This window comes from Arvicanthis niloticus, chromosome 30 (assembly GCF_011762505.2).
Source record: "Arvicanthis niloticus isolate mArvNil1 chromosome 30, mArvNil1.pat.X, whole genome shotgun sequence".
NCBI classification, from domain to species: domain Eukaryota; kingdom Metazoa; phylum Chordata; class Mammalia; order Rodentia; family Muridae; genus Arvicanthis; species Arvicanthis niloticus.
The window spans coordinates 3,590,655-3,660,284 of NC_133438.1; the positions used below are offsets into that span (position 1 = coordinate 3,590,655).

Here is a 69,630-nt window from a genome sequence, read left to right on the forward strand (position 1 = left end):
GGGTTATAACCCACTCAGTAGAAACTTTGGTTTGAATAATATTTTTTATCATGAAAAAAAAAATTCCAAAAGAGCTAAGTTTAATATTTATAGTAGAAAGAGAACACCATAAGAGTGACTATACCTAGTAACAAACTAACATAATTGTTAACTTTAGGAATGACTTTTAACATTCTTAGCATGGCTGTCTTCAAAGAGACCCAACAAGCTGCTGACTGAGAAAGAAGCAGATACTTACACCCAACCAATGAACTGAAGTTGGGGACCACTGTGGTTGAATTAAGGAAAGTCTGAAAGAAGTTGAGGAGAAGGGAGACCTCATAGGAAGACCAGCAATCTCAACTGACCTAGACCCTTGAGATTCCCTCAGACACTGAGACACCAACCAAACAACATACACTGGCTGGTATGAGGCTCCAGACATGTAAACAGCAGAGGACTGCCTGGTCTGGCTTCAGTTAGAGAAGATGCACCTAACCCTTGAGACTTGAGTCCCCAGAGAGTGGGGTGAAATAGAATGGAGGCTGTGGGGGAAGATGTGTGGAATGAGGTGTGGGGTAAGGTTGTGTTGAGTGGAGTGGGTGGGCAGGGTGGTGGGTACATCCTCTTGGAGACAGGGGGAGGAGAAGTGGATTGAAGAACTGTTGAAGTATGGACCAGGAGGAGAATAGTAACTGAACTGTAAAATAAAAAAAATATAAAGATAAATATTTTTTTTAAAAAAATACCTCCTTTGATGTTCTCTTCTTCTCTGAGGACCACCACCACTGAATAATCATTAAGGAAGTTTGTCTTTAAGGAAGCCTTTTCTACATTTACATGGGAGATTGAATGAGCTTTCTTGACATATACACGAATGCTGTATTTCTTTTAAAAACATATAGTTTAGAAATGAAATTGCAGACTCCTTTATTATTTACTCTGACCATTTTGGGTGATTGTGTTGCTCTTGGCAGATGTGGAATAGCGTGTCTAATATGGCTTGTAATTGAACAGTCTCACCTCTGCAGTGGGAAATGACTATCATTTTCCCTGCAAGTTCGTTGACAGCATCTGTATGGAGATCGGCGTTTGTCTGCAGAGGAGGCTGTGCACTGTGTGAGTCCCCAAGTACTACTGAAAATGGTCAGTATTTTTTCCACCCAGGAGAGACAGAACTGATGGCCTGCGATAGTGATGGAGAATATGCTACAGGAATTTGAGCACAGCCCTCTTAGGTAGTTTTAATTACCTTGGTATTTGGGGCTTCAAGTTAATCTTGAGAAAACCAAGAACATGGTGTCTTAGTTTAGCTTCACAGGTTTGTGCCATGTCTGTCACTCCTCTCTTATTTTGTGGCTAGAAAAACCTTATGGACTCGGGGAGACTTCCAAGATATCTATATATCATAGATATGGTTGGATCTGTTTTCAGAATGATAACTTTAGGACATCACGGAATGCCATATTGAGAGAACAGAGCATTGTTAAATGGATTGTGGAAGACCTTACAGGTGAGGATTCTAGAGATGGTTTGTGAGAAACTGAGATAGAACCCTGAGAAGACCTTGGGTGCTAGCTCTGCACCCAGTCCCACAACACCCAGAGCAAGTTCAACTCCCAGGTGCTCTAGCATGCCCAGAATCATAGGTGAGGAGACCACAACATCTGCCCAAACACCAGGAGTAACTGTGACAAGTGGAATCCAGGGACACAGAAACCCCCACCTTGCCAGGGGCACAGGTTTCTTCCAGTCTGAGCCTGTGCCCTGAGCAGACTTTGGGTGCTAGCTCTGTACCCAGTCCCATAATACCCAGAAGAAGCTCAACTCCCAGGATCACAGGAGCTCAGGAGCTTGGTCACACCAGGATTTCAGGATCCCAGAGGCAGCTTGTCTCCCAGGAGCTCTGATACACCCAGGATCTCAGGATCATGGAATCCCAGAATCACAGGATAACAGAGACAGCTGGACTCTGAGGAGTTCTGACACAACCAGTATCACAGGGGGGACAGGATCCAGTCAGAGACAACCCAAAATTGCTCCTGTCTAAAAAAAAAATATGGAGACAACATGTGGAGCAGAGACTAAAGGAAAGGTCACCCAAAGACTGCCCCACCGGGGGATCTATCCCACATACAGTCACCAAATCTAGACACTATTGTGGATGCCAAGAAGTAAATACTGACAGGAGCCTGATATAGCTGTCTGCTGAGAGGCTCTGCCAGAGCCTGACAAATACAGAAGTGGATGCTCACAGCCAACCATTGGACTGAGCACAGGGTCCTCAATGGAGGAGTTAGAGAAAGGACTAAAGGAGCTAAAGGGGTTTGCAACCCCATAGTAAGAACAACAATATCAACCAATCTGACACCCCAGAGCTCCCAGGGATTAAACCACCAACCAAAGAGTACACATGAGGGGACCCATGGCTCCAGCTGCATATGTTGCAGAGGATGGCCTTGTTGGGCATCAATGGGAGGAGAGGCCCTTGGTCCTATGAAGTCTCGATGTCCTAGTGTAGGAGAATGCCAGGGCAGAGAGGTATGAGTTGGTGGGTGAGTGGGGGAACACCCTCATAGAAGCAGGGGGAGGAGGATGAGATAGGAGGTTTTAGGGGGGAAACCAAGAAGGTAATAACATTTGAAATGTAAATAAATAAAATATCAAATTTTAAAAGACATATATATAGTTATGATGATGAAGTACTATTAGATTATAACAAAATGGGCAAAATAAATATACATAATAATATACCTATAGATAAAAATCATTACATAAATAAACTGTTGGGGAAAATAATGAAATATCTCATGACACCTAATCTAATGCTAAGGAGTTGAGGCATAAATATGTTCATTTGTTTTATGTTGTAAAATTCTTCTCCACAATGTTTATGTCATTTTTCACTTCCTCTTGCAGATGCAAGGATGCTGTTTCCTAAAGGCTCTGCCAGTATTATTCATTTCATTGTAAAACTGGAGATTGGGAACACAGTAGGCAACACTGGTTTCACTAATTTTAGAGCAGAGGACTAGTATTTTTTAGTTTATTTTTCATTTATGTGCATAGGTAATTTTTGTGCATGAGTCTATGCACCAAATGGATGTAGTATATATGGAGACCACAAGTGGGATTGGATAAATTCTGAGCTGCCATGAGGTGTTGGTAATCTAACCTGGATCCTCCAGAAATTCAAGCAATGCTCTTGACTTATGAGCCATCTCTCCAGCCCCATAAGTATCTATTAGTGAATTAGGATGCCACATAGATAACTTCTTTCAAATGTCAAAGATTAAAATTTTACAATGATATGCTGTCCATAAATTTAAGTGAATATGTTTCTATATGCATTTTATACTATACAACTTTGAAACAAGTTTCTTGGTGTCATTTTCTATGTTACTACTCATACATCCCTATGTACAATTAAAATTTCTAATGATGTTTAAAGTAAGATAAGAGTTTAGTTTGTTTTCCACTGTTAATCTTAATTGCATGACTCTTCATCCCATTTTTACAGTATATGATACATGTCAGGAATTCTTTTCAATGAGAGTATAACAGGAACAATTTAAACTGTGGAGATCTTATTGCTTCCATTACCTAAACTTAACTCTCTTAACATATCTTAAAACCATTCATAGACTATATGTGTGCCCACAGGTATGAGCTGTTGTAGAAGTTTCAAAAGCTAGAAAGCAGGATTTGTTTCTTTTTTTCTGTAGGTTATCTTTTTCCTTAATTATTTAATCATTTTATCTCATAAAACAAGAATACTTTAACTAATTAAAGTCTCATACTGACAAGTGCAGAAGATATTATTATGTGGTTTAAAACACAGTATTTATTTTTAAATATTTATTGATAAACTGTGATTACAGGGAATAGTCTGAGTTCAAGAAAAGGAGAATTCAAAATTACTTTATTAGGTACTAATACAAGTACAATAACACCTCCTAATGTTTGTATATTGAGAACTTGACAAAACAATTTGCATAAGATAATTGCTTTAAGACTGACTGCTTTAGTTCTGATAAAGTAACAGTGCTTGAAGGAGATTATTTTGGCTACCCACAGCCCAATATCATTCTGCAAAAATGTCGACTGAGCTTGGAAATGTATGACTTAAAGCATTCAGAAAACCATTCTGTAATTTTAAGTCTTTAGATTTAGAAACAAATTATCTTCATCTCATCAGAATGCAAGATTTAATATTTACTGAGACTTACCTTTCTGAAGTCATGTAATTTTCATGTGTGATCGTTGAATTCTTCAAAAGCTTGTCCAAGTCTAAAACATTATATCTTGGTTTCATTAACATGTATGTAAACATAGAGCAGAGCAGTACTGCAAAGTTCTGCAATATCTTTCTCACTAAATGTTCCAGATATTCAGTATCATAATTTCTTGGAATATTTATACCCCCAATTATTTCATATTTATATTAATCAATTTTCCAAAACGCAAACCATAAGCATTTAATTAATACATTTTCAAATTTTAATACATTTTCTTAGAAAATATTTTAATTAGAAATATTCTTACAAAAGAGTATCAAGAATTTATAATGCTGCATCTAAGCCTGTCTTTAAATGGGTTTGGGATGGTTTTATAACATTCATATTAAAGACTCAGAACCTGAAAAATATTTAGAAAAAGAAAAAACAGAGATAGAAAATAACAATGGTTACATGAGATGGGTATTTTAAATTATGGTTAGAATTATGGTTGAGGAAACATATAAATGTAAGTGAATAAGATTATACTCAAATTATAAGATTATTACCAGTTTGATAGAATGAAGAAGAATATTAGAAGAGAAGAGGAACAAATGAATGAAAGAATGAATGAATGAAAACACAGTTCTCAATACAGGTTCTCCAACACCAGATTCACTAGACACGGTGCATCATGCCTCACAAGACTTTAGGGATTTGGATTCAGTTAGGAAATAACAGATACTGGTGCCAACACAGTGCCATAGAAAATCTGGCAGTCTACAGCCTTCTGAATTCTAGGCACAAGATAGCATCTTCCCTTCAAGGGCCAGTCACAGAAGATTCTTTTGATTACCTGATTAGTGGAACTGAAGACATTATTATTGAATTCTTCCTGGCACAGTTGATCTCATCACTCCCATAGCATCTTTGTCTTCAAAGACCACAGACAAACAACCTATTATATGGACAATGGTATTAGCCTAGTTGACTTCTCAGAAGATAGTAATTGAAGTGCATTCTCTTAAACTCTTCTGTGACTATTATTAGACATGTATTGTAGAATGCCTGGACTGCTCAGATCTTAAAAAGAGAACCTACTCCTGTAGTTATGTAACAGTTTCCTCTGTGATTAAAACCTTCCATTCTCCAGGGAAGCTCCTTAAAGTGTGTGTTAGGATTATTTAGAGTTTCTACTGCTATGAGGACATACCATAAAAATGGCAACAATTTTAAAAGAAAACATTTATTTGGTGCTGGCTTACAGATTCAGAGATTTGTTCCATTTTCTTAAGGGCAAGAAGTATGCTGGCACACAGGCAGCATCATGCTAGAGAAGGAGCCAAGTCTTCTACATACAAGTTGGCAGGGAGCAGAAATAGAAAAGCACTGTGACCTCAGTTGAGCATCTGAAACCTCAAATTCACCCATCATCATCATCATCATCATCATCATCATCATCATCGTCATCATCATTATTATTATCGTTATTATTATTATTATTTTAAACTTTGTTTACATTCCAGACTTTATCCCCCTCCAGGTCCACCCTCTGACTGTTCCACATCCCCATGTCTACAAGAGGACGTCCCCACCCCTCCACCACCACCCCAACAGATCTCCCCACTTCCTGAGGCCTCCAGTCTCTTGAGGGTTAGCTGCATCATCTCTGACTGAGTCCAGACCCAGCAGTCTTCTGTTATATATGTGTTGGAGGTCATAGAACAGCTGGTGTGTGCTGCCTCTTTGGTGGCTCAGTGTCTGAGATATCAAGGGTCCAGCTTAGTTGAGACTGCTGGTCTTCCTATAGGGTCACCCTCATCATCATCTTCTTCCAGCCTTTCTCTAATTCAACCACAGAGGTCACCAGCTTCTGTCCATTTTGGGGAGTGTAAATATCTGCATCTGACCTTCAGCCGCTTGTTGGGTCTTTCAGAGGGCAGACATGACAGGCCCCCGTTTGTGAGCACACAATAGCTTCAGTAATAGTGTGAGGCCTTGGGACCTTCCTTTGAGCTGGTTCCCGATATTGACCTGTCACTGGACATCCTTTTCCTCAGGCTTTTCTCCATTTTTGTCCCTGCAGTTCTTTCAGAAAGGAACAATTCTGAATCAGAGATTTTGACTGGGTGATGACAATCCTATTCTTCCAATGGATGCCCTGTCTTTCTACTGGAGGTGGGCTGCTCTACAAGTTCCCTCTCCCCACTGTAGGACATTTCATCTAAGGTCCCTCCCTCTGAGTCCCAAGAGTCTCTCACCTCCCAGGTCTCTGGTACATTCTAGAGCCCCCCCCCCCAACCTCTTACCACCCAAGGTTGCCTGTTTCCATTCTTTCTGCTGGCCCTTGGGGCTTCAGTCCTGTTCCTCGCACCCAATACCTAATCATGTTCCTCTTTTCCCCTCCCTACCCCTTTTTCCACTCAGTTCTCTTGCTCCCTCACCCCTCCTGTGATTGCTTTCTTCTCCCTCCAAAGTGGAATTGAGGCATTCTCAATTGGACTCTTCTGATTCTTAGCTTTCATGAGTTGTATAAACTGTATCCTGGGTACTCTGTACTGTTTTGGCTAATATCCACTTATTAGTGAATACATACCATGCATGTCTTTTGGGGTCTGAGTTACCTCACTCAGGATGATATTTTCTAGCTCCATCCATTTGCCTGCAAAACAAATGAATGTCTTGGTTCTCAATAGCTGATACTCCATTGTGTAAATGAACCACATTTTCTACATCTATTCTTCTGTCATGGAACATCTGGTTTTTTTATTGTTAAGATTTCAAAGAACTGCTGGGGGAATCGCCATCCCTGACTCCAAGATATATACTACAAAGCAATAGTGATTAAAAAAAAACTGCATGGTATTTGTACAGAGACAGACATGTTGATCAATGAAATAGAATTGAAGACCCAGAAGTAAAACTACACACTTACGGACACTTGATTTTTGACAAAGAAGCCAAAAATATACAATGGAAAAGAGAAACCATCTTTAATAAATGGTGCTGCTCTAACTGGCAGTCTGTATGTAGAAAAGTGAAAATAGATCCATATTTGTCACCTTGCACAAAGCTCAAGTCCAAGTGGATCAAGGACCGCAACATAAAACCAGATACACTGAATCTAATTGAAAAGAAAGTGAGAAAGAGCCTTGAACTCATTGGCATGGGGAGAGGAGAATTCCTAAACAAAACTCCAATGGCTCATGCTCTGAGGTCAAGCATTGATAAGTGGGACCTCATGAAACTGGAAAGCATCTGTAAGGCAAAGGACATAGTTAAGACATATCAGCAACCTACAGATTGGGGGGAAAAATCTTCACTAACCCCACATTTGATAGAGAGCTAATATCCAAAGTATATAAAGAACTCAAAAAGCTAATCACCAAAAACCAAACAACCCAATCAAAATATGGGGTATGTGCACATGGGCGTGAGCCCTGTGGGTTGAATTGTGGGTCCCGTGTCTGCCCCCTCCAAGGAACCAGAGCCCAGGCTCAGAGAGGCAGAGGTGCAGGAATTAGACTGTGTTCACTCCATGCTGTGCCAGGTGGACATCAGGCTGTAAGAAGCCAAAGAACTCCATTCTGTGGGTGGAGGGAACACAGTCTGAAGTCAGACTGTGAACGGGGCCAGAGCTCTTGAGTTGAGGGTCCCCAGGTCAGGAGGTGGCCAGGAACGGACTGGTCTCTGGCCCTTGGGCTCTCAGGCACCACTAAGAGGCTGCAGAAGAGTTGAGACTGGGAGGGGGTGTGGGCTGGATAGACCTGGAGCTGAAGGCGGGAGGGGGACAAGCTCCGGCTGGACCCCACGGGGAGGAGACTCTTGGTCATGGTGACTCGCTTGGCTGGGTCGTGGCTGGCTCAGCTCGCTTGCTTGAGTTGGTGGCCTCCATGGTTAGAAGCATAGAGAGATCATCGGCAGGAGGTTAGAAGGCAGCTCTGTAGTTGAAAACCTTCTCTGCAGTTCCTCACAGCGGGCCCCAAAGAAGAGAGGTAGTGCATGGTCTTAAGATATGGTCTTAAGATATTTATTGTCATGGTGGAAAATGGATGAAGCTGTACCCCATATTCTCAGGGCAGGCCTGAAGTTAAATACCTTTCACAAGGAGGAGGGTATGGAAAGGAATGCTCAATTGGCTATGCCCTCTGGCCTTTAGGTATCTCATGAATATGGAGATCCATCTTGAGGCTCTGCGGCCTGTAGTCACACACTCTACCTGTGCTACTACCTGTGCTACATGACCTATGACCACAAACCTCTCTTTGGGAGGGGCTGTAGAGGGGTATAGCTATGTAGTCATTTGCAGGCAAATGGAACTAGAAAATATAATCCTGAGTGAGGTAACTCAGACCCAAAAGTACATGCATGGTATGTACTCATTAATAAGTGGATATTAGCCCTCCTACAAAAAAGGAGTAGGAATCAGGCATTAGGTAGAAGACACTTGGACTAGAGAACTTGGAAGAACTAGGTAGTAGGCAGTAGGCACTTAGCACTTGGAGAAAGAACTTGGAACTTGGAGGCACTAGGGACTAGGAACTAGGAACTAGGGACTAGAAACTCAAGACTTGGGACTTGGACTGGGAAGAGAGCCTGAAGAATAAATGGGATTGAATCACACTCTGTCTGGTCTCCGTTCTACGAGTCCATCCTCACTCTCTCTCTTGCTGAACCCTGACCCGAGGACTGAAGCAGCTTGGGGCAGTGCAAGCTCTAACAATTTAGCCCCCAAGGCTTTTGGCAGTGCGGGTTCCAACATTGATAGAGCGGTCCAAGACATTTTGGCCCCCAAACATGGGGCAGCTCAGGCTGCAACAACATTGGACATAAAAAGAGAGGATGGCTACTTGAATAGAGAGGCCTATAAATGAGGGTGATGGAGAATCAAGAACCAGGAAAACACAGAGCTACGTGTGTATGAAATTGCTACAATGAATCCCGTTAAACTGTATTCTACAGAAGAATGACACCTTAATTTTGATGAACAATTTTAATACTGTATTCCATGCACAATGTAGAGCACCGGAAATCTTAAATGCAATCTTTCAAGAGGAGGGTTTTTGTTGTTGTTGCTGTTGTTGTTGTTGGTTTTTTTTTTTTTTTGTTTTGTTTTCTTTTTTTTTTTTTTTTTTTGCTGTCTGTGAATGATTACTCTGGTTATAGCCTATATATCCCTGAATTAAACTAAGAAGTGCAGTTCATCACAGAATCAGTGGTCATGCTACATTTTTATTTTTAAATGATCACCAAGAATCAGAGAATAATACCAACTCTGTGTGGCTCACATCATATGCTAAAGAACATCTACTGGCCTCCACACAAAAGAATTGGCCTGGAGGTGCTGGTTAGTCAACAAAAGGATGGACTGGGTATTAGGACTATCTTGTACCTCACTGGTACAAATCGGCATAATTATGCTCTAATTGTATTTTGAGAGAAAAGTTTTACTTTAACAGGAAGAGTGATATGTAGGAGGAGCTAAGTGGGAAGGAGTACTGAGAGGAAGAGATGGAGTAAGGAGAGAAGATGAAGGAGAGGAGAAGCTAGGTGATGAGAGAGAGAAAGAGAGAGGGGGCATGGAGGCAGATGTTTACGTGTCTCCACCAGTCAAAGATACTTTTTATATCTAGGTTGGGTATTGGGTTATGCTTCTGATTGAGCATTACCAAACTTATAAATCCTTTGATTAACATTTTTAAAAATTGTGTAAAAGCAAAAAGGAAAGGGGGGGCATGGGACAGGGGTTTTCTAGGGAGGGGAAATGGGGAAAGGGGATGGCATCTTAAATGTAAATAAAATATAAAATAAAATTTTAAAAAAGAATTGGCCTGTATCTACCTTAAACTCTACATAGGCAGACACATCTAAGGAGGTTCTTATGCCCACACTCATCTGTACAATTTTCCACTATAAAGGCATGTTCTAAAATGAACTTAAGAGACTAACCACAGAACAGGCCTGCCAAGATACGATGTAATGTGATGGCAAATCTTCACTTCTTTTTTTGTTCTACCACTCCAAATCACCTAGGCCCTGCAAGTGAACATCTGCTGCAGCCTTCTATGACATTTGACCAGGACACAGAAGAGCATATCAGAGAATCAGACACTTCAGAGAGACACTAGGAACAGAGAATCAAGCAACAGATTATTAGGCACTTGGAAGTACAACTTGGAACTAGGAATTAGGTTACAGTACAACTTGGAGTAGGAATTAGGCATTGAGGAAGAAGACACTTGGACTAGAGAACTTGGAGGAAGAACAGATTATTAGGCATTAGGCACTTGAACCTGAGAGTAGAAACTTGGAACTTGAAGGCACTAGGGACTAGGAACTCAAGACTTGGGACTTGGAGAAGAAGAGAGACTGAAGAATAGACTTGATTGAATCACACTCTGTCTGGTCTCCATTCCTCGAGTCCGTCCTCACTCTCTCTCTTGCTGAACCCCAACCCGCAGACCTGAGCAGCTTGGGGTAGTGTGGGCTAACAAGTTAGTCCCCAAAGCTTTTGGCAGTGTGGGTTCCAACACTGACAGAATGGTCCGAGACACTTGGGCCCCCAAACATCGGGCAGCTTGGGTCGCAACAACTCAGATTCTGAATTTCCTGAAGATTTTACTACACTATGTTTCTAAATAATGATTTATCTATTAGTGGTGGTGGTGGTGATGGTGGTGGTGGTGGTGGTGGTGGTGGTGGTGGTGGTGGTGGTGGTGGCGGTGGTGGTGGTGATGGTGGTGGTGATGGTGGTGGTGGTATGGTGGTGGTATGGTGGTGGTTTTCGTAACAGGGTTTCTCTCTGTAGCCTCTGGCTGTCCTGGAACTCTCTTGTAGACCAGTCTGGCCTCAAACTCAAAGATCTTCCTGCCTCTGCCTCCTGAGTACTGGGATTCAGGATATTCGCCACCACAACCCAGCTATGATTATTATTTTTGTCATTAATATTTTATTTTTATTATTTTGGTGTTTTGAGACAAGGTCTTTATATATTCCTGGCTGGCCTGGAACTCACTATGTAGTCTAGGCTGTCCTCAAACTCCGCTTGCCTCTGTCTCCCCTGAGTGCTGGAATTAAAGACCTGTGCCACTACACCAAGCTTTATGACTTGTGGAAGGATATTTGATCATGTTATGAACCCCCAAGATTGTGTTATTTACTGGAAAAATACTGTTTTCAGCTGTGGTGTGGCTCACACTTAGCACATAGCACATTCAAGAGCTTTCTGCTTGAATATTGTAGAAAGGATTGAATAATGTCAACCGTAGGTCAAGAGGTGGAGCAAGCAACCCGTTGACAGGAAGTGAACATAGAATTATTATGAAAAAAACATATAGAGTCAAGGGGAGTCAAGAAGATGGATAGAGACACACAGGAAGTAGACGGAAGAAACATTCATTGTAGAGGAAGTTTTTTTTGGAGATGGAATAAGAGAGGAGATTCTGTCTGGGATGTTGGCTGAGGAAGATGGTCAGCTGGATGCCTTCACTGCCTCCCTGAGCTATCAGGCTTTTACCTGAGCAACTGGCTTCTGAATCTTCAAATGTAAAATCAGACAATTGAGATTTTTAAAAAAAAAAAAAAAAATATATCCAACAACAATGATTTATCTCCTGTGCTTCTGTTAAGAAGCAGCAGGCTTCCCACTCATGGCCTCGATGCTTTACTATGCAAATCCCAGTTCATCATCACCCATCATCGCTTCCTCATGGCACGCTGTAGCCTAACAGAAGGGGGGCTGGGTATAAAATGACGACCGATGCAGAAAGGACAATATCAGGGCTTTCTCTAGCATATCACATGGTCAGTAGCAATACTGATTCCCACCTTTTCCAGAATCAACACGCACCATCTAGTTCCAGAGTGTTCCAGAATGGCAGAAATATTTCATTATCTCTTATCTTCTGGAGTCTCCTTAAACAGTGGGGGTTGACTGTTACTCCGTGCTGAGATGAGATTCGAGAGAATCAGAGAAACACTAGTAAAATCAAAGGCAGCAAAAGAGCATATAATGAGGGCTACGCCTGTCTGTCTGTGTGTGTGTGTGCACGTGCTTACATGCCTGTGTGTGTGTGTGTGTGTGTGTGTGTGTGTGTGTGTGTTACCCTGCCATAATGGACACCTATTAGGCCCATGAGAAAAGACAGGAATACAGGTGGGGGTGAGTGGATAGTGGGTCTTGGAGTTGAGCAGATCTGTTTTCAAACTTCAGACTGTTTTCGCATCAGACATGATATTGTCACCACTGGCTTTTAAGCTGAGCTTCCTTCTGCCAAGGGAAATTTGCTAATGCATACTGGAGTCAGACCCATGAATCCACTTTTCTCTATCCTTGATGATCAGGGAGTTGATACATTGGTGCATCTGTAGGCAAGGCAGTGTCTGCAGGAGTCTCTTTAAATCCTTGCATAATGCTTCTCCTGCTTAAATATCTGCAGCACGGGGTGCATGCTGTCTGAACTACATTACCCAGAAGGGACAGCGCAGAAGGGCTTAACCAATGGAAACTGGCGCTTCCGTGGGCTTTAACAGAGAGGAGAAATAAAAGAAAAGGAAGGGAAAAGAAGAAAGGGGTAGGAAAGCGTTGGGTCTTAATGATTGCGTGCAGGTGATTATGTTCCCGGATGCTTGCGTCAGGTCAGAGGAAAATTGGTTTTACAGCTCGCTGTCCAGGAGTAGAAGGCGCGAGAGGAGCTAGGCTTTGTCCTCTAGCAGCGAGACGGGTTTGAAGTCTAGAAGGACCCCGTGTGGTTGGTTGCAGGCCTGGGAAGAATAGCCATGTCCGTGAATGCAACTGCCCAGCAGAATCAGACTGCAGTAGCTGGGCAGGGTGCCCAGGCACAGGTGCGTACCACGTGATCACGCCCGCCATCCTCAGTCCTAGAGTGCAATGCGGGCTGGAATATTAGTTGGAGTTTCTAAATGGTATAGAATACTCATACACGCCCACTAATGACCCTGGGAAGCCCTGAGACTGTGAGACCTGTTCAGGGTCACGGGAGGCTTTGTGTGCCTGCTTTATTCACAGGTTTCAGTAAGTGAAAAGACATCTACTGACTATGGAGAGGTAAATGGACGGTGCCGTTAGAACTCATGTTTCTCAATTCCCACATAAGTGATGTCTGGGATTACAGTGCTTTGGGACTTGTTGCTTGCTATTATTCTCCTGTCTTTCCATCTGATTTCCATAAAAGAATAATTATAGGATATAAGGTCTCTGAGTCCAGAGCAGGAATTATATGGGCAGGTTTTATTTATAGGAAGCCACTTAGGAAGATTCGGAGGTATTAAAGTTCCAGTGACGACTATTAGAAAATGCCTAGAAGTAAGATGGGTTAGGGATGCTCAGGAGCCCTCAGGTGTACTTGAGTTCTGCTGGTGCGGTGGAAGGCAGCAGTTGGGAGGGGTACAGTAGATGAGAAGCTGCAGGCTTGAACACTAAAATGAAAATGGAGGGACATTATGAAGGGTGATATGCATGGTGACAGAAAGTACGAATAGATGTGCTTGTGTCCAAGCTCATGTGACAGAGGCATAGTGGAGAACAGTGGATCAAATCTGGACATAGCTGGTTGGCATGATGTGAAGACACCTATATAAAGAGTCTAGTACAAAGGTGGAACTTTCCATATCAAACGTCAAGACTGGGTACATTTCATTTGTCTGTCTACCTGTTTGTGGGTGGTGCTGAAAACAGTGGTCATTGCAACCATAAGTAGAGACTGGGTGTCAATGAATGAAGAGTCTGGTGCCCTCTGAAGAAGAAATCTAAATAGGAGTGGCTGTCTCTGGGATGTCAAAAGTCCAAGGGAAAGAAACTTCTTGTTAACTCAGTATTCTCTGTTGTGGCAGGGTGATGTGGCCTTTAGTGATGTGGCTATCTACTTCTTGAGGGAGGAATGGAGACTACTTGATGACTCTCAGAGGCGTCTGTACCACCAGGTGATGATGGAGGTCTTCGTTCTCATGTCATCATCAGGTAAGCTCCCACCCCATGCCCATTCTGGAAGAGCATCCTGTCTGGATGGTCTTGGCTTCTTTTCTATAGAGAGATGTCTGCTTCCCAAATTTGGATTATGGACCTTGGTTCTTTCCCCACTGTTGTGGGGTAAGAGGTACAGGTGAGAGACCTGGGCATGATACACTACTATCTTCTCTCTCTTATGAAGCAAAGATACGCAGGAAGCAACCTAAAGTGGGGAATCTTATAGTAGTTTAATAGACTTCACACTATCAGGCTTCTCCATGGCTGGAGACACTGTAAATACTCTGTCATTCCTATGACCCAGGTACTCTTCTCTTCCTGTAGGTGACTTGGGTCAAATTGTGGCACTGATATGGATACTACTTGGTAGGTTTTCTTGCAAAGAGACTTCTCTAAGGGTATCTTAGAGTTTCTATTGCTGTGAAGAGACACTATGGCCGTGGCAACTCTTATACAAGAAAACATTTAATTAGGGACTGGCTTGAAGTTCAGAGGTTTAGTCCATGGTCACGATGGTGGGAAGCATGACAGCATGCAGGCAGACATGATGCTGGAGAAGCAGCTGAGAGTTTTATATCTGAATCTGAAAGCAGCAGGAAGAGTGTGACACTGGGCCTGACTTGAGCATCTGAGACCTCAGATCCCACCACCAGTGACCCACTTCTTCCAAAAAGTCCACACCTATTCCAACAAGGCCATACCTCCACTAATACCACTCCCTACGAGTCGTTGGGGGCCATTCTCATTCAGACCATCATGAGGGGTCTTTGATGTTAATTTTCTTTCCTGTGGATTGCATGAGTTACATCACTCTTAGTGTGGGTCATTCCCTTTTCCTATATTTTCTCTAGGACTTATATCTTCTGGGACTGACATCACTCAGCTGGAGTCTTTAGGAGATGACGTCATCCCTGCCCTGGCATTTTTGACTCCAAGTAAGTGCACAGGTATTTGGAGGGTGGAGGTCACTGATGTATATACTCTAAATGGGCTCATAAGAAGTATTTTTCTATTGGTCCTGATGTTGTGGTGCCGGGCAAAGGATCCTGGTAGACTCTATCTGGCTATGTTTGCCAGTTGTCTACCAATCATTGCTATTATCTCTGATCCAGAACGATCTCTCGCCTATGAGTCTTGTGTGTTTTGCCTGCTCCCCTGTGGCACTGTAGAACATAGGTTTTGCTTAATTGTGTTGTTAGTGTGTACAAGTGCCCTGAGCAGTCCTTAAAAACAGGTTCTTCAGGTATTGTATTGAATGGATTTAGACACAGTCATCTGCACTGTGTTGAACATCTCTGTCTTTGAGTTTTTATTGCTACGATAAATCATGACCAAAGGCAACTTAGGAGGGGAAAGGGTTTATTTTATCTTACATTTCCTAAAAGAAGTCCGTCAATAAGAATAATTCAAGGCAGAAACTTAAGGCAAGAAGTGAAGCAGAGGCCAGGGAGGAACTTAACCTATTGACTTGCTCCTCATGGCATGATCAGCCAAGATCACCCTGGCCAGGGGTGGCACCACTGGAAATGAGGTGGGCTCACCCACACCAATCATTAATCAAGAAAATGGCCCTTGATGATTATTTTATGGAGGCATTTTTTTCCACTGAGGTTCCCTACTCTCAGATGACCCTAATGTGTGTTAAGTAGAGGGGGAAAAACAAAAAATACCCAACCCAATCAGGACAGTGTCCATTGGAAGTGCTTCAGAAAGTCATTTTCTGAGGAAGGGAGTTCAGGTCCTCAACATCCCTCCTTGTGCTGCATGCCATTCCTGTGTTGTTGCCCCCAACATGTTTTCTGGGACAGGGCTCTTCCAGCTTCATCCCTGGAGTAGGCCCTTCTCATCTTGAAGTTTCTGTGAGAAATCTCGGGTGCTGATTACTTGTGTTTATTGCCACTTCAAAGTCTATATGTCCTTTATCATTGTTTCTCCGTTGCTGCAAAGGAGTGGAGCTTGCAAAGATACCTTGTGAGCAGACGCTTTCAACGACAGATGGAGGAGAGCACCAACAGCAGCAGCTGAGCAGTGCTGAGAAACCCTTACTAAGAGCAGAGAGCAGAATTCCAGTTACAAAGAGAAACAGAAGTGACCTATCAGAGAAGACTTTACAAAGCACAGACAATACAATGGACTCCCACAGTCTCTCAGCACGGCTCGGGCGTCACGTGACCCACAGTGCTGGGGAGCGACCCAGGAGCACCAAGAGAGGAAAGGCCACCCACAGTGAGAAGAGGAATTGCAAATGTTGCGACTGTGGAAAGTCCTTCAATTGTAAGTCGCTGCTTATTCGACACCGGAGGATACACACTGGAGAAAAGCCTTTTAAGTGTAGTGAATGTGAGAAGTCCTTCATCCAAAAGGCTGATCTGAATCAACACTTGAAAGTTCACACTGGAGAAAAGCCCTTTAGATGCAGCGAATGTGGAAAAAAATTCAAACACCACCGCTCCCTTGTTGGGCATAAAAGACTTCACACTGGAGAAAAACCTTATAAATGCAAGCAGTGTGGGGAATCGTACATGAACAGGTCCAGCCTCATACATCATTATCTGGTTCATACTGGAGAAAAGCCTTACAAATGCAGCGAATGTGGAAAATTATTTAAAGAGAAATCCAGCCTCGTTTATCATGCCCGAGTGCACACGGGAGAAAGGCCTTTTGGGTGCAGCCAGTGTAAGAAGTGTTTCAAAAAAAACTCGCACCTCGTGAAACACCAAAAAGTTCACAGCAGGGGAAAACCCTTTAAGTGTAATGTGTGTGGGAGATTCTTTACCATGAGGTACAGCCTCGTCAAACATCAGAGATTTCACACTGCAGAAAAGCATCATGAGTGCAAGGAATGTGGAAAAGTGTTTTGCTACAGGACTGGACTTTCTAGACACCGTAAGATTCACACTAAAAAGAGTATTGATTGTAATGAGCGTGAGAAATAGTTCCCATGATCTACCCTATCTACACAAGAGAACGTTCAGTGGACAAAGGTCAAAAGTGCTTCAAATGTGGAGAACCTTCACCCACACTTCCATCCTGTTTAACACTAAGAGGCCAGAGGTCTGGTATACATCGTGAACCCACCGATTCTGGGAAGGCCTTTGAGCAAAGTCTGTTCTTCTTAGCAGCACACACACAACCCAGATAGGTTTGTGAAGGCAGAGCACATAGAGAAAGCTTCAGCCAAGCTTGTTGAATGTGACTTTGAACAGAAGTCCTGAGAGTGGCCTTCGTGGAGGAGCCAAGTCATTGAAAGTTACTCATCAAAGAACACAGAGGCAAGATGAGGACCCTTGCCATCTTCTTATTCCTAAGAAGTTAATGCTTTCTGGGGACTTAGTAAGATGAAGCCGTGTTCTTGACTGCACCTGTTTGGGGTGGAGTCTCCATGTTACTGAATTTGAATGGGGGAGTAAGAGAGTGGCCTCAGTTTAAATAAGACATATTGTTGTTGTTGTTGTTGTTGTTGTTGTTTGTTTGTTTGTTTGTTTGCTTGCTTGCCTGCTTTTTTTTTCCTCACTGAATACTGCAGTCCCTGGGATAAATGATCATTTACTGTAAAGTCTTCATGGTTATTGTGTTCCTAAGTGTCACTAATTTTGTTGGTGCTCTGTATAGCACCTTATGCTCTCTTGTAAGTGTATAGCCCATATGTTTTAAATATTTTCTTAAGTATGTTTTAAGTATTTTAAGTTTTAAGTTGTTTTCTCAAGTGTGAGTATCTTGTCTGTGTATATGTACATACACTGAAAATATGCCTGTATATGTAGCTATGAAGGCTCAAAAAAAGGCATTGGATTCCTGGAACTGGAATTACAGATGGGTATGAACCAGTCTGTTTGCTGGAAATGGAACCCAGGTCCTCTGCAAGGGCAGCACGTGGACTTACATTCTGAGCCCTCCCTCCAGCCCAGGTTTTGAGAAGTTACCAGATTCCATTCTAAGTGGCTGTGTGTTTCAGAAGTTACCAGATTCTATTCTAAGTGGCTGTGTGTTTCAGATTTCCTCCTGCAGCATATGAGATACCAGTTCTTCGCATCCTCCCTGACACTCTGTAAGCCTCGTGGTTTTCATTTGAATCGTTTTAGTAGCCGTGTGGTAGCATGTAACTATAGTTTTAACTTGGCATTATCTTCATGTGTTATTGTAAAGATTTGGTTAAGTGTGTGGGTTTGTGTATGCACGTGACATAGGATCTTGTAGTGTCTGCACAGACTTCTGCACATTCATACTTTCCCAGACTGAATGGCAGGACCTCCTGGAGAGGCCTTTACTGTGGTGTGAGATAGTGGTGGCCTTTTATTTTTGCCTGGTATACAGTGGACTTCAACCTGCAGTTGAGTGCTTCCCAGGGACAGCAAGTGGATCACGTGTTAGCAAATGAAAGTGAGACATTGGTGGGTAAAGCCTAGCCACAAGCAGGCCTCATGATGTATAAAAAAAAATAAAATAAAATAGAACAGAAATAAAGCATACACTAAGGTGTGTTGGTACATTGTAAAGCCAGCACAGAGACTGAAATCTAAAGAGGAATTTATTTGACTTCATCGACAAAATACATGTGTAAACTATTATACTTTAATATTTTAAATACATGGTCAAAAGTCTGCATAAGCTAGATGGTACATGTATCAGTCAGTGGTGTGGCGGGCATGTGCATAGACAGACACAGAGACATGGAATAAAAGCAGTTGGAAGACTCCAGATGGACACTGAACTCCACCTTGGCCTCTGTAAGAACAAAACATACTCTTGGCTGCTGAGCCATCTCTCAAGCTGTGAGACTGTTTTGTAACAGCCCAACATAATGGTGAGGTCAAGACATGAGGGTAGTAAGGTTGTGTTCAATTAGTAGAGGACTTGTATAGCATGCACATGGGCCTGGGTTTGATTCTTAGCTGCATATAATCCAGACGTGATGGCCACACATTCAGGGCAGGGAGGCAGGTGGCTAGGAATCTTCAAAGTTATCCTGAGCTACAAAGATGGAGGCCAGCCTAATCCATAAAAACCTGTCTTTTAAAAAATAAAATGGGACAGCGTCAATGTGAGGTTGTGCAAGCCATTAATCCAATCCCATCACTTGGAAGACAGAGGCAAGTAGATCTTTGTGAGTTATATAGTAATATATGGTCTACATAGTGAGTCCCAAACCAGCCAGCACTGCAGAGTAAGACCCTGTCTCAAAAACAAAAATCCAAACAAAATCCAGGCAAAAAAAAAGAAAAAAAGAAAAAAAACAAAAAAAAACACCTAAAGCAAAAACAAGCATTATTATTACAACCTTAGTGAATTATGAAACATAAGCAAGAGGCCAAACCTATGAATGCCAAGAGTAGAAAGAAGACATGAAATAAAACCTAGGGTAGGCTGGAGAGATGGCTCAACAGTTAAAATAACTCACTGTTCTTGCAGAGGACTTAGATCCACTTTCAGCACCCGACACACTGTGGTGTACCACCACCCAAAAGGCAGTGCACAAGGCACACACACTCATGCAGACAAAACACTCATGTACATAGAATTATCAAATCCTCAAACAAGTTAATAAAAAGAGAAATCTGAAGGACTAGAAAAGCCATTCAATGAAATGGTAGCATATGACTTCACAGAGCTAAGGAAGAAATGGACAGTCAAGCACAGGTGTTAAAAGAACCTTAAGTGCCAAGAGAAGACTCTCTGTGACACACCTTCGTCTCAATGTAGAAATTACAAAGTGAACATCAGTGGTAAAAGCCACTGGTGGCAAGTACCAATTCACCGGGAAAGGGGAGCCTCTCAGAACTTTATCACAGTGCTTAGGAAACCCCTGAAATTCCGGGAAAGCTTGAAATATATGGCTGTCATTGAATAAACATAACTGCTAACCAAGACGACGTGTCCATCCATTTCAACTCTTAAACTTCATGCAGAAACAAAAGCACATCAACATAGGCAGAAACCGAGGCACCTTGTGACCATCAATCCAGCAGGTAGAAGACACTTATAGAACTGGACCCACACTTACAGCTTATTTATCAAGTTTGCAGAGGTAGGGTGGCACATGCAAATCACAGTGTATATGTGGTTGTCAGAGGACTATGGGAGTCAGCTCTCTCCTTCCAGCTTTTGAGTCTTAAGGACTGAACTCAGTTTGTCAAGCTTGGCCAGAAGTACCTTTTCCTGCTGAGCCATCTCAGCTCCTGCAATAGTATATATTTTTGAAGCCTCCTCTCTTTTAGTTCACATTGGAGATGGTCATGAACACATAATCCTCCTTCAAATTCCAAATTCTGGTACTATAGACTTTCATGGATATGCTCTGTTTGAAGAAAGATAGTCTTAATCATGAGGGTATAAGAAAGAATACAGGCCAGGTGGTGGTGGCGCACGCCCTTGATCCCAGCACTTGGAAGGCAGGGGCAGGCTGATCTCTGTGAGTTTGAGGCCACTGGGGTCTACAGAGTGAGTTCCAGGATACCCAGGGCTACACAGAGAAATCCTGTCTTGAAACACCAAATAAGAAAGAGGAGGGGAAAGAGAAAGAAGAGGAGAGAAGAGAAGGAGGAAGAGGAGGAGAAATGACTAAAAAAGAACCAGAAAGGAGTCAATCATGTCCCAATCACTAAACCAGGAAATCCCAAAAAAAGAAATAAGAGGAGAAAAAAAAAAATGAACAATCCAGTCCTTCCGGTCTGGGCTGAGGAACTGAGCAGATCCCAGACAGCAGCTCTGCCCCCAGTCACACAGAACCCAGAGGAAGCAGGGCTCCCAGGAAATCTAACCCGGGCAGTATCTTAGGTAAGCAGACAGCAACGTTCGCCCCAAACAGGGAGTAACTGGGACCCATAAGGACCCAGGAAGTCACTCCAGGCCCAGAGCACTGGTTCCTTCCAGTCTGGGCCAGAGCACTGAGCAGATCTTGGGGAGGGGCAGCTCTGCCCCCCATCTATAAGAACCCAGAGGAAGCGGGGCTCCCAGAGCTCTAACCTAGGAGGTATCCTGTCTGTGCCTGAGCACTGAGCAGATTTTGGGCCCCAGCTCTTACTCCAGTAGTAACACCCACCCCACACAGTTCTGATACAACCAAGATAATAGGAAAGACAGGCTCCAGTCAGAGACAGGGCAGGTAGCACTAAGGAGATACAGATAGCAAAAGGCAAGCGCAAGAACATAAGCATCAGCAACCCAGGGTATTTGGCATCATTAGAACCACACAAGAAAGTCCTGAATTCCCCATATTACTAGGAAAGCAAGATTCAGATTCAAAATCCCTTCTAATGATGATGATAGAGGACTTTAAGAAGGACATAAATAACACTCTCAAAGAATTTGAGGAGAACACAGGTAAACAGGTAGAAACCCTTAAAGTGGAAACACAAAAATCCCTTAAAGAATTAGAAGAGACCACAACCAAACAGGTGAAGGAATTGAACAAAACCATCCAGGACATAAAAATGGAAGTAGAAACAATCAAGAAATCACAAAGGGAGACTACCCTGGAGATAGAAAACCTAGGAAAGAAATCAGGAGTCATAGACACAAGCATCACCAACTGAATACAAGAGATAGAAGAGAGAATCTCAGGTGCAGAAGATACCATAGAAAATACTGACACAACTGTCAAAGAAAATGCAAAATGCAAAAAGTTCTTAACACAAAACATCCAGGAAATCCAGGACACAATGAGGAGATCAAACCTAAGGATAATAGGTATAGATGAGAGTGAAGACTCCTGACTTAAAGGGCCAATAAATATCTTCAACAAAATTATAGAGGAAAACTTCCCTGACCTAAAGAAAGAGATGTCCATAAATATACAAGAAGCCTACAGAACTCCAAATAGTTTAGAGCAGCCCGAGAACACAAAGCACACCCTCATAGTAACTAGAGGGGGGGGTAATGGGTTAGGCATCAGTGGAAGTGGAGGGCCTTGGTGCCTGAAAGTTTGGATTCCCTAGAGCTGGGGAATTTGAGAGCAGGAAGGCAAAAATGGGAGGATGGTGGGAGCACACCCTCATAGAAACTCCCAGAATTATATGGATTAAACATGACAGAGGCAGGCTGCCAGAAGACTAGATTCCAGAATTCAAATGAGCAATTATCTTGATGCTAAAATTTGTTTTGAGAATTGTATATTGCAGAATACATAGCCTTGGTGTATCTACTCATCAAGCAAGCTGAGCAGACCTGCCCAAACCTCTGATGTCCTGGAATTCCATCTGGATGCAATGAAGACACAGTGTCAGAGGCTTATCAATTTACTCTCCCTTCCACCCCTCTTCTAATATCTCAACATCCATAATCAGCTTGAAGAAGTTAATGAAGAGTCGGGGGCCCTATTCCCTGGGCTTGGGGACTGAGGTGGTTAATATTGGGCTGTCTTTCTAGGGAAAAGTAGTGGTTTTGGTGGAACACAGAGGATTAGCTAGGATTTATTGCATAGCCACAACCTACTGGTAGAAATATGTATAATTGTTATTAAGATGAAGTTATAATTTCTTAAATGGTACAAAATTTACTTTGATTGCAGATTTAAGGTTTTCATTAGTACGAGCTTTTTATTAATATAAAAGTGAGATGAATATTGTTACTATCATAGGCATTGCACCTGTATAACACATTTAAAAATACAAGGCTTAGACCCAGTCCTTCTTTAACTTTTTTAACTTATTTGAGATGGTTAGACTGTGAGTTAAGAGCCTATAGCAAATTCATGACTTTGAGTTTATATTTTCTTTAGAAATAGCTGAGAGGAGTTAACAGACAACAGTCCAGATTGCCTTACATAAATAGTTGGTTTTCAAAACATCAGAAATCCACAGAATTGATGTTACAAAAATTTCTGTATTAATGTTCATTTTGATTAGAGACCAGTCTGCTCCTGACAGCTTCCTGTCTTGGAGTCTAAGAAGAAATTGAGCATCTTTGGAGTTACTCCAGTTGTGTGGTGACAGCCACTAGGCAAGAATTGCCTCTTTCCATCTACAGACAAATTACTGTCCAGAAAGGACACACTTGCAGAATAGTCGACTGATTATATCTGCCTAGACAGAGTAATCAGCCCTTAATAATCCTGCATCACTAAGGTCTGTCAGATGACTCTGGGCCAGAAGGCTGAAGATTTGATGCTCCAACGTTCTGTAGTATAGGGACTGTCCAGGTGTTCAGCAGTCTCTATAAATTGGCTATGTTTTAGAAGCTATGCTTTGTGCTTCCCATAATTTCAGTTAACTCAGTCATTCTGGATTTCTGATGGGGTTGAAAACTTACAGTCTCATAGCCAATCCTTGCTATTTACCTTGAGAGAAAAGATTTGAGAGGATGGTTTTCAGCTGACATTCATTCTAAAGCCAAGAAAAAAAAAGCCAGGTTCAGAACTAAGTCTTTTATTTAGGAGAGATGACAGAGGTTCTGGTTAGTCAACAAAATGATGGTCTGGGTATTAGGTCTATCTTGCACCTTACTGACATAAATTGGTATAGTTATGCTCTAACTGTATTTTGAGAGAAAAGTTTTATTTTAACAGGAAGGGTGATATGTAGGAGGAGCTAAAGTGGGAGGAGTATGGAGAGGAAGAGGAAGAGGAAGGAGAGGAGGAGGAGTAAGGAGAGGAGAAGGAGAGGAGGAGCTAGGTGATGAGAGAGAGAAAGAGAGAGGGGGGCCAGATATGGAGGCAGATGTTCACATGTCTCTGCCAGTCAAAGATAGTTGATATATGTAGGTTGGGTATTAGGTTACACTTCTGATTGATATTGAGCATTACCAAACTTATAAAGCCATTGGTTAACATTAAAAAAATGTATAAAAGCAAAAAGGAGAAGGGGGCATGGGATATGGTTTTTCTAGGGAGGGAAAATGTGGAAAGGGAATGGCATCTGAAATGTAAATAAAATATCCAATAAAAAATTTAAAAATTTTAAAAAAATGAACAATCCAACCAAACATAAACCATCAACAAAATTACCAGAATCAACAAGTAGTTCCCGGTAATTAACCTGTCTGCTAATTATTTGAGCTCTCTAGTTATAAGCCAAATGCCAGTTGCTTGGGGTGAAAGTAAGGTTTCATTCATTTTTGTCCTCAAGAAATAAGGTCACTGGCAAAGAGACTAGAAATGAAAAATGTAAGACAATATACAAAGCACATGGAAGACAAAAACTAATCATGAGCAGTTTAGACTTCCTTCTGGCCGGTCGGTGGTGGCACACGTCTTTAATCCCAGCGCTTGGGAGGCAGAGGCAGGAGGATTTCTGAGTTCGAGGCCAGCCTGGTCTACAGAGTGAGTTCTAGGACAGCTTGAATGACACAGAGAAACCCTGTCTCAAAAAACAAAAAACAAACAAACAAACAAACAAACAAAAAAAAAAAAAAACTTCCTTCTGATAAATTACACTTTACCTAAGATTCGATTACATAAAACATATAAAATATGCTACAACATATTAATAAAAGGAACAATCTGTTAAGAATTTGGAGATAGATAGATAGATATCAATTTTTTAAAATAAACATAGCTACACATGAACAGATAAATAAGGTGACTTCAATATCTCATTGTCATCAGAAGAGCAATCACCTAGATTAAAAAAAAAAAAATCAAGTGAAGAATTAGATTGCAAGAGATTTCCAGACTATTATAAATGGGCTGGAGAGACAGGGGTTGGTGCATAGACATATATATAAGACATCTATCCATATTACAATTAAAAATAATAATATTTAAAGCAACAACTATTGAAGACTTTATTCTCAGCAGCCCATGGAGATTTTTCTGACATAGATCACAGTGTAGACTATAAATGATGTCTTTGTTTTGTTTTGTTATGTTTTGTTTTGTTATGTTTTGTTTTGTTTTGTTTTGTTTTGTTTTGTTTTGTTTTGTTTTGTTTAAGACAGGGTTCTCTGTGCAACAGCGCTGGCTGGCCTGGAACTCACATAGCTCTACCTGCCTCTGCTTCTGAAGCCCTGGGGTTAAAGGTGTGCACCACTACTCCCAGCATAAATAGTATCTTCAAAAATACAAAACAATCAAAATTATTATGTGTATCTACTCATATCACAGTCAAATAAAACTAAAATCTACAAAGCATCCAAAGAAAAGAAATCAGGAGGAAAATTTAAAAATTCCTCAAGTCCAACATAAATGATAATACCACATACTGAGGGACAATGTGGCTTAAGCTTTTATCCCCAGTACTTGGGGAGGTAGACGCAGGCAGATCTCTGGGTTCAAGGCCAGCCTGTTGTTTTTCATGTAGTTCCAGTACAGCCAGGGACACATAACAAGACCCTATCAAAAGAAAGAGAGAGAGAGAGAGAGAGAGAGAGAGAGAGAGAGAGAGAGAGAGAGAGAAGGAGGAAGGAGGAAGAGGAGGAGGAGGAGGAGGAGGAGGAGGAGGAGGAGGAGGAGGAGGAGGAGGAGGAGGAGGAGGAGGAGGAGGAGGAGAAGGAGAGGAAGAGGAAGGAAGGGAGGAAAGAAGGAAGAAAAAAGAAAGAGGAAAGAAAAGGTAGAGGAAAGGACAAGACACTTGGGATATAAACGGCTGTAAAGAAGGGCTGATAGCTCTGAGAGCTATATCAGTTACCTTTCTTGTTGTTATGACAGAATATTTAATATATGTAACATAGAGGACTTCAATTTAGTCATTGGAGCTTGTTGTCACACATGGCCCTGGCTTAACTCAATAACAAAAGAAGCAAAACCCAAGAGGGACTGGAGAGATGGCTCAGCAGTTAAAAGCACTGGATGCTATTTCAGCCTTTGGCAGAAGGCAGGCTTTATCTGACCATTGCCACTCTGCTCTGTTGTGAGGCCACTTTCCTCAGACAAAGAATACTTATCCATCTTGTACTGTGTCACTTTGTGGAGTTGGTGCTTGCCCCATTGCTTGCAGAAAGTCTGGAGTATCTTAGTAATGTTCACATGTTTATAGGAGCAATATCGGCACAGAAAATAAATACAATCTTCAGTAGAGAAAAAAATTTTTTAAAAACCACAACCTTCTAGGACTGGATCACCATCAGGGACATCAGCCCTATGCTGGGGCTCATGATCCAGACCCCAGGGTTCTGTAACACCAGTAGGCCAGGGATCATGTATCACCTCATCTGCATTCTGAGTTTGCAGCCCAGCTGACCTGGCTGCCCAGAGAGATACATAGAGGCGTTCATTCGTACCTAAGGCTTAGAACCTCACACTAAGGCAGTGCAGATTTCAGACTTGTGCCAGAAAACAAAACCTTTCTCCTCTCCTACCTTCCTTCCAGCCTTGTTTTTCTTTTTTTTTTTTTCTTTTTTTTTTTTTTCTTTTTTTTTTTTTTTTTTTTTTTTGGAGGGGGGGGAGGAGAGGGGTTCGAGACAGGGTTTCTCTGTGTAGTTCTGGCTGTCCTGGAACTCACTCTGTAGACCAGGCTGGCCTGGAACTCAGAAATCTGCCTGCCTCTGCCTCCCAAGTGCTGGGATTAAAGGCGTGCGCCACCACCGCCTGGCCTTTGTTTTTCTTTTAGTAGGAGGGTTTCTTGTGTAGAATTGGAACACGGTCCGTAGAACAAGTTAGCCTTGAACTCAAAGATCTGCTTGTCTCTGCGTCTCAAGAGCTGGAATTAAAGGTGTATGTGCCATCTCCTCTGGGTAATGTAGTTTCAGACAACAGGCACCATGGAAACCAGGACAGTTGCAGAAGTGGAACGTGGAGAAACGGTGTGCGTGAAATTAAGAGGACTCCGGGGGACACTACTGTGATTACAGATGAGCCAGTGTTTGTATTTCCCAGAGCAGCCTCAGTGCCACAGCAAAAGTTTCCTAAACTGAATCCCGATGTTCCCTTCATTTTCTCTTAGCACGGGGATGCACAATAGAAACGTTAATCCTGACGACTCCATTGTGGTGTGAGAAGCATCTGAATCTAGAGTCCTGTGATGAAGGAATCTTTGATTCCAATCCAAGCATGTCCTTTCCCCCTCTTCCATGGTCACCATTTCTGCATTTATTAGCTCACGGCCCTGGCAAGTACCATTTCTCACAAGGCAAATGTCTCAAACGCAAAATTCAACTTTGCCCGTCTCATGCATTTCTAGACAACTAAATAAAACAAGCTTTCACTATGTAGCCCTGCCTGGCCTGGAACACACTATGACAGCCTGGCTTCTAAAACACAGAGATCTACCTGACTCTGCCTGCAGTTCTGTAATTTAAAAGACTTCCAGTAAGCCTGGCCTTGTTATCTCAGCCTGTACAATTTCTAATCCACACCTAACTCACCTCAGGTAGAAAACAGTGTGGAGAAAATAGTCTCCACACAAGCGCCATGAAGTCCACTGAGACTTAGTCTCCTCCAACAGAGCAGTTGTGCCCGCATTGCAAGCAGTTGATCCTGTCTGAACTACATTGCCCAGAAAACATTGCATGAAGCTCAGCCAATGAAAATGGGCACCTCAGCTACGGAGAGAACCGTTGGGCGGGACTTTTGGCTTTGCGCAGGAGGTTCTTTGTAACTTCCTGGACCCGTCAGTATGGTTCACAGAGAACTGGTGTCATCTGCTTTGGCCATGGCAGGAAAGCCGACATGTTAGAAGCGTTTGCCCTCCGTCACGGAGACGGATCTGAGGTTTGTGACGGCCTGTGTGATCTGATCCAGGCTTCGAGTGAGGATGGCCGCGTCCCAGGGCCCCACCATCCTCTGGAGCCCAATGGTGATTGTGGAGGCTGCGGGTGGAGCCCTGCCCCAGGTGAGTGCCTAGTGATCGCCCGCCTACCTGAGTTCTAGAGCGCTGAGATCTGGGTCAGGAGCCAACAAGGCAGACTCTCATGTCCCCGACTGTAGGGCACCGGTGGACGAAATTATTATTATTATTTTTGACATCTGTGTGCTAGATCACTAGAGCCATCCCCTCTGACTCACAACCTCTGGTGGACTGCACCTCCCAAGGCTTGTGGGCGGGCCAAAGCTCAGAGACGGAGCCCTGGGGTGACCTCTGCTGGCCTTAGATGAGGGAAAGGGCTCAGTGCACCTAAGGAGCTGACTTTTGTTTATAGAGACTGGTGGCCAGGAAGATTTGAACAGAGGTGAGACTTGATCCATTCAAACTTTCCCAAGTATCCCCGGGGGAATATTGAGCAAGGATGAAGTGATGTGGATAGAGACAGAAATCTATGAATCCTTAAGTTAATGCTGTGGACTAATGCAGCAATTAGGGTTGTAGACCATAGAGGGAGAGATTAGTCTTCAAATATCTGATTTTTTTTTTTTTTTGAGACAATAGTACAGGTGGTCCTGGACCTCGCCATGTAAACCAGGCTGGCCTTAAACTCGCAGTCCTTCAGAGTGATTGGATTAAAGGCAGGACCTCCCACTTCCAGCTTCTCTGACTTTAAAGTGGTACTTTCTTTCCCTTCTTTTATTTATTTATTTATTTATTTATTTATTTATTTATTTATTATGTGAAAACATTCAGCATTTGACTAAAGTCTGCAGTGTTACCTATTTTTCCTCTCCAACTCACTGCGCGAGTCTGGCTGGCCTATGTAGCCAATGCTGGCCTCGGTCTCAAAGAGATCTGCCTTCCTTTGCCTTCCAAGTGTTGCAGTTAAAGGGGGTCACACCATGCCTAGCTAATACCAATTGGTTTTTGGTTTGTTTGTTTGTTTTTGGCTTTTTGTTTGGTTGGGTTTTTTTTTTTTTCATTTTCTCCTTGTTTGTTTGTTTGTTTTTTAATCGAGACAGGGTTTCTCTTTGTAGCCCTGACTCTTCTGGAACTCAGTCTGTAGACCAGGCTAGCCTCGAACTCAAAGATCTACCTGCCTCTGCCTCCCTAGTACTGGAAATAAAGATGTCTGCTACCATTGCCTGGCATCTTTGGTTTTCTGAGACAGTTTTTTTTCTGTATAGGATTAAAGATGAAAGCCGCCACCACCTGCCTCCCAAATTCTTAACTAACTGTATATAGATAAACCCATACATTCTGAAACAATTGTGTTTGTGAAATTCTAGACACGAGCTTTAGTAATATGCATAGGAAAAGCCTATACTGAGTACTTAACACATAGGACTGAGTTTAATATAATAACTTTCCTTTTGAGCTAGGATTATGTGGTGATTTTAATGAGAATGATTTTCATAGGCTCATGTATTTGAATGCTTAGTCACCAGGGAGTAGCACTGTTTGAGAAAAACTAAGAGGTGTGGCCTTGTTAAAGAAACTGTGTAGCTGGGAGAATTTGCCAAGGCTACTGTCTGTGCCCCCCCACCCCACCCCTTCTTTCCTGCTGCATCTATATTAGGACGTAAAGCTCTCATCAGTACCACATCTGTCCACTTCCCACCATGATAATAATAATGGGCAAACCCCTATGAAACTATAAATAAGCCCTGCTTAAAAGCTTTTGTAAGAGCTGCCTTGACCATGGTGTCTGTTCATGGCAACAAAACAGTAAATGAGACAGGCTGCCATGCTTATCCTCAGGTAACAAACTAAAGAGATTGATTCTTTGTCCAAGGTCACCCAGTAGGAGACACCAGTAAGGGATGGATCCCAGGGGACAGTTGGGGGTACCTGCCTGCATGTATGGGAGGGGACTTGGGTGAACCTTTGGGACACCAACACTCTTGCTTGTTACTCACACCCTTGTTTTTCTACAGGTTTCCCAGTATTCAGTGAAACCTGCCAACCAGGAAGAGGTAAGTGGACGGGGCCCAAGAATCACACCCCTCACTTAACACATAAGTGACCTCTGGGACTACGGTGTCTTGGGACTCTGTGCTTGAGATTCTCTCTGTCCTTTCATTGGATTTCCCTGGCACATGCTCAGAATGAAATGTCCTCACATCCACAGCAGAGATTACATGGCCCAGCTTCCCTTTATGCTAACCATTGTCTGAGGATTCAGAGGTCTTAAAGTTCCAGTGATGGTATTAGAGGATTCCTGGAAGTGAAATGGGTTGGGGATGCTGAGAAATGCTCAGGTGTGCATGAGGTCTGCTGGCTTTAGTGGGAGGTAGGAGTTGGGGTAGCACAGCAGCTGAGGGCCGAGCCTGCAGACTGAGATGGAAATGGAAGCTCAGTGTGAAGACTGATATGTGTGCCCTAAAGTCAATCATGTGTAGATGGCTTCCTGGTCTTCATGCCAGGGACAGAGTGGACAACAGTGACCCAAAAATGATCTGTGTGAGACAGGTGATTGGGAGGAGCCCAGATGAATTCCCTGGTAGCCTCATAGAAAGGAGGAAGTTTCCGTGGCATCTTTCCAACTTGGATTGACTCCAGCCGTGGCAGTTTCAACGAACCTGCCCCACATTGGCTCATAGCCTTGAATACTTGGTCCCCATTAATGAAAAGTCTGAGGACAATTATGAGAGATGGCATTGTTGGAGATGTGTCACTGGGGGTAGGCTTGTAGGTTTTAAAAGCTCTCGTCCTTCCCAGTTAACTCTCTTAGCTTGGTACCACTGCTCCAATGCCATGTATGCCTGCAGCCATGCTCTCTGCCACGAAAGTTACAACTCCTGAAGTGTAAGCCCCAATAAACACGTTGTTCTATAAGTTGCCTTGGTCATGGTGTCTCTTCACAGTAAGAGAAAAGTAACTAAGCCACCATGTCAACTAGCCACCATGTCCACTTGCTTGCTGTTGCTGAGTGCTGAGCACCGTGGTTGGTGGGACCTGGAGGACAGACTAGATGTCAATAGGTTCACAGCCTGGTACCCTCTGAGGTAGGAAGCTGCGTAGAAATGACCATCTTGAGGCTACCAAGAGTCCCTGACAAAGTGGCTTCATATAAACAAACTCAACTCTCTCCGTTGCTCAGGGCTGTGTATCCTTTGAGGACGTTGCTGTGTACTTCTCCTGGGAGGAATGGACACTGCTCGATGACTCCCAAAGGCTCCTGTACCAGACGGTGATGACTGAGATCTTCACACTAGTGTCCTCACTGAGTAAGGACCTCCTATCTTGTCAGAGCATGTCTGTACGGTAGAAGTCGGGAGACATGTTCATCTCAAAGTTGCCCTATAAATGCCCAGTCTTTCCCCAACTGTCCTATGGCTGAACACACAGGTTATAGACACAGACTTGTTACACAACTACCTTTTCACTCTTAAGTACAGTAGAGGCAAACAGGAATCAGTTTGGCGTGACAATATTAGTTCGGGTGGTAGGTTGAGGCAAGGTCTCCTGGAACTCACTGAATTGACTAAGCTGGCTAGAACTCACAGAGATTCTCCTGCCTCTGCCTTCCAAGTCCTGGGATTAATGATTTGCACTACTAAGGGGTCAGGAGTCTTAACAGTGATCATTTCTCCCTGACCTGATGACACTAAATGCATGGCATTTTTGTGACAGGTACTTCTCTCTCTCTCTAGAGGACATGCCTGTGTCTGCATGTGCTAGGAATTGTGACCCTGGTGGGCTTACTATTTGGTGTTCTTCTTACAAGACACTCCTATGAAGATTGCTGTCCTTAGGCTTCTTTACTTTGTATTGCTGGGGTTAGACTTGTGTGCTGTGTATGTCCAAACCGGATTCTGTGTCCCAGGCCAGATTACAACCTGATCTTGGGGCACTGTATTAACTGATGTACTGTAAAGAATGCTCCCCAGTAATTCCTGATTGGGCAATAAATGTCTGGGGCTTATGGCTGGGCAAAGAAGAGAAGAAGGCGGGACTTAGAATCAAGTGAGGGGTCTCAAGAGAAACCATGAAGGGAAGGAGGGGAAGACAACAGAGAAGAAGGTCACCATGAGGTGGGTTGGGCCATGAGCACGTGACTAAGAGAAGCTCGTCCTAAAAACACACATGGAACAATGCAAGCAGGGCGAGACTCAAACTATAAGTAACACTGAACCTATGATTTGGATATAGATATAGCTCAGAATTTGCCCAGTCTAGACTTACAGTTTTATTTGACAGGTGAAGCTTCCAAACAGACCTAAGAGATTCCTTCCAAATTGGATTATTATGGGTTGGAGATCAGTCAGTCCTTGTATGGAACACTCACTTCTCTTAATATTTTATTTTAGGACTTGAACTTTCTGGGATTCATGATTTAACTCAGGCGGAGTCCTGTGGAGACCTCTCTGTGCCTGCACTGCGATTCCTGACTCCGTGTTTGTGGACAGGTACATTTTGTCTGTTTCCTTGCGATGTTTTGAAACACAGGCTTTCCTCTATTGTGTTGGTGTGCACTATTCTCAGGGCAGTCCTTGAGTGCAAGTTCTTCTGTTACCATGTCTTAGGGACCTAGACAGCTTTCTGCACTGTGCCCTGCATCTCCAGTAGCTCAGGCATACAGAAAGCTATTGGTGAGGGATATGTTACGTTTCCTAGCATGTCCTGTGGTTCACTCCATGCTTGTGTTCTTGCTGCCCATAGGTCCCTAGAATCTGTGAACTTGACAAATTCAGCATGGCAATGGGCCCTGTTAGCCCTAAACTAGCCCCTTTGTTCTGTGAGAAATCTCAGATCACCATTAGTAATACATGCTGTCTGTCTGTCTGTCACTCGACAGTCTGTATGCCACTCATCAGTTTTTCTCTGTGCTCAGGTTGTTGGATCAAAGTGGAGAGTGAAACGTCCCCCTTTGAGCAGAGTCTGTCTGCAGAAGGAGGTGTCAGTCCATCCACGCTGCAACAGCAAGTGCTGTGCTGTGCTGAGACGCCCTTGCTAAGTACGGACAGTGTGACGATCCTCCAGACCTCCCCGGGTCTTCTCAGGCATCCGGTGACTTCCAGTGGTGGGGACGCCCCTGTGAACACGGAGAGTGGAGAGGCCATTCAGAGTGAGAAGAAGAACTGCAAATGCACTTACTGTGGCAAGATCTTTACCAGTATATCCCACCTCAATCGGCACTGGAAGATACACACCGGAGAAAAGCCTTTTCAGTGCAGCGAGTGTGGGAAGTCCTTCAGCCAAAAAGCCTTCCTCATTAAGCACTTCAGAATGCACACCGGAGAGAAACCTTATAGGTGCCTTGAGTGTGGTAAAGCCTTCAAGCATAATATCTCCCTCATTTCTCATCAGGGACTCCACACAGGAGAAATGCCTTTTAAGTGCACTGAATGTGGGAAATCGTACAGGAGCAGGGAAGGCCTTAAGGTCCATTATCGATTTCATACTGGTGAAATGCCCTTTGAGTGTAGTGAGTGTGGCAAATCGTACAGGAGCAGAGAGGGGCTTCTGAATCATTTCTACAGTCATACTACAGAGAAGCCTTTCAGCTGTGGTGAATGTGGCATGTACTTCACCCAGAACTCCGAGTTCATTGAACATCTAACGGGTCACGGCAAGCCTTTCAAGTGCAATGAGTGTGGACGAGTCTTCAATTCCAGTTACAACTTTGTCAGACACATGAAAGTGCACGTTGTAGCAAAGCAGTACGCATGCAGGGAGTGTGACAAGGTGTACTGCAGTAGCTCTAGCCTGTACAAACACCGGAAGATTCACGCTAGATAAACATCCGCTCAGGACAGCCGGGAGGGTCAGAAGTCCCTTAGCCATCTCCATGAACACCTGAAATCTCAGCAGGACAAAAGAAGTGTTGAACACTTCGAAGCAAGCGTGGGCATCATCCACCCACATCCCCAGCCCATAAAAGCGGAGCAGTCACTGGACTAGGATGCATCGTGAACCCTTGGATTCTGGGATAGCTCTGAATGGAGCAAATGTGTTTTCGGAAAACAACACCCACGCCTTGCCCAGGTCTCCGGGTGCAGGAATTATAGGGAGCAGCTTCGGTCAGTGACAGACCTTCAGCGCTACGACTGATCCTGACCTTAAAGAAAAGTTTTGAGAGCAGCCTTTGTGAGACACAGCCACTGAAACTTCCTCCTCTAGTAGGAATATCGGGACGTCATGAGGACTGCCGTCATCTTTCTGCTCCCAAGGAGTTGACGCCAGGGAGCTAAGTGAGACAGAGCTCTGTGGTCTTGACTACACGGAGTGGTGTGGGGTTTCCATGCTACTGAATTGGATGGAGGGGGAACAGAGTGGTTTAATAATGAGACATGACTTATCTTTTTACTCAGTGTTGCAGTGCCCATAATAAATGTGTTTTTCTCTGTAATCTTCCATGACTTTTGAGAGGTTATTTTGTTGTGTTCCAGAGATTTAGTAGGTTTAGAGGGGTTTGTTTGTTTGTTTGTTTGTTTGTTCGGTTGTTTTGTTTTGTTTGGTAGATACATTATTTTTGTGTGTGAGAGTTTGGTTGCATGTATGTATGACTGCCATACACACATATGTCTATGTATACCACATTTTTGTCGGGTGCCCACAAAGATCAGAAGACATAGGCTTTTCTGGAACTAGAGGTATAGATGGTTATGAACCACAGTATTGATGCGGGAGAGGGAGGAGGAACCCCTGTCCTCTGAAAGAGTAGCGTGTGCTCTTAATCTCCGCAGCCCCAACTTTCACTAGTTTTGATGGGGAACAGCTCTATGGGGCTTTTCATGTTGAAGCGTAGCCCAAATGTTTTCTGTGTTAACCTGTGTGTATTTGTGTATCATGAGTGCACATGTGGTGCCTGAAGAAGTCATTGGGTCCCTTGGAACTTGAGTTACAATATGCTGTGTGCACGTTGGGAATGGAACCTAGCTCCTCTGCAAGGTAGCAGGTGTTTTTTGGTTTTGGTGAAAGTTATTTATTCTCTTATATGTTACATGGAAACCGAAGTTTACCCTCCCCTCTTTCTTCTCTGTTCCTTTCCTCCGCCTTCCCTCTTCCCCAGATCCACTCTTTCCCTTCAGAAAAGAGCCAGGCCTCCTAGGGATATCAACCAAACATGGCATAACAAGTTATTAAAAAGATGAGGCACAAGCCCTCATACTGAGGCTGGACAAGGCAACCCGGTAGGAAGAAAAGTCCCTAAAATCAAGACAAAAGTCAGAGGGAGTCCCATGAGAACACAAAGTTATACAACCATAACATATATGCAGAGGATATAGGTCAGACCCACAGAGGCTCCCTGATAGTTGCTTCAGTCTCGTCGCTTCGGTCTCTGAGCCCGTGTGAGCCCAGGTGAATTGATTCCGTGGGTTGTTGTGTGATGTCCTTGACCCCTCTGGCTCTTACAATCCTTCCTCATCCTCTTCCACAGGATTCCCCAAGCTGTACCTAATGCTTGGCTGTGGGTCTCTGCATCTGCTCCTGTCAGTTACTGGATGAAGCCTCTCTGATGAGGATTATGACAGCAGGTTCTCTTAAGCTCTGAGCCATCTCAGCAACCCTGTTGGTTTGGTTGGTTTGTTTTCTGAGTCCCCTGGAAAAATGCTACAGTGAGGTAATTTTGAGCTTATGACCCTGTCCATGACTCCCCATGTTTTGGGGGGGTTGGTTGGTTTGTTAGTTGTTTTTTTTTTTTTTTTTTTTTTTTTCACCTCAGGCAGCCCACAGAGTCTCCCTTCTTTTTTGGTTTTTCTATATATCTCTAGCTGTACTGGAACTCACTTTGTAGACCAGGCTGGCCTCTATAGAGATCGTCTGCCTCTTCCCCCCCCATAGATTTTATTTTTATTTACATGGGTGTTTATGGTCAAGAGTAGGCACGCATATGGGTATGTTTGCCTCCAGGGGCAACAGAAATTAGATCCCTGGAAGCCAAAGTTACTGGAGCTACCAGAACTCGGTCCTGAGATCTGAACTTTGTCCTCTGTAAGAGAAGAAAGCATTCCTAACTCCTATTTCTCCAGCAGCAACTCCACCCCAGATTCTTTGCTTATTTGAGATTGGATCTTACTTTGTAGCCCCGGCTTGGAACTTCCTGTAGACCAGGCTTGCTTTAAAATCAGAGATCTTCCTGCCTCTGCCTCCCAAGTGCTTGAACTAAAAGTGTGCACCCAAACACCTGGTTTCCTTTTTTCACTTGTTTGTTTGTTTGTTTGTTTGTTTGTTTAATAAAACTAAGAACCCAGAAGAGGGAACTGCAATTACTCAAGTAACAATTTAAACCGAGGATAACTAAAGGAGTCAGCAGAGAATCAGGACCTCACAAAGCCTAGCTTTATATTGAAGGATAATTTTAACACTTGTTTCTAAAGAACTGTGAAGGAGCAGAAGGATGATAAGGGCCTTTTAAGTGGTACTGCCTCCATAGGTATGGAGATGAACAGTAAGTTGTTCTGACTTGTGGCCGCAGGACTGGAGTTTCTAGAACAGTTACTCTCAGCCTTCCTAAGGCTGTGACTCTTTAGTACAGTTCCTCATGGTGTGGTGACCCCCAACCATAAAATTATTTATTGCTACTTCATAACTGTCATTTTGCTACTATCATGATTTTGTAATGTATCTGATAAGCAGGATCTCTGACCTATGACCTGCAAGGGGGTCGTGACCCACAGGCTGAGAACCACTCTTCTAGCGTGTAAGGATTCTGGACTATGTGAAGACCTGCCTGTTGGTATTGGAGATTTGGCTCAGCTGGCCTTTCCCACCATCCTGTGGACAAAAGGAAGGTCAGTCATGCAGATAGTGCAGCCTATTTGTGCCTCAGATCCTCAGCTTTCACAGAAAAGGGATGATCCCCTGTCCCTTTGGAAGGGTCCTAGCAGAATTCCCTCCTTGGGAATGTCCCCCTGGCAGCAGAAACAAAGAGCTGACTTCTCAGGGACAGGCAGTCTTAATTTTCTAGCAAATACTTGTTGAAAAAGTACTGAGTCAATACTCATCCACAAATGGACGATTGAAACACAATAAAATATTATGAGAGCTTAGCATTTGCTTGAAAATCTTTGGCATTTGATTAAAGTCTAATTATTTATCCATTCATTTATTCATTCATTCATTCATTTGTTTTGTTTTGTTTTGTTGAAAAAGTGTCCCTATATATAGCCCTGACTATCCTGGAATTCACTATATATACCAAGTTGGCCTCAGACTCAGAGAGACTTGCCTACTTCTGCTGTTACAGTGTTGGGATAAAAGGCGAAAACGTCAAAACTTAAACATATCTGCTGCCTTGACAGATCAAGATAAGGTAGTGTTGAGAACTGAAAACAGCTGAGTGTCTGTATGGGCTAAAGTTATATTTTTAAGTTTTAATTACTGTGCTTAAGAGTTCTATAAAACAAAAATGCCTCTAACCTGTAAGCCCCACCTGCCCAAGGACACAAAACTTTCTGGAATGTGAGGGGCTGTTCAATACAAGTCACATGTTTTCACTTTTGTAAACGAGGCTGGTTGCCCCAACTTGCACAGGATCTGCTTGATCGCACATAGGCAGGAGATATGTAGGCAGAAAGTATGGCATGGTGTACACTTGCCCTGATGAAATGAAGGCAGGAAGTACATGTCCTTGTGGGTTTTACCTTTATAAGCCTCTGACTAATGTAATTTGGTGCCATACTCTGGGCATCCTGGATATGAACCCAGCCAGTGTCCATCATCCTGGCCAGTATTTAATAATGCATGCTTCAAATCTGGCTCAAAAAAAAAAAATTGTGGTAATAGTCTTATTCTCACCTGGTGGGAAAACAGAAAACACTAAACAAGAGTAGTTTTGTTTGGGGGGCGGGGTTTGTTTTGTTTTGTTTTTAAAGAATTAAAAACTAACCCTCAAGGAGAGGCTGGGCTCCCTCTTTATGTTCGTTTGCTGTATGTGTGCCTCCTCATCCCCAATAAAGGCCTTTCTTGACAGGCTGGTGCTTTCTGCTCATGTCTACTGGGTCTGAGATGCCTCTGCGACTACTATATACTACTGGAGATTTCTCCTGCCTTTTAATTCTTTAACTGGAGAGAAAACAAAGCTTGTTTCAAAATTGGCTCCAAAATTGTGGTGATGGTTGCCTTCTCCCTGGTGGGATCCTGAGGAGCTGGTGTGCATACAATCCCAGTGCTCAGGAGACTGAAGTATGAGAATCAAGAGCCTGAGGCCAGATAGAAAGGAACGCAGAATGAAGTCTGTCACAAAACACTAAAGAACAAAGAAGGAAAATGGACATGGATACTTGTTCTGAAGTCAAAACAAAGCCAGGTATGGTGGCACTCGCCTCAATTCCAGCATTCAAGAGGCGAAGGCTGGCAGATCTGTCAGTTCAGAGCCAGCCTACTAGAGTTCAGGCCTAGGCAGGGCTATAAAGTGAGGACCTGGTCCTCCCAAATAAAGACAAAACCAAACACACATGCACATGAAATTTTAAAACAATAACAGATACACACACACACAGAAAAACAAGAAAAGCACAAAATTAAGAGTACACCTTTAAAATGATGTATGTGCATGCCTTTGATCCACCCAGAAGGCAGAAAACAGTCCAATCTCAGAGCTCAGCCTAGCCTACAAAGTGAGTTTCAGGTTACCCAGGGTTACACAGGGAAACCCCGTCTCAAAAAGCCAGTAAGAAGAGAGACTCTTCAGACTGCCTGGGGTAGTTTTAAGTAAACTGTGAAAGTTCGAGGAGGTAGTCTGTGGAGGATAAACTCAGAGTCACCTCATCTTAGAATTTTTCAAGGGGACTCAGATTTCATGGAGGTTCAGAATTCCAGGTGGAAGAAGGTAGAGCTACAGGGCAGGTGACTGTCAAGGCCAGCTGGATCAACACGGGAAAGGATTTATTTTATCTTATGCATCTTGGGTGCCTGTATGTCATGTGTTTCTGTAGAGACCAGAAGGGGGCAGCAGATGCCCTGGAAATGGATTTGCCTTTGCAGCAAGCAAGCTCCTTGAGCCATCTTTCTCTAGAATCTGGATTAACCCTTTAAAAAGGAGGAAAGGACATGTTTCTCAGCTGGGCAGTGATGGCACACACACACACACACACACACACACACACACACACACACACAGAGCTAGGATTACACAGAGAAACCCAGTCTCAAAAAAACAAAACAAAACAACAAAGAATATCAACTCTCCACCTAGACTTGGAATTTAGATTGCAGGCTCCAACCTCGGAGCTAAGAAGAGGAAGCATTGTCTTAACGGGCCTCAGTGCAGACCAGAAATCCCCACCTTCCGGTCCTAAAGAGTAGCTGAGTTGAAGTTCACCTTTCCAGAGCTACCAGTCTGGATCCCTGCATGAGCCATGGCCCAGTGTTCCACAGGCCTTGGAACAATCAAAAACTCAGGTCAGTGATCATTCAGAATTCACTTGATATTCACTGTGACATGCTCCTGCAGTGGGGCTCTTCTGGAAAGCAAGGTGGAAGAAGTTGGCAGTCCCTAGCCAAGGATTAAACAGGTCACTTGTGGTGTCTCAGATTTCCACCTCTACTGCCTTTCCGTCATTACAGGGTCAAACCAGTTTGTGCAAACCTGATCAACCAATCCAGGCACTTTGAAAAGAATTACCTGCAGGCAACACACTACGTTTGATTCGACACTATTTTTAGTCTCGGAGACACCCATTTTCACTGGCTGAAAAATATTTAATTTTTGATTTTTCATACAATATATTGGTCATATTCTTTCCTCTCTACCTGCTCCTCCCAGATCCCACCCCCACCCAACTTCATATACTGTCTATTTTATTTAAGAAATTAAAAAAAAAAAAAAAAAGCAGGCGTACAAACACACACTTCCACTACCACCACCACCACCAAAATCCCAGAGTCCTTTTTGTGTTGGCCAACTATCTCTGAGCATAGTTTGCCATGGGGCGTGGCATACCCAGGGAAAAGCTTTTTTTTTTTTTAACTCAGCCAATCAAAATGGACGCCTCCATGGTTGCAAACGTGTTGGGCGGGACTTTTAGTTGCCGCCAAAAGTCTCTCCTCAACGTTTCCTGGTGGAGCCTCCAGTTCCACAATAGACGGGTTATCACATTGAGTAGTCTAGGATCGGAAGTTGCCCAAGGAGCAGAGCCTTGTCCTCTGGCACCTCTGGAGTCTGAGGTATCCTTGTGTGACCCGCTGCACGTCTGGTTCAAAGACGCCCCCAGCGTCCCTGTCCCCTACCAACCCGCAGAGTGTGATGGCAGCCGCCGAGGCAGGACCGCAGACCCAGGTAAGTGCCTCGTGGTCCCGGGTCTACCAGAACGCCAGAGCGCTGGGAGGGAGCCCTGGGGTCATCAGCCTGCGGGGCAGGGCGGGATCCTAGACTGTGTGGCACCGCAGCTCTGTCTTGGGCCACTGGATTCTCCTGTCTGACAGTCTGTGCTGGAAGTCTGTCCGACCCGCTTAGACGGAGCGAGCTTCCTAAGGTTTGCAGGCAGGCCTGAGCTCTGAGACTTCACTCACTAAGTGGGAAAGGGCTCGCTCGGTGCAACTTAACGCACGCAGCTGAGCTCGATGTGTGAAGATGCCGCCGATGGCTACGGATTTATAACAGGAGAGACTTTGGTTCAGCCCTCCTGGATGAATCGAGTGTTGTGGGTGGAGACAAGGAGAAAACTTTTTTTTTTTTTTTTTTTTTTTTTTTTTTTTTTTTTTTGGTTTTTTCGAGACAGGGTTTCTCTGTGTAGTCCTGGCTGTCTTGGAACTCACTCTGTAGACCAGGCTGGCCTCGAACTCAGAAATCCGCCTGCCTCTGCCTCCCAAGTGCTGGGATTAAAGGCGTCCGCCACCACCGCCCGGCAAGGAGAAACCTTTAATTCTGTGTGCAAATGCAGGGGCTGGTGTGGTGGACTACAGAGATGGAGAGAAAAGATCTCTCTCTTTCTCTCTTTCTTTCCTTCTTTCTTTCTTTTTCTTTCTTTGTTACGGTGAAAAAAAAAGTGTCTATTTAGAATTAGCCATCTGGACTCAGTTCAGATGATGCCAGTCTTGCTGGCACCATCTAGAGCATCATAACCAGGAGCCGTGCGAGCATGCGCCTTCTTCCCTCCATCAGGCCTTCTCCGCGTCCTATCGCCGCCTGTTTGGTCTGATGTTTGCTGGCCTTGACATCCACAATGAACCCAAGCCTGTCGTCCTCTATTTTCTTCATGGCTGACCCCGTGGTCAGTGGGAATTTGATAATAGCATGGTGGTCAAGCTTGTTTCTCCCGGGTGCAGTCTTCCGAGAGTCTTTGGAGCCGCAGGGTCGTGGGCCGCCAAAGGTGCGGATCTTTTTGTGGCTCCGGAGGCCTGAAGGCCTTCTTAGCTTCCAAGGTCGTCGTTAGGCTTCGGCTTTGGGAGGAGCCGGAGCTTCCTTCGATCTCGGTGGCGCCATTTTGGCGAAAAGGGCCAGATCCGATTTCATGACGGAAATCTGTCAAGGATTTTACTGGCAGGACACTCCCTTGGGCCCAATGCAGCAAATAAAGATAAAAGGACTATTCGAGTTTTTTCTGATCTTTGGGAAGGATGGCGGTTTGAGAGTTTGTGCTGCAGCAACTTCACAGATTGAGATCAGTTTGTCCTTGGCGAAGCTAGAGTATCAGAATTAGAGTGTCTGAGGGCAGCTTGCTCGTTCACTTCTGGAGTTCTGGGCAAGGGTGTGAGCTGAGGATAAATAAGGGAGGTTACTAGGCACCAGTACCAATAGAAAGCCTGGGCTGATATTCGGGAAGAATATTAGAGTTCCATTAGACCCGTGTGGTGGTAACCACCATTAATCCTAGCCCTTGGAAGGCAGAGGCAGGAGGCTCACTGTGCGTTTGAGCGGCCAGGGCTATGCAAACAGACCTTGTCTCTGAAAAACAGAACAAACAAAAAGTGGGATCTGAGGAGACAGATGGACCTGGGGTTAGGAATGCTTTCATTGGGTCGAGTTATGTTCAGGGTTTGAAGTTTATAATTAAAGAGTAGGATTCTGGACTGTCGACTTTATCAAATAAAAAGGTATTTATTTCAACAGGATCTGGTCAAGATCCATACCCAAACAGTGGCAATAAAAACAGAATCGCTGGGCTTGGGTGCCCAAACCTTTAACCTCACTACTCTGATCTCAGTAGCAGGCTGATCTCTGTAAGTCAAGGATAGCTATGTATGCATAATGAGATTCTCTCGATGGATATGTGTGTGTGTGTATGTATATATATATATATGTGTATATATATATATATATATATATATATATATATATATACACACACATACATTTTTGTGGGCATAGCATTGTTAAAAGTACCTAACAATTGCTTAAAACCATATGCAGTGTTTGATTAAAGCCTAATGTGTTGTTTATCACATTTGTCTGTGACCCCTATCCTTGAGACTAGATCACTCTGTATGTAGCCCTGGCTTATCCAAAACTCCCTACGTGGACCAGGCTAGCCTCTAATTTACAGAGTCTCGCCTGCCTCAGCTTCTTGAATGTTGGGATTAAAGGCTGTGCCACTATGCCTGCTGTAAGTCTTCACTAAATATAGTAAATAAATATATGTAAATAAAGTGATATATTCTGAGAGCATATATAAGTATTTATGCTGACATTTGTTTGTTTGTTTTGAGACAGAGTTGTACTATGTAGACAAGGCTGGCCTGGAACTCACTATGTAGACAAGGCTGGCCTCAAATTCATACACCTGCCTCTGCCTCCCAAGTGCTGAGATTAAAGGCATACATTATCACACATTGGGCTAAAACACTTCAAAGAATGAATTATGTGTATAAGAAGCACCTTTCTTTAGTAGTTCACACATTAAACTGAGTATAATATTCATACATGCATGGGTATCTTTCTTTCTTTCTTTTGTTTGTTTGTTTGTTTGTTTGTTTTTTTTTTATGAGACTTGATTTTACTATGTAGCCCGACTGGCTTTGAACTCACTACTCACTGTGGTTAGCAGGCTGCCCTCAGAGTCAAAGATATGCCTGCCTGTTTCTTCCCAATGCTGGAATTAAAGATGCACACCTCTTCACCAGGCAACATGGGTAACATTCTTCTCCTTGTGTTCTGATAGACAAGACTGAGAATATTGCTTCCTTGCCCAAGAGGACACAGGAAGAGATCTCCTTGAGGACTGGGATGCAGGTGGCAGTTGGGTATACCTTACTGTAAATATGAGAGAGGGCTTAGGTGAGCCTTGGGGATACCAACACCATAGCTTGTTACTCGGAGCTTTATTTCCCAGGTTCCTCTTGGTTCCATGACACCTACCAGTGAAGAAGGGGTAAGTGGACCATGGCTTGTTTCATGCCCATGTTAGTGATCTCTGAGATTGTAATGCCTTGGGACTTTGCTTGCCACTCTATTTTTTATATACTTGCCAGGGAAGATGATTACTGAAAATAAGGTCCCTGAGTCCACATCAGGGATTATATGGAGAGGTCCTGTCTTAGAGTTTCTATTGCTACAGTGAAACACCATGACCAAAATAGGAGTTGGGGGAGAAAGGGTTTATTTGGCTTTTACTTTCATTTTGCTATTCAAAGGAAGTCAAGACAGGCACTCAGACAAGACAGGAACCTGGAGGCAGGAGCTGAAGCAGAGGCCATGGCGTGGTACTGTTTACTGGCTTACTTCCCCTCTCTTGCTTGGCCTGCTTCCTCATAGAACCTAGGACTGGCAGTTCAGGGATGGAACTATTCAAGTTTTGCTGGGCCCTCTCTCATCAATCCCTCTGTAATGCCTTACAGCTGAGTCTTATGGAGCCATCTTCTCAACTGAGGTTCCTTTCTTTCAGATAGCTTCAGTTTTTTATCAAGGTGACGTAAGACTAACCGGCATAGGTTTCCACTATGGCAGCACTGTCTTAAAATTCACAGGCATTGAAGTTCCAGGGATGACCATTACAGAAAGCCTGTAACTGAGATGGGTTGACGATGCTCAGAAATCCTCAGGTGTGCATGCTCTTTGTTGGAATTAGACAGGGAATATGTCGCTCAGTAGCTAAGCACCCGGGGTTGAATGCTAAGTGGAAATACAGGTGCAGTGAAGAAAGAGTAAAGTGTATGGTTGAGAGTATGCATACGTGGCCACCAAGCCCATGTGCCTTTGCAACATGGAGTGGCACAAATGGTCATATGTGTTAAGATCATCTATAGAAATAATTCACATCCATGTGAATTATTTGGTAGAAACAGGGGGCTTTAAATGTTGGAATAAAAGAATAGATGGACTTCTTCTGTCCACCTACCTGCTGTGTTAGGTTGTTGAACACAGTGGTCAAAGAAACCTTGAGAGATTGGATTTCAGTAGCTTCAGAGCTTAGTAGCATCTGCGGAAGTAAGCTAAGTGGGAATGGCTGTCTTGGAGATGACTGGAGTGCCACAGGAGGTGGTTTCTTGTGAACTCAGATATCCTCATTGTGGCAGGACCGGGTGGAATTTAAGGACGTGGCTATCAACTTCTCGGAAGAAGAATGGACACTTCTTGATGACTCTCAGAGGCTCCTGTACTGCAGTGTGATGACGGAGATCTTTGACCTCATGGCCTCATTGGGTAAGAGCATCCCATCTTGTCAGGACAAGTCTGTGGTGGGTGTAGCTTCTTCTCTACAGAGGGATGTGTTTTCCCAAAGCTGTGCCATGTTTGGTGAATCATTTCCCATTTCCAAACCATCCTGGAGTACAGAATACTGGTGATAATCCTGGGCTTAAAACAATACTCTTTCTCTCTCTCTCTCTCTCTCTCTCTCTCTCTCTCTCTCTCTCTCTCTCTCTCTCTGTACTGAAAGGTACATAGAAAGCAGTATAGGATAAGTAGCCATATAGTGAGCATAATAAAGGTCAACTTGATGGCTCTCGGTGACACTGTGACTACATGACATCCCTGTTTCCTGGTACAGCTTTCTTCCTCTAAGTGGCATGCATTGGATATGCCTGTGGCAGTTTGCATTATGTGATCATGGTTTGATGGGTTTTCCCTGTAAGACACTCCTCTAGGAACACTAGTTTTCTTTCCTATGGATCAACATGCTTTTACATCACTGTTTTTAGTATGCAGTGTTCACTTGTCTTATTTTTGACTTTAGAACTCATACCTCCTGGGGTCTGTGACATCACTCAGCTGGAGTCTTCAGGAGGTCCCTTTACCCCTACACTGAGATTCAAGGCTTCAGGTATGTGGGACAGGTACTTGGAGGGTGTTGCTATTGTATGCACTCTGGAGAGGTTCGTACGAAGTATATTTCTACTGGCTCTGGTGGTTTGGTGCCAAGGCAAAGGATAACGGCAGATTCCATCTCTGGTCTCCCTGTTATTCTGAACCAAAGCTGTTCATCATGTACCCATCTTTGCACTACTGAAGCACGGTGTTTCCTTTATTGTACTGTTAGTGCGCGGTATATCCTGAGCATCCTTAAGCATGGGTTCTTTGGTTACCATGTCTTATGGAGGTAGACAGCCTTCTGCACTGTGTCCTGTATCTCCAGCAGGGGAGGCTTGTAGAAAGCCATTTGCTGAGGAGTGTGCTATGGTCTACCCCACTCCTCCATGTGCTCTGCTTCTGGTTTTTGTTCTTACTGCCCCTAAGGTCCCTAGAGACTATAAGCTTGACAATTTCAACATGGTAATGGGCCCTTACGACCCTGACGTAGCCCCTTGTTCTGTGAAAAAATCTCAGAACACTGTTAGCAATATGTGCTGTCTGTCACCCCACAGCTTCCATGATGTTCATGAGTATTTCTCTGTGTTCAGGATGTTGGAACAGAGAGATGTCACCCATTGAGCGGAACACTTCTCCTGAGGAAGGGATTGATCCAACCACGCTTGAACGGCAAAAGCAGAGATGTGCTAAGAAACCCCTACAAAGGAAACAGGTCAGGATTCCAGCTATGAAGACTGGCAGAAGTGACCCTCCAGAGAAGACATCACAAAGCACAGACCATGTGATGGATTTCCAGGACTCAAGTCTTCTTGGGTCTCAGGTGACTCCCAGCACTGGGCAGCCACACAGAAGCTCTGAGAATGCAGAGTCCATTCATTCTGAGGATGGAAACCACAGATGCAGTGACTGTGGCAAAACTTTTAGTCATAAGTTCGGGCTTATCCGACACCAGAAAATACACACTGGAGAAAGGCCTTTTAAGTGCCGTGAATGTGGGAGAGCCTTCCGGCAAAATGCCCATCTCATTGTGCACTTGAGAATCCACACTGGAGAAAAGCATTTTAAATGTAGCGAATGTGGAAAAGCTTTCCGTTATAAAAGCTCTCTCACTCACCATTTGAACACCCACAATGGAGAAATGCCTTATAAGTGTAGCAAATGTGGGAAATTATACAGGAACAAGTCCAGCTTGGTGTGCCATTATAGAGTCCATACCGGGGAAAAGCCCTTTGAGTGCACTGTATGTGGAGAATCATATAAGAACAGAGACAGCCTTGCAAGTCATTATCGATTTCATACTGGTGAAAAGCCCTATACATGCTTTCAATGTGGGAAGTCATTTAAGGAAAAATCCAGCCTTTTTTATCATGGCCGTGCGCACAATGGGGACAGGCCTTTCCAGTGTAGCAATTGTGGAAAGTGTTTCATCCAAAAATCTCACCTTGTGAAACACCAAAAAGTACACAACAAGCCCTTCGTGTGCAGTGAGTGTGGGAAAGTCTTCACTTCAGGTTACAGCCTCGTTCGACATAAGAGAGTTCACGACACAAGAAAGCAATATGAATGCACGGAATGTAACAAAGTGTACTGCCATAGCTCTGGCCTCTATAAACATCGCAAGGTTCACAGCAGATAGGTGGCCACCGAGAGCAAAAAATGTCCAAAGTCTAATTCAAACACTTGGAAATTCACTGGAAAAAAAAAAAAAAAACATGAACATTTCAAATGTGGAGGACATGGTGAGATCCTTGTCAGAGAAGCTTCTTGCTGATAGTTAACTCAGACAGCCACAGCTGGACGGGGCGCAGAGTGTGAGCGACTTACTTTAGAATGCTCAGCCCTGGCCGGGCAGTGGTGGCGCACGCCTGTAATCCCAGCACTTGGGAGGCAGAGGCAGGCGGATTTCTGAGTTTGAGGCCAGCCTGGTCTACAGAGTGAGTTCCAGGACAGCCAGGGCTACACAGAGAAACCCTGTCTCGAAAAACCAAAAAAAAAAAAAAAAAAAAAAAAAAAAAAACCAAAAAAAAAACAAAACAAAACAAACAAAAAAAAACTGCTCAGCCCTAAATATTATGTCTTCTTCAAACCTTCCCATCAAGGCGCAGGGTGAGAGAAGGCAGAAAAATTGTATAAGCCAGAGCTGCTGGATGACTCCCACGAAAGAGTAACGTCTGTTAACACACATCAGGACTGCTAGAAACGGAAGTCACAGAGACGCAGCACAGACAAGACACCTTCAGACCAGACAGAATCCTTGTACTGAGAGGGGAAGTGCACACAAATACCCCTTCTAGCCAAGAAGCCATTGATTACCCAGGTTTTCTTCAGTGAACTGTCACTGGGTATATGAACCACACTCTTGGAGAGGCCCTATGCCCAGGAGTAGCTGACCAGCGGATTGGTTTTGTTGTTTAGTTTTAGGATTTTGTTTTTCGGACAAAGTAAAACCATTAAGTTGAATGGGTAGGGAGGTGAGAAGAGTCTGGGAGGAGTCAGGAAGGGAAAGAATATGATCAAACTACACTGTATGAACAATGTTTAAATAAAAAAGATACATTGTTTACATATGTGAAATTTCCAAGGAATTAATTTAAAAGGTGTCTTTATTTACTACATGTCTATGAGCTTTTGCCTGCATGTGTGTATGGACATCCAGTGCATGCCTGGATGGTGCTGGAGAAAGTTGCCAAGGTTGTTAGATGCCCTGCAAGTGGAAGTACATACATACACTTGGAAACCACTGTGTTCTTGGAGTGAAACCCAGGTCCTTTGCTAGAAACCAAGTAATCTTAACCACTGAGCCATCTCTCCAGCCCCATCATACACATTTCCTTGAAGGACATATGCTTTCAAATTTTGTGCTTATTTAGTTTTGGTCATTTCTTTGTGTGGGGGCCGTTTTGGTTTGGTTTTTTTCAAGACACGGTTTCCTCTGTGTAGCCCTGCCTGTCCTGGACTTGTTTGTGTAGACTACACTGTCCTTGAACTCGGAGATCCACCTACCTCTGCCTCCAGGGTGCTGAGATTAAAGGCACAACACCACACCCAGCTATGTGGGCTAATTTTTAAAAACTAGTTTCATATTATTGTTATGAAACTTTTTTCTCTGCTTATGTTATTTTGATACAAGTTTTCAGTGTGTAGTCCTTGCTGCCCCGGAGCTCTCTGTGTACACTAGGCTGACCTCAAAACTTAAGAGATTCACCTGCCTCTACCTCCAAGTACTCGGATTAAAGGTGTGAGCTTCCATTTGCTGTCTTTACAACTTGATGCTCATATCATACCTCAGTCCCCTGAGCACTGGGGTTGTCTGTGCACCAACATGCCCAGCTGTTTTCAATTCTCAAAACTACAGTGATCTGTCAAGGGCTTAAGCATTTCCTTTTGTGATTCATGGTTATTTCTCTAACCTTGAAACTAAAATGGGTCTTCTCTGACTCATTTACAAGACAACAGTGGAACTTCCAGTTTCCGGGGGCATTGTGTATCAAAAGAGTAGGTAAGAACTTGCTAACACCAACAGCAAAATTCAGAGCTGAAGATGAATTTGATTACATTATATATCTTCTTTAATGTAGTTTCAAAGGATGTGTGCAAAAACTGATTTGCTATTTTACTTGAGTAATACTTCAAATATATGGTATTAAAAAGTCTGCATGAAGTAGAAGGTAGATTTGTCAGATGTATATGTACACATATATATGTATATGATATATATCATACACATAATGATGTCAAAACTGCAGAATAACTGGCTCAGTGGGTAGAGTGCTTGCATTGCATACACCTAGCCATAGGTTTGAACCACAGTACAACACCAAACAAGCTGATGCATTTATTTTTCTAAAGACCTGAGGTCAAGTTCCCAGCACCACATGGTAACTCTAGGCAATCTGTAACTTCAGCCTCAGGATATCTCATGCCCTCTTGAATCCACAGAAGCACATGTTCAGATAGAATACTCACTTAAAAGAATAGTTCCCCCCAGAAAAGATAGTATAAGATGATAAACTTATGTTCAACTCAACCAAATTCATAAACACCTAATAATAAAGAAGAAAGAAATAATCAGATAATTTAGCCAAGTATATGAGCAACCAAGGAAACTACCAGGATTTCCAAATATTTTTCAGTAAATACCCTACTCATCAATAGTCTGAACACTCTACAAGACAAATGATAGCTGATTGGTTTTTAAACAACACACAGTTAAGTTGTTTGTGTAATTAATAGGCTCACTGGTAAAGAGAGTCAAATAAAATGGTGTAAGTAGATACGCCAAGCAAGTGGAAAGTAAAACCAGACATAGGGATACTTGTAACTGGCAAGTTAGACTTTGACCCCAAATTCAAATAGATAAGGCAGGTCACAACATATATTCCCTATATTAGTATGTAAAGGAATAATCTGTTAAGAACTTAGTACGATGAGTATCTATGCACCAAATATTAAGATATATAATTTCATAAATAATGCTAACCACGAAAAGACAATGCAAGCCAGATATATTAATAGTGATTTCAATACATCACTGTTACCAAAAGATCTGCAATCCAGATTTTAAGAATTCAGGAGGAAAATGCAGAGTTAAATCATACCAGACATCAAAAGGACTTAGCAGAAATCTCCAGAATATTTTATACAATGAGGAATATACATTCTTCTCAGCAGCTCATGGAACATTCTGTAAATTAAATCATGCTGTAGGCATTAAATAATGTCTTTCCAGCCAGCCAGGCAGTGATGGCGCACACCTTTAATCCCAGCACTTGGGAGGCAGAGGCAGGCGGATTTCTGAGTTCGAGGCCAGCCTGGTCTACAGAGTGAGTTCCAGGACAGCCAGGGCTATACAGAGAAACCCTGTCTCGGAAAAAAAAACAAAAAATAAAAAAATAAAATAAAATGTCTTTCCAAGTACAAAAGAATCAAGATCATCTCTTATTCCTGATCATATTATAACTGATTGGAAATGGGGGTTGGAGGAATAGCTCAGAATAAAAAAAGCACTGGCTGTTCTTTCAGAGAACCCACGTTCAGTTCCTAGCACCCAAATGGCAGCTCACAACTATCTGTAACTCCAGTTCTAGAAGATTCAACACCTTTACACATGCATGCAGACAAAACACCGGTACATATGAAATAAAAACAAAGAAATTAAGAAGTAATGGAATAAAACTGGATATCAACAGAAAAAAACTACAGAAACTATACAAGGAAAAGACATTTTGACCAGTACCCTGAAGAAATCAATGGGTCATTAAAACATTCAGGGGGGAAAATAAACTCTTGAACAAAGGCACAACTTATCAGGACATTCAACGTATACTAGACCCAGTTCTAAAGGAGAGCTGGCAGTAGTGAGTGCTACATTAGTTACCTTTCTTGTTACAGTGGAAGAATACTTGCAGTACCATCTTAGGAGACCTGAGGCTTATTTTGGCCTATGTATGGTTCAGGGTTTAGAATCCTTGACAGGAAAGGAAACAATGCAAAGACAACCCTTTATGCACACACAAATTAATTAAATTTAAAAACTGTCTACTAGAGAACTCTGAGACACGATAAACACTTTCATCAAATTACCTAGATAGGCCGGGGCGGTGGTGGCGCACGCCTGTAATCCCAGCACTTGGGAGGCAGAGGCAGGCAGGTTTCTGAGTTCGAGGCCAGCCTGGTCTACAGAGTGAGTTCCAGGACAGCCAAGGGCTACACAGAGAAACCCTGTCTCGGAAAAAAAAAAATTACCTAGAGAGATCCTTGACCTAGGAAGATCTAAGAGATGGGGACTTACTGTGCTTCATAGCTGGGTGAAACCATTGATACTTTCGCTCCCTCAGCAGCCTTCAAGTACCTTATGTAACTCTAAAAAGCCAGTCTGCTGGAAGGAAAATTTTTTTTAAATCTTGCAATCAAGGGTGTGTTATCTTCAGCAAAAGTGTCTTATTCTCTGATTCTGATGGGTAACCAAGAGGGGTGGCAGAAGCTTCTAACTTTTAGACGCCTCTGGGTCTTCCCTGTCCAACAACTCCTAAGGAAATATCTCACTTTGGCTATTGGGACTTTTGTTTAATGACCCCCAGCTTCTAGTAGGCAAGATACACACATTGGTGCAATACTGGCATAACTACCATGGAGTGACCAATCACACTGTTTGTATTATACAACCATTCCCGAGGAATCCATATCTAGACCTACAAATCTGGTTATAAAACCATGCTGGGAGGGACATGCACCAGTCCTCATACGGGAGCTTAATATTATTATTTTGGAAAATAGGCATATTATAAAATTGTTGGTTAGATATTTATATTTGTCCTCATGAATAAATGCTACCCTCCTCCTTACTTAGAGAAGCCCCCTCTTCCTTGGATGGCAATGAATGAAGAGACTTGTCATTTCTCAAGACACTGACATTGTCTATTTAACCTTTAAAAACTTTTTTTTAAAACTATTTATTTATTATATGTAAGTACACTGTTGCTGTCTTCAGACACCCCAGAAGAGGGCATCAGATCTCATTACAGATGGTTGTGAGCCACCATGTGGTTGCTGGGATTTGAACTCATGACCTCCGGAAGAGCAGTCAGTGCTCTTAACCACTGAGCCATCTCACCAGCCCTTAAAAACTTTTAAATTATATTTTTTTTTGTGAATGGCTATTTTGTCTGTAGGAATATCTGTGTACTGTGTATGTGCCTGGTGTTGCCAATCCTAAAGATTTGAGAAGAAAGAACCCCTATCTAAACCATCATAGCCAAATTAATTAAACAGCCAAATAACTAAAGCAAGGGTTTTTATTTATGTATACCAGCCGCCTCCTAAGGTGGGGTTCAAATTGTCAGCACTGGGCATTAGCAAAATAAGGGTTTTTATAGTCAGGGGTAGGTTGTTTCCAAATGGGGGATTTGACAGGCTAATAGGCAGGGTTATAAAAGCATAACAAGTTGGTCATAACAACAACCACTTGTGAAATAAAGATATGATGCAAGGTGATCATAGCAAGGTGATCATAAGGTAATCATAACAAGGTAGGCACAACAGCCTTCTGAAAGAAAGACACGGTCGTCATTGCCTGAAACAGGCAGAACAGAGCCATTTGTAGTTAAGGTTACAGGACGATCTATGATAAGCAGATTTAATAAGAAACAAGAATGAACCTAGTTTGTCTTTATTATAAAATGGCTTTCAAATACAAGATGGAGGCAGGCTAGTTCATCAGTGTCCACAGAGGCCAGAAGAGTCAGAAACTGTTGTAAGCTGCTACATGGCTGCTGGGAACTGAACCCAGGTCCTCTGATGAACAGCAAGGGCTCTTAATCACTGAGACATCTTTAGCATTCATGGATGTTTATTATACAGTCTGGTTGTTTTCTCCATCAACCATGTTTTTTTATCTTTCTGGGATTTCTGTCAACTCTCTCCTTCTCCCTACACCCCTATTTGACAAATCTCGTTGTTGTTTAAATTTATTTTGTGATTCAGTGAATTCAATTAGGGCTATTTATTTGACCATCAGCTTAAAGTTACTTACTGGAGTTTTGTGGGCTCAGCAGCAGGCAATAGTTTCACTTCTCTCAGAATGTAGTCATAACCAATAGTGAGGAGTAGACACCTCCTCGGGCATCTCCTCCATCTATGCCTGACTGCTGAAAGACCCATCTTGTGTAGACAAGATACAAGCATTCCACTCCTCTTACTTTTGTATTCCTCTGTTTTGTCTCCTTTTGTATCCCCTGAGCCTTCAAACGGATAACATAAACGTTTTGTCTATGACTGAGCAGTCAGCAGTGACTTACCGTGAACATATTGGACAATCACTAGTTGTCACAGCACCTAGTGCCATTGACTAGAAATAGAATTCTAAGATTAAGGCTGAAGGTGGCGTTTATCTATCAGTATCAACACGTCCTCAGTAAGCAGTTTCGTGCCATCTTTACTTAGCTAGATGACAGTATTAAGTTTTGGTCTAAGGCCTGTGGCTTCCATAGTAAGGTTTTTTTTTGACTGAATGTAGAGTGTTAGGTATGGGCCTCAGATCTAATCAGAGAGTGGTTGGTAACCCTCGTTGCAGTTGTGCCTATATTGTGAGCATTAGATGAAGGAAAGTGTTAGATTATTTAAAGCAGTTGTAAAGAGACAGAAGGCAGGAAAAAAAAAATAAATAAATAAAATAGGCTTGGTCTGACCTTAGGAGGGACCATGTTTATTCACGGTAAGAAGACATCTTTCTCACCCACGTGTGCAGATGGCCAGAATGCCGACTGAAGAAGATACACTACGGCCCCTTATAGGAGTAAAAGTGGCTTTCATCGTCCACGAGAGAAGCCGAAGTTTTAGTCTTTTAGCAGGAAACTGAAGCTCTTAACTCTAAAAGGATATAAAAATGTAGGGGAGGAGAGTTATATCTGGTTTTTTTTATCTCTATTTAGTGCTAAGGAAAAATCTTTTTTTGTTGTTTTTTTTTGTTTTTTTTTTTTTCCGAGACAGGGTTTCTCTGTGTAGCCCTGGCTGTCCTGGAACTCACTGTGTAGACCAGGCTGGCCTCGAACTCAGAAATCTGCCTGCCTCCGCCTCCCAAGTGCTGGGATTAAAGGCGTGTGCCACCACCACCTGGCGGGAAAAATCTTTATTGGAGGAAATAGTTCTAGGTCCATTGAAGAGGGGTTCCTGTAACTTCAATTTTTTTTCAAAGTCTACTTTTAATGGTGGTTCTTAAATGCTTTAATCTCCCTTTTAGCCCACCACCCTCCAGAGGTAGGTAGTGGAAAAGAAAAAAATATATATACGGGGGGAAGTGGACCTGTTTAGAGAGGGTTCTTTGGAACAGATCCTATTTGCATTGTCAGGAAATCAGCAGGTCAGTTCACAGGAGGCAGCAGCAGCAGGTCGATCCACTCGCAAGCACTTCACAGATACACAGGCAGTCCAGTTCAGTGAAGCAGCTGCGGTGGCATCACCTAGCAGGAACAGCCAGGCCTCAGTCTCAGCACAAGTCAGCAGGAGGGACCAGAGTCAACAGGAAGAGTTCCCAGCTGTGCCCATCTCAGCAGAACAACAAGCTTTGCACAGCTAGCTCTAACCCTAGCCCAGCCTCTGTCATTGTCCAGGCCTTTCTATACACTCTTCAAACATCACATGTCCTCCATGGGTCTTGCCTCGGCATGTGATGCTGTCTCAACTGACATCACTCTGCCAATCAACCTGAGTTCAAGGAAGCAGCAAGAAGCTGTAGCAAACCAGCAGAAGCTTTTTGGTGTGTTTCTCTCTATGGCATCCAGATACGTGGAGCTCAACAATGCAATGAAAGGAGGACCAATACATGCATGTCATTAGCAAAGAATCCTTCATCATGTGTCCTTTCACGTGCTTGGGTTAGCAGAACATCCTTTCACCTGTGTCTGCTTCAGTGAAACATTCCTTCACCAGTCTGCCTTAGCCTTTCATCTGTGTCCACCTCAGGAAAACACTCCTTTACATGTTTGCCCCAGCAAAGCACCGTCCAACACAACTGACTCTCCAAAGATATAACCCGCACGTGCACGCTCTCGCCCGCGAAAGACAACACGCGCGTCAGGATCCTTCCACAACAATTTTTATTTCATCAATGAGGAGAGGAGACGGGACGGGCGGGGGGTCCGTGGTGCCAGCTTATATAACCCTTAGCTTGTCGTGTTTACACCCGATTGGCTATTTGCTAGTTTGCTCATATCCTGCCCTGGTTTGGGCCGTGAGTTTGGCGTCTCTAACCGTAGCGCTTATCGTATGGAACTAACTGCCTGAGAGGAAGTGGGCTGTATCCTGAGCGAGCTCGGCAGCTTGTAGTTTTCCTCTCTGCACTTTCCTAGCTGCCATCCCCCTCAAACGGAGCCTGGCCGGCACTGGTGGCTTGCTATAAAGGCTCCCGCCACCAGAGGGCGCGGCTCATAACACAAAGAACCCTTAAGTTTCCACTTCAGGTTCCTGTGGTCACATAGCCAGGGAAGAGTCTTGATCAGGTACAATGGACCACATGATTGTTGTCATCCTGTATTCTCGAAGTCTCTTGGAAAGGAATTATTAGAGGGCTTTAAGCAGATAATTTGATTATAGAGGACAGAGATTTCTGGGAAGGTTGGGGAAAGAGAGGTGTGGAGGCAGGAGAGACAGAGTGGTGAGGGAAAGGAGGCATAGAATTGATTCAGGGTGATATGACCGGTTCTGTTGCCAGGACTGCTGCACCAGAAGGAGCTAGCAGACATAGCAGGAACTACAGAACATTGCAGGGAAGGAGCAGGAGAAAATAGAGAGGTAACTTAAAGTATTGTCTGGGGGGGGGTGGGTGGGTGTGAAAGGGATAAAGGCCCATTTTAGCCAGTTCCCCCACAGCCTCTAAACCATCTTCTTGCAGCTGTATTGGGAACAAAGGGAGCTGCCACAGGGTGAGAACTGTGGTGAGGGCTTACATGCAACGGTTTTTGTTTGAGGATAGAGTAAATTTCAATAAGAAAGACAGGGTAAAGTGATTTCTGAGTTCAAGGCCAGACTGGTTTACAGAATAAGTTCCAGGAGAGCTAGGGAGATACAGAGAAACCCTGCTCACTAAGCCAAAGACAGGGTAAAAATATAAGTATGTAGATAATATGGAGGGAAAGTGTGGCCAAGTCTGAGTAATAGGGAGCCGGAGATCCATGCATATGGGGAGGCTTGTGGTTGAATTCTTCTGGCCGCTGACTCTAGACACCACCTCAAGTCTGCTAGGATCTGTTGGCATGGAAGCGGCATTGTTGGAGGAGAACACAAATCCTATCCTTAGCAGCAGGCAGATCTAGCTACCTCTTTTTAATCTTGAAGTACTGCTCAGCCAAGGAGTTGAGCTAATCCTGATGGATGTTAAGCAGCTCTGAGTTAATGAGACAGGGAGACTAGTTGCTGCAAAGAAGGCTTCAGTCCAGGTGTTTCGGTACTGAGTCCTTTCAAAAATGTGCCCAAAGTGGCAAGAAGAGACATGAGTTGGATGGACCATGGTACATTAGTTCCCTTTCAGAGATCACCCACATTTCTTTTAGGAGTTCAAGGGTGTCAGTTTCTTAGTAATTGCTTCAGGGTTGACAGAAGGGGAACAGCAGTTTGAGTATCTCGGAAGAAGGTCCCTCCAAGGGGCCATGATAAAACATAGCAGTGGAGAAAAATCCAGAATGTGAGTCAGAGGTAAAAACTGTACAACTTTGTGGGGAACATTAAAAGACAAAGTTATGGGACTGGAGAGATGGCTCAGTGGTTAAGAGCACCAACTGCCCTTCCAGAGATCCTTGAATTCAATTCCCAGCAACCACATGGTGGCTCACAACCCCCTGGAATGGGGCCCTCTTTTGGTGTGTCTGAAGACAGCAATGGTGGTATACTCATGTGCATAAAATAAATAAATAAATCTTTTTTTAAAAAAATAAAAAAGATTTTAAAAAGAAGAGAGAGACGAAGTTACATGAGTAAAACTTTGACATCAAGATTAACACAAGATTCCCAGTGGTGGTGCATGCCTTTAATCCCAGCACTCAGGTTGCAGAAGACGTTCTACAGTCTGCTCTACAGAGGGAGGAATTCCAGGACAGAGAAGCTCTGTCCCCCAGAACAAAAACTAACATGAGTTAAATGCAGTTCTACAACTGTCTGGACCATGTACCATAGTTCTGTAGAAGACAGGTAATTAGCTGTTTTTTTGGTTTGGTTTGGTTTGTTTTTTTACTTCAGTTTCCTGCATAAGGAACAAGTATGTGGAGCCTTTGTAAAACAAGTCAGTTAAACTCAGCATCTAAGAAATGAGTCTGAGCAGAACATGTTGAAGTGATACTTCTTGCTTCTGTGTATGGTACATGGTTAGTCTCAAACCCTGGCACAAATAGCTGAGGTACCTAGTTAACATATCGAATTGGACCTGGCTGCCAAGGATCTCCCAGCACTCTCTAGTCCCTACCTGTTACAGGGTCCTCCTGGCTTTTTTTTTTTTTTTTTTTTTTTCACCTGGTTCCTCTCTCTTGCCTCTTCTTTCCTCTTCTCCACTCATGGGTTATGCTCACTCTGGATTCTTCCAGATGACTCTGTCTTTGACTATACTCTCCCTTTTATCTATAATAAAATTTCTCTACCGTATCTGGGAGCAGTCATGTCCTTTTCTTTTTCTTTTTCTTTTCATTCATTACACTTTGTATATTTGTTTCAAATATGAACAATACCAGCTACTCTGTAATGAACAAAAACAGTATCTCAAGTAAAACACAACTTTGGTTAGACTATTACTTTAAATGACCATATCTAGTATTTGAAAACATGACTTAATACATATTTTTGATAACATCAAATTATTATAACATATATTCCAAAAGACAATTTAATTCTAAATTGTATTTACCAAAATGAAATAGCTTTTAATTTTCTTTCTTTCTTTCTTTCTTTTTTTTTCGAGACAGGGTTTCTCTGTGTAGCCCTGGCTGTCCTGGAACTCACTCTGTAGACCAGGCTGGCCTCGAACTCAGAGATCCGCCTGCCTCTGCCTCTCAAGTGCTGGGATTAAAGGCGTGTGCCACCACCGCCAGGCCAGCTTTTAATCTTCAACTTAAAAATATTCCCAGGGACAGTGACTACCTTGCTTTCTCCTCTACAGGCACCTCTCTAGAACATTCTAGAACATCCTAAGTTACTACCTGAGAAGTGACAACCATGTCAAGGGTTAATGGCTTAGTTTGCAGTTGTCTAAAATTAACCCTATTAACAGAACCTTTAAAAACTTCTTTACAGCATTTTTCATTCCATACATTCAACCAAGAGCTGGACATGAAAGCAGTCAGTCCTATCGTCTGTAATCAACAATTTACATTTTACATAGACTGATTTAACCAAGAATGTTAATGCCAACTCTGTTCTCCTTTTGTCCATAAACAAATCTCTAGGTCACCACATACTAACAGTAGTAAGCATACTTCTTGACGTCATTTTATTTGAAAGTACATTTGTGGTGTAGAGGTTTAATTTGCAAAGCAAGACAGCCAAATTAAATGAGCTTTTGGCTTTTGGAAATGCTTAGGAAATATCCACAGCATCATTGCGGAAGTCCTTATACTCCTTGTAGGATTCAAGGTAAAAGTACAGGTAGAGACTAGATTATTCCCCTCCTCCTCCTCCTCCTCCTCCTCCTCCTCCTCCTCCTCCTCCTCTTCCTCCTCCTCCTTTACCTTTGTCACCATTGCTATCTTCATTTTCTTCATCTTCATGGTCTCCTCCTCCTCCTCTTCCTTCTCCTCCTCCTCTTTTATTTTTTGTTGTTCAACACAGGTTGTCTCTGTGTAGCCCTGGCTCATCTGGAATTCACTCTGTAGACCAAACTGTCCTCCAACTCATAGAGATCCACCTTCCTCTGCCATGCTCTGCCATTACTGGCTAGGCTCACAACCAAAAATTTTATTCTCAAAGCACTAAAGGCAAGCCAAGGTTGAAAAGAGTCTTCTTTATCTAAGTCATCTTCCTCAGAAGAATCAGAAGAATCATTTGTTGATTCTACAGATACAAAACCAACTCTCAAGACACTACTTAGATATTTCTGAATAACTTTACAAAGCTGTGAGTTTGATGACAGAGTATCTGGCATCCTCCTTGGATGAGGGAGCGTGGGTGGTTAACGTATAGATCCTAGAATTAGCTTTTGCTAAGAGAAAGAACTGAATGCCAGGGTAAGGGCATGGCAAACTGAACTAGCATGCTAGCCACATGGTGGCTAGGCTTATGTATAAGTTTCCCCTGTTCACAGCATTTTCGTATGTCAGTTTGTGGGAGACACTGAGGATGGTTGCTATCTGACTTTCTACTGTTTAAGATATTTAGGAGGTGGTTGTAGATGCTGTGCTCCTCCATTGAGCAAGAGAATCCATCTCCCTATCATGTGAGACATGAGCAGGTCATTTCATCTTTTCTGCAGATAGGAAGGTTTGGGGGGCTTTTGGTTTGGCTTACATGACCAGAGCTAGTCAGACCTACACAGCCAGAAGCAAAAACAGCAGACTTCGGGTAGGTCTTATTTCTCATGCAGTCTCGTCCTGTAATGAGGTTATCGTTCAACTTCCTCTGGTGGGATGATACTCCATCCAAGGGTACTCATGAGCCACCCAAGAGAACCACTTGTGCCTAGAGATTCTCATGCAAGTGTATTGCAAATTTAACCCATTTTATTCAACCTTTCAATTTTATATTAAAAAACCTTACATAAAACTTTAATTTTATGTACGTGATTTTAAATATTATTTTACATTAAACAAATTTTAAGTTTACTTTAAACTTCTTTTTGTTTGTTCGGTTTGTTGGTTTGGTTTTTCAGACAGGGTCTCTCTGTGTAGCCTTAGTTGTCCAAGAATTTGCTCTGTAGACCAGGCTGGCCTTGAATTCTGAGATCCACCTGCCTCTGTCTCCCAAGTGCTGGGATTAAAGAATTGCATCCACCACTGTCCCACTAAACTTGTTTGACTAACTTGTTTCAGGCTTAACTTTACCAACATATACAGAATACTGTATAATGGGAGATAAAAATTGGACTTTCCCTCCAAGTTTGTCTCTGTAAATAAACTACATTTGTACTTCGCATGACTGACCATTAACTTGTATCTTTTAATTATCTTTAACTTTATAATTTATCTTCAACTATTGTAACTCTTATAAAACTAAGATTTTAAAGCTTTATCCCTGTTAAGTTTGAGCTTCAAAAAATTATAATTCTTGATTCTGATTCTTTAGCATCAAAATAAGCTTTAACCCATAAATACAGTCCACGGAGAAACTGGTCTATTTTTGTATAATTTTACAAAATTCCAGTTATTTATATGATTCCGTTTCTCTTAATAGTTAAAGTTGAACAAAGATATCACAGTTTTTTTTTTGTTTTATTTTTGTTTTATGACTGAGTTTTAAAACAAACCATCTTGGGAGCCTGGTGTGACCTCCTTAGTCTTCAAAAGGGAATACAATGATAAGTCGAAGGATACAACGTGATCACTGAAACCCAGATGGCAGTAAAACCTTGCTGATGAGGTCACCAGCCAAGATGGTACAAGCCACGTGGTTATTATTTACTGCAAGGTACAGAAAGGACATACGTGGAATGGAAGATTTCCTCACCACATGTTTCTGGAATTCAGCCCTTTTTTTTCCTTAGTGTTACTCATCAGATAAGGCAGCATCACCTCTGGCATTTTTGGTTTTTTGTTGTCGTTGTTTGTTTGGTTGGAATTTCCTCTATTGTGATAAAATATAGTACGGTGAGGGGTGCCTGGTGGGCCCATGCCAAGGTGCTCTCTGAGAAATCATGCCGTGCAACAGATCTGGTATAATGCAGGTTATTGGGGGAAAGGAAAAGAATAAGGACCCGAAGAAGGGATAGAGACAGACAAATGGACATGGAGATAGTCAGAGAAGAAGATGGGGCACAGAGAAGGACAGAAAAGGAGAGAGTGAGACTGCTGGGGAGAGTGGGAAGAAAGACACAACTGGAGTGGCAAGCAGTCCTTTTATACATCCTTTTAAATGATACATCATCATCTAAACATCACTGGGTGATGATGTGAGCTGTTGCTAGGTCCCTGAGAGAGCCTAGTGGTCTCTCTCTCTCTCTCTCTCTCTCTCTCTCTCTCTCTCTCTCTCTCTCTCTCTCTCTCCCTCTTTTTGATAGATTTTTTTGAGACAGGGTTTCTCTGTGTAGCACTGGCTGTCCTGGAACTCACTCTGTAGACCAGGCTGGACTCAGAAATCTGCTTGCCTCTGCCTCCCAAGTGCTGGGATTAAAGGTGTGCGCCACCACTGCCCGGCATAGTGGAATCTCTTGTAAGCTAACATCTGTAGACCATACTGGCCTAGAACTCACAGAGATCCACCCACCTCTCTGCCTTCCAAGTGCCGGGTTTAAAGGCCTATACTACCACACAGCTTACCACTGGCTTTTAGAGAGAGAGGATTCAGAGGGAAAGATTCAGGCAGCAGCTGCCCAGGAAAATGGAAATATCTGCAATCAGGACAGCATCTGCAGGAGTACCACTAACTCCTTACACACTGTTTCTCCATCTTTCATCCCTGACTCTGTGTCCTGGACTCCGGAGTGAATTCCTTTGTTTTGTTCCTTTGCTTGTTTGTTTGTTTGTTTGTTTGTTTAAAGATTTATTTGCATACAGCATTCTGCCTGCATGTATGCCTACAGGCCAGAAGAGGGCACCAGGTCTCATTACGAATGATTGTGAGCCACCATGTGGTGGCTGGGAATTGAACTTAGGATCTCTGGAAGAGCAGTCAGTGCTCTTAACCTCTGAGCCATCTCTCCAGCCCCAGAGTGAAGTCTTTGTGAACTATATTATTCCAAGAGACTAAGGCAAAAGATGCAAAGGCTAAACCGCTGACAATGGGTGTTTCCATCATTACAAACACAGTTGGGCTGGACTTTAGGCGTTGAATGTTGGTGATCCCTTTCAAAGGTCCCGTAAGTTGGGTCTGTGTGTGGGAAACTATTTTCACACTGCGTTGGCCAGGCCGGTTAGGGACAAGTAGATAGAGATCCTGTCCTTTGGCACACAGATGGTATGACCTACTTCAGGTCTACACAGAGACTGCAAAGTCTTTGTGCACCCCCCCCCCCCCACTCCCCTACTCCAGAGTATCATGGCAGCAGCTAGCAGGTTGCCATGGATAAGGTGAATACCATACAGCCCAGGGCCTACCTGATTTCTAGGCTGCCTTGGGTTCTAATGATCTAGGAGCACAGGGTGGGGGTCTCAGATAGTGAGTGATCCATTCCTGCCCCTATTCTACCCCCATTTTTTAAAAAGTTGCACTGTAGTATGTGTTGTGTGGGCTGTGCCTGCCTGAATCTGTGAAGGTCAGAGAACATCTTACAGGCATCAGTTTTCTCCTTCCACCATGTGGCTTCTGGAGGTTGGCTGGCTGGTTGGTTTTTCAAAATAGAGTTTCTCTGTGTAGCCTTGGCTGTCCTGGAATTTGCTCTATTGTGATGAAATATAATGTGGTGAGGGGTGCCTGACAGGCCCATGCCGAGGTGTTCCCATCAGGCTTTGTTGTGGTGGCTTGTACCCGTTGAGCCATTTTGTTCACGTGTGTGCTGGAGTGTGATACTCTCAGGGGTCTTGAACATGCAAAGCCTGCAAGTGGGTCTGAGTTCACAGTCCATGCCTACTGCCTCTTGTTTACATAGCGGGAAAACTGCTCGGTACACCCAAAGGGCTGATCTTTCATTGTGAAGGCACAGTTGGACAGACGAGATTTTGTGTAAAGGAGAGATTAAAGGTATTTCTCAAAGTTTTCCAAAGCTGCATATTGTAAATCAGGCTGGCGTTTGGGTGGCGAGGGTGGAGAGATCTGTAAGATGGTAAATCCAGTGAATTAATCCAGGGGGGTAATGGATGTAGGCCACAGAGGTTGAGCAAAGCAAATCAGCAAAGCAATCAGATCTCTAGTGGTAAGCGGCCTTGGAGCCCCTGGAGTTGCAGTTAACAGGCAATTGTGAGCCACTCAGCATAGGCGCTGGGAGCTGAACTTGGTTATCTGGAGGAGAAGTGAGTACTGAGCCTTCTCCTCACCAGTCTCCAACTCCTTTCATTTCTGTTTTACATATTTATTTTGATTTCTTAAAAAGATAGGTCTCTCTATGTAGCTCTGACTATCCTAGAACTCACTACGTAGATCAGGCTGACTTTGAACTCTCAGAAACCTCCTGGCCTCTTCGGCTGCCTCTGTCTCCCGAGTCCTGTGGGCTCCACTAAGCCTGGCTCCCTTTTATTTATAACAAGACTAAGAAGCACCAAAAAAAAAAGGGGGGGGGGGAGCTCAAATATCTCAAATAACAGTTCGAGCTGGGGCTGGAGAGATGACTGCTCTTCCAGAGGTCCTGAGTTCAATTCCTAGCAACCACATGGTGGCTCACAACCATCTGTAATGGGATCTGATGCCCTCTTCTGCTGTGTCTGAAGACAGTGACAGTGTACTCACGTACATAAAATAAATACATGAACCTTTAAAAAACAAACAAAACCAGTTTGAGCTGGGAATAACTAAAAAGGTGGTCAGTGGAGTACGTTAGGTGGAGAATCCTCAAACGTTGGTTCCAGATGGGCCCTTCATGAAGGAAGAGAGTGAAGAGTGGGCCTTGATGGCAGGAGTTCCTCCCGAATGGTGCCTGCAGGGTTGGAAGGCAGAAAAGGACATTAGATACCTCTGGATTCTAGTTACATACGATTCTGAGCTGCTCTGTGAGCTGGGAATCAAACCTAGGTCCTCCTCCACAAGTACTTATAAACAGCCCCCGACTGCCCTCTCTAGCTCATGTTCTAAGTTTTTAACAAGTTACTAGCTTCTGTTCTAAGAAGCTGTGTGTTTTCAGATTTCTTCCTGGAGTATATCAGGTACCGGTTCCTCAAGTCCTGACAATTTGTATGCAATGAGTCTTTCTAATAGCTAGGTAGTGGTAATCCCAAAGATAGGAGGAAAAGACTACCAATCCAAATCATCATGGCCAAATTAATTAAAGCAAGCAATTAAGCCTTTTTATTCATGTGCATGGGCTGCTTCCCCCTAAGTCAGGGTTGAAGAGGTCAGCATTGGACTGGGGGGTGGGGGAAGAGGAAGATAAGGTGGGTTGTTTTGTGTGTGTGTGTGTGTGTGTGTGTGTGTGTGTGTGTGTGTGTGTGTGTTTTCGAGACAAGGTTTCTCTGTGTAGTCCTGGCTGTCCTAGAACTCACTCTGTAGACCAGGCTGGCCTCGAACTCAGAAATCCGCCTGCCTCTGCCTCCCAAGTGCTGGGATTAAAGGCGTGCGCCACCACGCCCAGCAAGATAAGGTTTTTTATATAAAACTGAACGTGTTTTTTTTTTAAAGTGGTGCTTAGAAAACAAGATCGGATAACAATGCATCAAACATCTAACCTAACATCTTAAATAAAATGAAATTCAGTCCAGAAACAATGTTATATAAAACAATCGTGTACACCTGGAGACCCAGATACTCAGGAGGCTGAGGCAGGAGGATGTCTGGCATCCAAGAATTCAAGTGCAACCATGGCAGTAATAACAAGAGTTACATTGGGTGTAGTGGCACGCCTTTAATCCTGGCACTCCAGAGGCAGAAGCAGGTGGATCTCTGAGTTTGAGCCCAGCCTGGTCTACAGAGCTAGTTCCAGGACAGCCAGGGCTACATAGAGAAACCCTGTCTGTAATAACCAGAAAAAAAAAAAAAAGATACGGAGAGGGGAGAGGGAGAGAGACAGAGAGACAGAGAGACAGAGAGAGAGAGAGACAGAGAGAGAGAGAGAGAGAGAGAGAGAGAAAATTGACAAAAACAAAAACCAAAGGCACAGGAAAAAGGCGTCATGGCGTTAGATTTGATAATGGACATACTATCAAAAGATAAAAGTAAATATAGCTAGACTGCATAGAAACTAGAAACTTCATCAAAGGACATAGTAGAACAAAAAGGTAAGCCATGGACAAGAAAAACATTTGACAAGCATATATATAATACAGGGTTAACATCTAGAATATTTTTTTTAATTCTTCCAATTCAACATTGAAAACCAAAGTGCTGGAGAGATGGGTTGATGTTTTACCGCACTTGTAGCTTTTGCAGAGGATCCAGGTTTGATTCCCAGGACCCACAAGGCACCTCACAGCAATCTTAACTCTAGCTCCAAGGGAACTGACACCCCTTCTGGTCTCTGTGGGCACCTGCACTCATGTGAGCATAGCCAAACCCAAATACATAAATAAAAATACAAACAAGCCTTCAAATAAGTTGTGACAACCTTTAAATAAATACAGATCCTAATAAGCACAAGAAAATGTGTGCTACATAACTAACCATTACCAATATATAAACAGAAACGTCCACACACACACACAGAGAGAGAGAGAGAGAGAGAGAGAGAGAGAGAGAGAGAGAGAGAGAACTAGAAAATGAAGTGTTATCAAGGACATAGGTTAAGTTGAAAATCTTGAACACTCTTGAACTAGGAAAAAGAGTTTCTCTGAAAAACTTAAAAACACATTATGTAATCCAGGAGTAGCCAGTCATCCATGGCTTTAATCCCAGCTCTGGTGAGGCAAGGCAGGACACTGTGAGTTTGAGGACAGCCTGGTCTACATAGTGAGTTCCAGGACAGCTAGGGCTATGTGGAGAGACCCTGTATAAACCACCATGTCCCAGTGCTTCCTTTTCAAAATATACACTGGGGGAAAAAAATGAAAGCAGGGTTTCAAATAACCGTTTGTACCCATATCCCCGGCACTTGAAAGGCTGAAGGACTGCCAGCCTGGGCTACAAGGTGAGATCTTTCCAAAAATATAAATCATCAACAACAAAGATACACTAAAAGCTGTCTGTACACTGAACCTTACGGACATTATCCCAAGTGAAATATACAAAGAGATACTATGTGACTCTACTCACCTGAGGTACCAAAAAATGTCCATATGATACCTGGAATACATACATACACACATACACACATACACACACACTTGATGGAACAAAGCTCCAACAACTTCACACATACACATATATACATACATGCATACAGTCAGACAGATAGACATATACACATTCACACATTGAATGGATAGAGCAAAACTCCAATCACCTTACATACACGTTTTGTGGATGGAGAAAAGCTTTGACAAACATATTCTAACAACTTTATTTTTTCTCCTACAGTTTATATATCCCAGCATAATCTTTCAAGCAGCATACAAATTACAACAGGATTGCATTCTATTTTTCTTTTAGTGAATAACTAAGAAAAACAGTGTATTCCCCAATACCTTTACATGTAAAAACAATACATAGTTCAGGTAAAGAAAACAAACATGGGATAACACATTCTTTTGATCCAGATGTTGAGACAAGAGTGGTGATGAAATGTTTAGGCCCAGCCAAGGTAGAAAACACGTTTAATCTCAGGAGACTGAGGCAAGCCTATCTCTGAGTTCAAGGTCAGTCTGGTACAAAACTAGGTGTGGTGATATACACTATTAATCTGGGCCATTCCTTCTGCTGGAGGCCTACATAAGGATGATGCAAGAAGGAAGGAATGCTCACTCTTCTTGCCTGTACTTACATGCCAGCACATCTGTTGGAACTTACTTCTTCAGGATTCCAGTTTATACAGAAGACCAGCTGAAACAACTAGCCTCATGGGACAGAGCAATTCCAAGATTCTTAGACTTCCCATTCACAGCTGCCAATTGTTGGGTTAGTTGTACTGCAGATTAAGTCATTAAAATAAATTCCCTTAATATATAGAGACATCCCATAAGTTCTGTGACTCTAGAAAACCCTGACTAATACATCTGTGTGTCTGTGTCAGGCACATGCAGGTGCCTGTGGAGATCAAAAGGGGGCATTGGCTCTCCTGGAGTGGAGCTACAGGCAATTGTAAGCCACCTGATCTTGGTGCTAAGAATCAGACTCTGGTTCTCTGTAAGAGTAGGGTATGCTCTCACCTGCTGAGCTATCTTTCCAGCCCACACTTTTCCCTATATGGGGGTACTAAAGCCATCTGGGAGTAACTGAGGTGGGTAAAGAGTGTAAACCCTTTACTCACATGTGCAGGGTCCATTTCTATCATCTCCAAGGGCAAGGGACCCAGAGGAAAGAGGAAAGTTGTGAGAAATAGGTGCCATCATAGAAACCAAAGGCTGAGTTGTTTGGCTTTTGTTTGGATTATTTACTTTGTGAGACTGGGTCTTACTATGCAGCTCTTCACTGGCCTGGAACTCCCTCTATAGACCGGGTTGGCTTCCACCTTACAGAAGATCCACCTACCTCTACCACCATAACCTGACAGGATGCTACCTTGCTACAAAGCCTAAGAACAGACTGACCTCAAGCTGACAATATAAATTCACCTCCTTAGATGTCAGTGTTGACAGCTTGTTAGGAGATCTGTGGCTCTGCAAAAGAACCAAATCTCTCTGAGGCTTATCCAATGGGGGGAAAATGGTTACCGTCTTCCTGTGTTTGCATGGGTACCAAACGTTAAAACATCACGTTAGCTATTGCTATCTATAGGACTTGTCTTAGTGAGCTTTAAGTACAGATGTAGTACAGTTTTGGAAATGAGTATATAGTTTTAGCTTTTCAAGTTTTTAAAAGAAATGGCATCAAGATCTCCCATGACAAACAAGTACTTAAAAGTACATTAATTCCAAGTATAAAATACTTCAAAAAAAAATTTTTTTTTTTTTGCTAACTTCAAGTTGTCTACTGAATGTACATTTTCAGAGTAATGTTGGTTAACTGGTGTTGAAATATATAAATGGTCCTCTAGTAATATCACTTAGAGAGGGGATGAACAAGCAGGCCAGGTACTAAGTGCAACCCGGTCTACCTGCAATACCTCAGACCAGAGATTGCTTAGTCTTATGACCACAACCTTAAAATTATCCCATTTGGCCCTGAAATGAAAAGGAGGGGAAAAAAAAAAGTACTTTGCTTGGAAATATGTTACCAGTCCAGCCTAAATGACTTTTTTTTTTTTCTTTTACCAGAGAGTGGTCCCAAAGGCCTGCCAAGCCCACAGGTGGAGTATCTAGTCACCTCACACCTTTGTTGTATCCTCAGTTAGCTCCTCACAAGTCAAGCAAGCCTCCTGCAAGAATGAGCCATAATTATTTCTGTGCCAACTACATTTCTGGAGGCTGCGGATTGTGGACTCAGCCATTTTCTGCCCTCCATACTCAGTCTTCTGCTTAAAGCACATCCAAAATAGCATCCAAATGCAGGGCATGGTGGTGCACGCCTATAATCCCAGTACACAGTAGGCAGAGCCAGGAAGGCAGATCTCTGAGTTTGAAGCTAGCCTGGTCTACAAAGTTCCAGGACAGCCAGTGCTGTGTAGAGAGACCATGACTCAAGATAAAATAAGTACAATGAAAGAAAAATAAATTTTAAAAATTAAAAAGCAAAATTAGCAACCCCAAAATGCCCTTGATTTGATCCTCTGGACAGCCCCAGGAAAAGCAAATAACCCATTTCTTAACAACTTGGTTGCAGGTGACACTGTTTTAAAAAATTCTTAGCCGAAAGCGGTGGCAAACACTGTAAATCCCAGCAACAGGGAGGCTGAAGTTAAGAGGATCCCAAATTTAAAGCCAAGAGACACATGGCTGAAGCCTTCTGGGAGGGGGCGGGGCTGGCTGGGCCTGAGAGGAGCCAGGGAAGGGAGGGAGGGACGGAGTCAGGAGCACTGGTGAGGAAAAGCGCGTCTCTGACTACCAATCAGACCTCTATGGCTCTAACTGACTGGAAACCAGATGCTTCTTTATTTATACAAGTTCCACAGAACAATGACAATCTAATGATTATCCTCGTGGTTCAGATTATGTGTTTGATTTTTCATTACCTGTGCAGGGTTACAAGCTAAGTTACAGTTAGAAAAACATAAACAGAACAGATGTATATTCTTATCGGCCTTATATCTCCGGTTTGAAGATTCTAAAGAGCGTATCCTCCAAAGCAAACACATTTTTTTTTTTTATGACAGCCCGCTTTTAGGCTGGCAGTGTTTGTAGGGTTTTTTTGTTTTTGTTGTTTGTTGGTTTTGTTTTGTATATGTATGTGAGAACACCGTTGCTGTCTTCAGACACGCCAGAAGAGGGCGTCGGATCCCATTACAGATGGTCGTGAGCCACCATGTGGTTGCTGGAAGAACAGTCAGTGCTCTTAACTGCTGAGCCATCTCTTCAGCCCCAGTGTTTGTAGTTTTAAAGCGATCCAGACAAACAGAAACTATCTGAATCGGTCTTTTTACGAATAACAAATATTAATATGTAGCTTCTTGTACCATAATTTCTTTTATTGTTTCATCATCTACACTATACAGTAGGAAAAGTTTGTTTCAGCCAATCTATCATATTTACTGAGTTCTATCCCTCCAGGGCTGTACCCTGTATGACCCCCCTATCTTTAAACTACATTTTCAGAGAGCTCTAAGCCTAAAATAAAAAGAGACCTCGAATCTGTAACCTATTCTCCTGGCCAATCAGAGCTTGTCAATTGTGTCTGTTTACCCTGCACCAATTTTACTGTCTGAGTTAGCTCAGGGGCCGCTAGCCCAAGAATATTCCTCGGTGTTTTAGGGTGCAGTTTTTGTTTATTTGCTTGTTTTGTGATACAAGTATTCTAGAGACTACTATTTCAGGGGTTCCGGTGCGAGATATATACATGGAGTTTGGTTTGTGGACTAGAATGAACCTGTGGATTGAAAATTGGAGGCAACATTCCTACGGTGACAGTGGCATTCCTTATGGATTAGGGGTGAGAGGACTGAGTCTCTCTGTTGGGCACATGGATGACATTGATAAGAGTTATAAATTCGGGCTGGAGAGATGGCTCAGTGATTAAGATCACTGACTGCTCTTCCAGAGGTCCTGAGTTTAATTCCCAGCAACCACATGCTGGCTCACAACCATCTGCGATGGGGTCTGATGCCCTCTTCTGGTGTGTCTGAAGAGAGCAATGGTGTACTCATATACATTAAATAAATAAATAAGTAAATCTTAAAAAAAAAAAAAGAGTTATGAATTCAGTTGGGGTGTGAAGAATCTTGGGAGATAAGTGCAATTGGAC

At 43.1% G+C, this 69,630-nt stretch overlaps 3 protein-coding genes and 2 long non-coding RNA genes across 5 annotated transcripts in view; 3 read left to right on the forward strand and 2 right to left on the reverse strand.

Moving 5' to 3' along the window:
* The first annotated feature begins 12,719 nt into the window (after positions 1–12,719).
* On the forward strand, positions 12,720–18,696 carry LOC143440778 (uncharacterized). Its single transcript, XM_076927556.1, has 4 exons — positions 12,720–13,040; positions 14,049–14,175; positions 15,033–15,116; positions 16,129–18,696. Exons 1-4 carry the CDS (start codon positions 12,975–12,977, stop codon positions 17,115–17,117), a joined length of 1,266 nt encoding a protein of 421 aa, XP_076783671.1. The 5' UTR covers positions 12,720–12,974; the 3' UTR covers positions 17,118–18,696.
* On the reverse strand, positions 18,692–27,643 carry LOC143440780 (uncharacterized). Its single transcript, XR_013108195.1, has 3 exons — positions 27,418–27,643; positions 23,456–23,501; positions 18,692–19,191 (listed from the first exon to the last, which is right to left on the reverse strand). It is a non-coding gene; the product is annotated as an uncharacterized LOC143440780 (long non-coding RNA).
* On the forward strand, positions 27,631–34,212 carry LOC143440779 (uncharacterized). Its single transcript, XM_076927557.1, has 5 exons — positions 27,631–27,884; positions 29,795–29,833; positions 30,961–31,087; positions 32,171–32,269; positions 32,695–34,212. Exons 1-5 carry the CDS (start codon positions 27,807–27,809, stop codon positions 33,600–33,602), a joined length of 1,251 nt encoding a protein of 416 aa, XP_076783672.1. The 5' UTR covers positions 27,631–27,806; the 3' UTR covers positions 33,603–34,212.
* A 5,579-nt stretch (positions 34,213–39,791) lies between these two features.
* LOC143440577 (uncharacterized) lies at positions 39,792–46,630 on the forward strand. The gene is made up of 6 exons (XM_076927398.1): positions 39,792–40,086; positions 41,076–41,119; positions 44,262–44,388; positions 44,921–45,007; positions 45,585–46,094; positions 46,179–46,630. The coding sequence occupies exons 1-6, from the start codon at positions 39,792–39,794 to the stop codon at positions 46,628–46,630; spliced, it is 1,515 nt and encodes a 504-aa protein (XP_076783513.1).
* Positions 46,631–61,652: 15,022 nt separating this feature from the next.
* LOC143440781 (uncharacterized) overlaps positions 61,653–69,630 on the reverse strand; it is a 20,791-nt gene continuing 12,813 nt past the window's right edge. Inside the window, exon 3 of the long non-coding RNA XR_013108196.1 lies at positions 61,653–63,187. This is a non-coding gene — a long non-coding RNA (uncharacterized LOC143440781). The remainder of the gene's footprint in view (positions 63,188–69,630) is intronic.

Excerpts from the sequence above, each read along its gene's own strand:
- LOC143440778 (XM_076927556.1), top strand. The coding sequence starts at position 12,975 with ATGTCCGTGAATGCAACTGCCCAGCAGAATCAGACTGCAGTAGCTGGG. Across the intron at positions 14,176-15,032 it reads CGTTCTCATGTCATCATCAG|GACTTATATCTTCTGGGACT; the intron begins GTAAGCTCCCAC and ends TATTTTCTCTAG. Across the intron at positions 15,117-16,128 it reads CCTGGCATTTTTGACTCCAA|GAGTGGAGCTTGCAAAGATA; the intron begins GTAAGTGCACAG and ends GTTGCTGCAAAG.
- LOC143440779 (XM_076927557.1), top strand. The coding sequence starts at position 27,807 with ATGGCCGCGTCCCAGGGCCCCACCATCCTCTGGAGCCCAATGGTGATT. Across the intron at positions 29,834-30,960 it reads AACCTGCCAACCAGGAAGAG|GGCTGTGTATCCTTTGAGGA; the intron begins GTAAGTGGACGG and ends TCCGTTGCTCAG. Across the intron at positions 32,270-32,694 it reads GACTCCGTGTTTGTGGACAG|GTTGTTGGATCAAAGTGGAG; the intron begins GTACATTTTGTC and ends CTCTGTGCTCAG.
- LOC143440577 (XM_076927398.1), top strand. The coding sequence starts at position 39,792 with ATGGACGCCTCCATGGTTGCAAACGTGTTGGGCGGGACTTTTAGTTGC. Across the intron at positions 41,120-44,261 it reads AGGGTCGTGGGCCGCCAAAG|GACCGGGTGGAATTTAAGGA; the intron begins GTGCGGATCTTT and ends TCATTGTGGCAG. Across the intron at positions 46,095-46,178 it reads AAAAGCTTTCCGTTATAAAA|CCAGCTTGGTGTGCCATTAT; the intron begins GCTCTCTCACTC and ends ACAGGAACAAGT.